This window comes from Sparus aurata, chromosome 17 (assembly GCF_900880675.1).
Source record: "Sparus aurata chromosome 17, fSpaAur1.1, whole genome shotgun sequence".
Taxonomy (NCBI): Eukaryota; Metazoa; Chordata; class Actinopteri; order Spariformes; family Sparidae; genus Sparus; species Sparus aurata.
The window spans coordinates 26,582,780-26,653,292 of record NC_044203.1 but is presented as its reverse complement, the minus strand read 5'-3'; the positions used below and the strand labels follow the sequence as shown (position 1 = coordinate 26,653,292).

Here is a 70,513-nt window from a genome sequence, read left to right as displayed (position 1 = left end):
GGGGACCATTTGCAGTCACACTTGCATAATGATAATAATAGGGTGACTTGGAGTGGTTGTGTGTGTGTGTGTGTGTGTGTGCGCGCAAATGTGTCCAGACGCATGTGTTTATGTCCATCCTGACTCCTTCCAATTCCTCCCCTCGATTCCGTCTGTCCATCCTCGTCCTCTCAGCTCTCCTCATCTCAACCCTGCCCTCCTCCCCTGCAACTCCTCTCCTTCCTGTTCCTGCCCCCCCCCCCCCCTCCTGCCTCCATCCAGCGAGCACCCACACACATGCCCTGGCATGACCCTGCGGGCACACCACAAACTGCCGGGGCACGGCCCACTTTAACCATACACCGGACGAAAGGTGATGATTGCATCACACGCTCCGTCGGCCTCCTCGCTCCTCCGCCGAAACCAACACCCCACCACCCCATCATTAGTTCACATGCCACAGTGGGCGCGCTCATTTTTCTTCCTCCCCTTTTCTAATTTTACAGGGCTGGGTTCATTTTACACCCAGCGCCTTTTTTTCTTCTTCTTTTTTTCTGTAACCGCAGGGTGGTTTGGGCCTACAAAGTATTTTACAGACGGAGGGAGAAAAACAGAGACGCAGCGAGCGAGAGGGCCCTCCTTGTGTAGTCCAGCTTACATGCTCAGTATTATTCTGTTGTAGGGAAAAGATGTAACGAGAAGAAATGGATTAATGCGTGAAATGAAACGCCAAAATGAAAAATAATGTGAAAAGGTAGAAATAAGTTATGAAAGAAACAAAAGAATAAAAAGAAGAAACATTTTACAGGTCCAGAGTCGAGGGCAAAATTCTCCCCTTGTTTGCGTCTTCATCAGAATCAGAATCAGAATCAGAATCAGCTTTGTTTAAGTATGTGAACACACACAAGGAATTTGACCTCATAAACATAACATAACAAACCTTCAACTGGAAAGAACAAGAACAACAAAGAACAGTAAGTTAAAGAATGGTCCAGACTATTATAAATATATATTTAAGTACATATATATATTATATTATTTACAGTGAGGATTTAGGGTGTTCAGTTATGTACAGGTAGTATACTGAACATGATCAGACATTATGGAAACAGTCACAAATGAGGTAAATACTTTTTTTCGAGCAGAATGAAGAAAATAGAACAGGAAAAAGTGGAATTTTCCCACAATGTACTATAATTGTAATGTAATTTTACATTTAATAGTGAAACGCAACTTTATCAATGTAAATTCTGGCAAATTTGATTGATGTTCGACGTCAACGTGCCAGAAAATCATAATACTCAGAGATATTTTATATAAAAATAAAATACTTTTAGGAAGAAGAAGGCTCCTTTATTCCACAGACACTCACTAATTTAATTACTGTAAGTTAATATTCACACGTGGGTTTTAGTGACTTTCATCAAACAGAAGATCTTTTTAAATTCCCAAGCGATCTCATAAACGATTGCAACGTGCGATTGGCACACTGAAACCTGTCTGTTGCACACTTGCCGCACAGGTGTCATTTTTTTGCTTCCAAGGACCAGATTCTTTTCTCTCTCTCTCTCTCTCTCTCTCTCTCTCTCTCTCTCTCTCTCTCTCTCTCTCTCTCTCTCGATCCTGCTCAGTCTCAGGGTCGTGTGTCCAAATGCAAGCCAGTGTAACGAACAGCAGCGCCGCTCTTCCTGCTTAATTCACTCTTCAATAGACGAAGGACAGGATTTTCTAAAAAAGACGAGTGTGTTTAATCACATTTACGTGGAGCTCATATCCCCGGAGCATCTGTGCCCACATATGTGTCTGAAAAGCCAGAAAAATATGTGTCTGCCGTGCCACATTCCTGCCATCTGACTAACCACGTTCCTGCCATAGCCTGGCAATGAAAAGCCTTTACCTTCCAATCCCCACCACATAACCTAGCCCAGCAGTGAACTAAGAGCACAGAAAGCCCATTAAAATGGGAAGTGCATGCCAGCTTCTTAATCGAAACACATGTAAGCCATTAAGAGTACACTTTGAATTCTTCTCTCTGAGCTTAAGGGGGGGAAACAAGACACAGAGGGAGAGACGGAGAGAGACAGAAGATTTGGGATTCTCATCTCACTTATGCAACTTCAAAGTCGATGGCAGAAGGAAAGAAACGCAGATAATAGAAAAAGAGACTTAGACAAAAAAAACATCGAGAAAGTAGAGAGAAACGAGGGCTTTGATTACTGGACTGGATGATGGCAGTGTACGGGGTGTTTAAGAATGAATCCGCACTCTCTCCGTGTCCTCGCATCTTCAAAAAACCCCCCCTCCACATCTTTCAGATGGTTTGGCCGGGGGTCCTTTGAATCGGGACCCTGTGGCGACAGCCCGGCTGGCGGCCAGAGCAACACTCCTCTCTGATGCTGTCTGGAAGTGGCAGGGATCACAGAAGGCCACTTCTGAGCACAGACTCTCTGTGAGGGCTTTCTGTCTGTCTGTCTGTCTGTCTGTCTGTCTGTCTGTCTGTCCGACCGTCTCTCTGTCAATTATCACAGAAATAAGCCCAAACGTCATCCTTCTATTCTGGTCGCCGTGAGAAAACCAAATTAAGTGTTCTTCAAAGTAAGCTTATTATTAATTTTAAAAAATCATTCGGAGGAAGAAGAAGTGCACCGCTTCAGTGCTTTCCTCTCACTTATGTTGTCTCGGTCTGAAATGCTCTGTCTGTGGCTCCTCTCTGTCTCATTGTCTCTTTTATTCCGGCTCTCTTCCTCGATTCGTAATTCCTAATTCAACCTCCCACTGTCTGTGTCTTGTGGTTGTTACATAAGTGAACCCAGCTTCACACATGCATGCACGCACACACACACACACAGTGCCCATTCATAGACCCCTCTCTCTTCTTCGACACACACATTCACAGCATCTTTGTTCAGTTTTAACCGTTGCGTAATGTTGGATTTAGGTTTGTGACATTTTCTTGTGCAAGCAGTCAGTGTGGATTTGACCTGAAAATCTACAGATTCTGTAAGGCTTAGTCACGGTTTTCACGCAAGATAATTACGAGGATTTGTTTTGGCCATGCGAGGTCTAAAATAGATGCACAAAAAATGACCTAGTATCACACGAGGGCCTGTTTTGACCCAGTGCTGGTGTTACATTTTACATTTCTTGGATTCAAAGCAGTAAGCCAGTATTGTGTCGGTGGTCACACGGGGTCAACACTCAAATAAATGCATTTACAAATGAATGAATATTAAATGAATGGAGATAGTAGAGTAGTCTCTGAAATGGTGTCTATTTCTAATACAAATCCAATAAAAAATTTTAATTGATTAAATCATTGTTAAGAGATTCAAAGAGAAAAACAGTAAAGTGTTGATTAACTGTCATCATTTCCCAGTCAAATGCTGTATATATACTGCACAGTATCAATTGTAAAAGCTTGTGGTGAGCCACCTTGATTCCCTTTCTGCTTCTGATGAGATGGATATCATTTATTGGTAAAAAATAGAAAATACTGGCAATGTTAACGGCTGTTCAATCAGGAGAGACTTAATGAGTAGACAAGTATTTATTGACACAAATGCACAATAAAGGTAAGGAAATGTGAACAGTCTTCAACGATTAGACCCCATCGTGACATCACTGTATTTCAGCGGTGCTGTAAAGCCATACGTGGTATCGGATCCCCAATAATGGAGTTTAGACACTGGTGGTGGTGCCGGTGGATGAAAAGAATGGGGCGCTGGAGGTGAATAGGTTGGCGGAGGGTTGCAACTGACAGCAGCAGAACCCTCCCCTGATTAAATAAAGGTTCAAAGGTTTTTGGGGTTTTTTTCCCCTTCACTATCTATGTTGGTTATGAATGAATATCCTTAAAAGTTTGGAAGGGAATTTATGTTTTAGAGGGAATTTAACATTTATAGCATTTTATAGCTACAGGCATTACTGTATTGAGTGGGGGCTTGGCATATGAAGGAGGAAGGATGAGGAGGTGATGTGCCTTTGCTAGATCAACCAGAACCCAGATGTATTCCCTCTGGCGGAGCAACAGCTAAGCTAAAGTCGAGATGTCGTCTAAAAAAAAAAACAAGACACGGTAGCTAGCCTGCTGACTCTAAAAGTTACTCTTCCCTTTGGAGATAAGCAAGACATGTTTCTGGACAATAAGCAGTCTGGCAAACTGCCCCGAAATAGCAACTTACACATAACCACCTTTTTTTCCCTCCCTGGGATCTACTTTTTGGCCCACAGTGGACACCGTCCTCAAATTAATCACTGCTTACTTATACGTAGAGTTGCAGTCTTTTATTCCATTGTTTGGAAACAATATCATCATAGCAACAGACCGCCACGCGCGTTGCGTTTCGGTCATCCTGCCTTCTGTCGGAGTCTTTGTTGTTCCTGTGCCGTCCCGAAAGTGTCATCTGCCCATCATCTACCGCCTGCCTGATCGATCGATTTAGTAAACACTGACGTAAACAATAGTCACACTCATTAAACATACACTATAGGATCCTAAAAAAATTTCCTAGAAGCTGTATCACTTTTATACAGGGGTATTTGAGGCTGTACAGGGGTGTCAGTGGCCCACCGCTGCAGAAAATCCTACATTACATCAGATTAATAATAAAAAAAAAAGATGAATCAACTGTCCCAGACTTCAAGCAAAAAGACACATGAATCTGCCAGTGAACTGTTCTGTCTTTCAGTGTCCTCCAGAAAAGTCCTGAGGTGCAGCTGCATGGGACACACACTACTAGGAGGGAGTTTCACAAACACACAAACACACACACACATTTTATGGGCTATTTCCAAAGTTTTCTTCATCCTTTATTTATTTTCTTTAGTTTTTCTCTTCAGTTGTCCCTTCCTTTTGTTGTTTTGATGTCACTGATGTTTTAATATTTCTCTTCTCTCTTTTTTCCTCCTCCCCTCTCTCTCTCACTGTCAAATCCCTCACGCGCTCTCTTTGAACGCGTGGACGCAACCTCGCATTCACAGGCGCACATCGCAAACACTCATATCCTCTTTTCCCTGTGACCCTCTCCTGAATGTCTCCTTCTCTTCCTTTCTCCCTTCAATATTTTGCGCGTTATTTTCCCTTCCGCTCACATCCTTCTCGCACTCGTCCTTCTTTTCCTCCTGCCTCGTAACTCCTCGTTTGCTGCGTCCTTTAGGACCCCACGTTGGTCGGCCTTGTAGTCTTCTGTGGGCTTATTGACCGGGGGTCGCAAGCAGAGGAATTCCCATTTAGCCTTTCGTCAATGCATCGTAGACATCTGTCGCACATGGCCTCAGTCACACTGACAATAAAGGCCTGGCTCTGCAGCTCTGCTGTCTGTAAACTCCATACACATCCATGAAAGGGAAAATGACAAGTTCAAGGTCTTAACTGCTGTTGAGGTTCGAAACACTTGTAACAACACTCGTGTTTGTGTGTGCACGTACTTGGACATACAGTATTCTGCTAATAATGTGTCTCTGTGCGTTGTATGTGTGCATTTATTTAAGCTGTAAGCTTTCGAATACAATGTATTGTATCGTGACAGTGCGCTTGCAGCTGTGACAGCCGACCAGTCATCACTGTAAACATCATTGACTCTCATCTGAAGCAAACAAAAAACTGTTTGGCTTCCAGCTATTTGTTGTGACACTAAAGGCTCGAACATGCGTCCTCGCGCTTTACATAAGTTAACATAGGTCGGCGTCGTCGACAAATGGTCGCGTGGCTGTTTCTTATATATGTCCACAGGTTTTCACACGCTCATACGTGAGCTGCCTGCTTTTCAGTCGACTCATATTCATACATGAATCATGTATGAGATCAGGTTCATACAAGTGTGCACGGCATCCTCATAACCTTCTCGCTATTGCTCTGCTGATGCCTTTACAGAACGTCTGTGATCAAAGCACTATCTACAAATCTAACTGAAATTAGTGTGCTATAAATGTGAAGCCCCTTGACACAATGGTCTCTGACTGAATGGTGCAGTGATGGAAGAAGTACTCAGGATTAAGTAAAAGTAACAATACAGCATCGGGGAAATACTATGTCAAGAGTTAAGGTCACGCATACAGCAGAACAAGAGAGATTGCCTTTTTTTTTATTTCACACATTCCTCTTCCTTTTCAAACCTGGCACCTGCATCTCTCATAATACAACTATGCCACTGAGTGACATCACTGGAGACCATTTATCTGATTATATGCAGCTTTCTTCAGACAAAAGGTTTTATACTTCTACCTATAAGCACGCTTTGCTGTGCACCGAAAAGTTAAATGACTTATTATGCAAAATCATGATCATTAGTGGATTGTAATTATTGATAAATGAATGTGCACATCCCTTTTATGTTGCAGCTGGTAAACATGGAGCTTTATCAACTAGTTTATACAGCTTAGTCTTTAATACTAATGTAATATATATTGTGAAATTGCATTAACAGTGTTAATTCTTCAAAGTAACGATAGTAGCCAAAGCTTTAAAACAAATTTAGTACAAAATTTGAATACTCAAATAAAATGTCCTTGTGGTATTTCTGTTGCTGCCGCCATCGTAGACGTAGCATTGGCCTGGCTGCTGTCAAAAGCAAAAGAAACAACAGTAATGATCCCAATTTGACCTGGAAACCTTGACCTCAGTGCTATGAAAATGCTTCGTCAAACACCTTGTTGTATTAATAAGTACGCAGGTTTTATTACGAACGTAGTCCCAGTGATGTGGGAGGTCACATATCAGCAGGGTAACAGACTGTGACCCAACACCGGCGCTCTCCATCGAGGGAGCGTCCGTTCACTCTTGTTTTACCTCGGTTTCTATCACTCTCCCTCTTCGCTGTCTTTCCCTCCTGCATCAGCGTGGTTCTTTTTCTTTTGTGGTATTTCCAGTTCCATTGTAACCTGGGGACAGCGACCTTGGAAGACCTGTGTTTGTTGCACAATGGCAGATGTGCTTCCTTTGTGCTGTAATGCAACCTTTCATTCTGCGAAAAAGAGGCCAAATGGCGTTGTGAAAGTGAGATTTAGAGGGGACGAATCTATGCATGTAATGATGGTGTCATTTTTCTTCAGCCATTACACTGTGCAATCAATATTTACTCCAGGATGACAAGTAAAAGCTAAAAAGTTGTCTTTTATCAGTTTGAATACAATACTTGGCTAAATTTACTACATTCCTCCGCTGGCACTTTGCTGCTCGCTAATCCCGGCAAGTACCGACATAAAGTGGCTTGTTTTCGAGATCCGAGTTAAATTCATTGGCGGTTAAATGCTCTGACAGGCGGTTTGTGGCGCGATGTCTGCACGTAGGGTCAGGTGGACAGTCACGTAATGAGCAGACCGAGACGGGCAGACAGAAAGAGGTGGGAGATGAGACAGAAGCTGGAGCAGATGTTAACTGCCCAGCGACATAGCTCAGCGGTAATTGTACAGTGACGGGATTCCTCCTGAGAGAGGAGTCTATATGTGTACGCATACGTCCGTGTTTGTACAGTATTGTACGTGCGTGTGAGGGTGTGCGTGTGCGTGTGTGTGCGCGCGTGTGTGTACATTGCAGCCACAGGCAGACACATGGGAGCCTGAGGAGCGGTGAATATTACAGAGGAGTGGACCACAGAGGGACCAGGCCCACAGCCAACAGACAGGCCCCACTCATAAATCCTCTCCACACTGACGCCTTTCCCCTCTCTCTGTCTCTCCGTCAGTCTGTCTTTTCTTTACTTCTTCCTCTGTCTCTGTTTTGTCTCGCTCACACATTTTGTGTCTTTTTTCTCCCTTTGCTTGGAAACAGGACTTTTTTTTTTTTCCACTTGTGAAATCAATATAACCATGAGTCTATCATATGAAGCAAGTCGTAGCCCTCTGTGTCCATGACCGTGTGCTCTGTAGGCTTATTTGAGTTATAGGAGTTGGCGGGGGGTGGGGGGGGATAAGCCTCCTTCACTGTGAAGGCATCTCACTTGTAAACCGGTGCAATAACACTGTGGTGTGTGTAAAAGATTTCACTATTTAACCGCTCGTGTTCTGCCTTTTTAATTGCGGGCTTGACACATGTACAGGGGATCCTGAAAAACTTGCCATTGTCAGAGCAGACTTTTCAGTACCATTGAGAAAACAGTTTTGTAAATAGGTTTCGAAGCCGTGTGTCTGAAAACCTCATTTAATGTATTTAAATTCTGCGAAGTTTTAACAGACACCGAGATGTACAACTCTGGAAAAAAAACAGAATGCAAAATCCATAAGCGTCTGCTTCGTTTAATCTTCATGGATTTCATTTTAACTCTATGAAATCATCTCGCTCTGCCTGAAGAAACACGTGTCCGCTGGCCGAAATGAAGAAGAAGATTTGACTTTCAGACGTGTGAATTGTCTTAATATAACCGTCTGCAAATGAAGTCTGAAAATGCACATCTGTAATAGTAAAACAAATAATATTGTTACATTACGAGGTCAGTGGATTAGTCTAAAGCTCACACCCAATAAATCGAAATCAAACAAAACACACTTGAATTTGTGTGTATCGGTTCATCCAGCTCCCTGCAGCTGTAGAGATTAAAGATCCGTCTATCCGATCCTGGTTGAGCTCACAAACCGACAACAAAACCTTAACTCTGGACGCCTCACAAACACTGTTGGGCAGAGCGTCCACAGAGGGGGAGGAGATGTGATACTTCTTTCAATGTGGGGACACCGGCGCACATTTTTCTACTTCTTCTGGCAGACATTCATAGTGTTCCATGCGGTTGCTCCGATGACAGAAATAGTTGTGTTGAGAACAAAGAAAGAGAGCTGCTGGAGAGCTCGAAGCTCGGACCTTGCCTCCTTCCTCACCCCCACACAGCTGAGCGATCGTGGCGGGAATCTGGGAACCGTCAAAAACGCTGTTGGTATCGCTAGGTGGAACTGTGAAAGAGGGGAAAGGTAACAGTCAAGAAGCCACTATCACACACACCACGCTGGACCTTGTTATTTGTTTACAGTCTTGTTCCTGGAAGTCGGCCACTGTGATTTAAGTTATGATTGAACCAAAGTGTAGCCTGTCAAGTTTCTAGTCCAAGGCATTTATGGATGTGTAATTACCAAACCTGACACAGGCTGTTTACACCTAGCATTAACATGCATCAGAGCTGATCCGATCACAAGAGAACAGCTCACAGTACGTCAGTTCACACCTCGCATTACAATGCATCTCCACATGCGTCTCGAGCGACCGCTTGTGATTGAATCCCACAATCACACTCACAGAAACGTGTGCATCGCTGGAACAAGTGGACGTCATTTCGTACAAGAAAAGAAATAACAATGTATTACGTTTGCGGCCAAAATAAAGAATTTGTACATTTTCAAAGGAGCTCTTGGGAACAAGAAGCAGTCCTATATTGGTTGTTGTTTACTGTGTTTGGAAAATCTCACGTTTACCATCAAGTTATTAAGAGCGTACCATCGCTGTTTGGCAAATCTCTTAAAATTCAGCGTTTTCATTAAGGGAGTCTGGGGATATTGCAGTTACTAGTTATATGGTGAAATCAGTTGAAACGGACGGTTCATGTACATCTGCTGCTTATCTTGACAAAAAAAAAAAAAAGAGCCCAAACACATAATTTGCAGTAGTTCTGACAGAGAGTAGACTGGCAGCCTTCACACCAACAAATGACAGTTGGGGGGATCTCAGTTGCACACAAATTGCATGTTGCAGGATTTGTCGTTGGATCTCTCTGGTTTTTTTTTTTCTCTCCATTCTGTCTTGTCTTTCTAGCTAGCTAGCGTGAATATCCTCTGCTCGGATATCTGAACAAAAAAAAAAGAACCATCGTTTATTGACAGCCGGGCTGAAGAAAACGATCGGGGAAGAAACACTTTCTCGCTGCAGAAATGATATTTGTGTAGATGCTGCACAAAGCACACCCCGGCGGTGCAACTTAAACGTAGAAAGGCTATTGTTCCTGTCCACCCGTCCACTCTGACCTCCTCCCTCCTCTCCCCTCGACTGAGGTGTCAGAGAGGCAGAGATCTTTTCAGCAGGCAAAATGTGTTGTGAGTGGCAGAAATGAGATTGATTTTAATCAGAGAGCCTATAATTACATTGCTGCTGTTGTTGTCACTGATGCTGACAACAGCCAGCCCTCCTGTCTGCCTGTCCCTCAGAACGACTATATCTCTTTGTCTTCCTGCCCCGGAGCCCGTCTCACCGTCAGTCTGCCGGTGTCTCACTCTGCCTCTCTGTGAACCTGCTACCTGCTCTCCTGTCTGCCTTACGTCTCCCCTCTTAAAGCATGTTTCTTTTGTCCCTATTCTTCGAATCTCCATGTAATAAGCAGCGTAATTACTTGTTTCATTTCATGTCCCTCTGACACACACATACAGGAATGCTTTTTTGCCAGAAGCGGACAAAGGCAGCTCAGCAGCCTTGGAATGGCAGCTCAGAACACATGACCTTCTGCTGAAGTTTGTTGTTCCTGCTTCCTGTCTGACTCGTCTGCGTGCTTGCAGCCTATACTCTCCGCTGTAATGAGTGACCTTGTACATAGCAAGACTTCCTCTTTTTTTTTTTTTTTTTTTTTAACAACACCTGCCTTTGACTCCATCTGCGGGTCTACACTCAGATATTCACATTACTGAATAAAGCACCCAAATTGTCTTGGTGTCATTCAGTGCTGATTCACACTGTGTAGACAAACAGTGTAGTTTTTGCACAATGTAAACTTTTCTTTTCGTTTTTTATGTCTTTTCTGTCTTTTTCTGTCAAGCAAAGCCAAAAACATGTCAACGTCAAAAAGGGATGACACATGTGACCTTTAAAAACTGGTCAAAGTATATTCAGTTGATTTATTTCGAGGGACAGTATGTATAAGAATGGGCCATCTTGAATTCACACTCCCAACAAATAAGAGCGACATGTCGCCAGAGTAACTGCTAACTGCTGCTGACTGCATTCTGTTTATACATCCATGGCTGTAGCTACTGTTAGCTCGTTAGCTCGGTTAGCGGAGCAGCTAGCCAGACTACCCAAGGGAATGTCGGTGTGGACAATGCTAGGCACAGGAGCTTTGGACTGCTTAGAGAAAGATGTTCTCAGGCCCATGGCTAGCTGGTTAGCATGCTAACTTCACAGATCATAAACGCCTTTGACATTACGGCAAAAGTTTGATTTCCTTACATTCAGCTGATTTTCTTTTCAGGTTATTTTTTGACAGTTTTAAACTATACTGTTTACATATTGCACCTTTAACATTTCTAATATTTTTCTGATCCAAGCTGAAAGTGTCTGAGAAGCAGTGCCAAAACAAGAACTTCAAAAGGTTTAGCTGTGTTAGCATGCCATGTGTTATACTGTACAAGTGTTAGCATTTAATTATAAAATCCCTAACCCTAACTCCCATGTGCGTTGGGCTCAACAGCTGACCAATTAGAGTTTCTGCTGCTACATATGGGGACCCAAGGTGTTCAGTATGCAATGATTAAATTTAACGTCATACATTTAAATCATATGAACCAGGGAAGCACGAGAGTAGAGTAGGCATAACAACATGTTCATTCCACAACAGGAGAGAAATTATGTTTTCTGCTTGTATCAGCCTCTGGAATCAGCCAAAGTGGTTTGGAAAATATCGTCATATTGGCGGACAACAATCTAACACTGTGTAAGCTAATATTAATAAATACATTCACCACTTGCGACAGAAAAGCTTTTTAAAAAGGACATTTGCAGCTTACAACTGCTACAACAAAATAAAAATGATCTGGAAATATAAGCGTATGAAATCGTGACTTTAAACATTTATTGGACTATTCACAATTTTTGTGCTCATATTGCACTTTTATTCTTTATTCATTCATATGATTATTTATTTCATTTTGTCATATTTATTTATCTAAACTAAACTGCGCTGTACAGAGCTTCTATGTCTCAAAGTGTGAATGTTGATGAACGAGGTGAACTGTGAGATGGAATGGGAGTAAAAGACGAGCTAAGAATTAAAAATCTCTTTGATGATGAATTATACAATTCAAAAATCTATTTTTAATTGAACATTTACGAGCAGAATTAGGAGACTGAATAATTCATTTGCAGATTTAATGGTTTTTCTTCATTTGGAGTTTTTGTACGCATAAATCAAATGCAAGTTTAATCAGCTGATTTACAATTGCTTTTCTAAATTTATCAATTTATAAATCGAGTGTAATTAAACAATAATAGTATATAACCATTCTGGTGATGCACTACAGACTCAACAGACCACTTAAAAAAGGTTTTAGTATTTTTAAAAATGCGATACAAGATTTGATTCTCTCTCACTTCCGATAAACCTTCACGTCGTTTTAAGCTTCTCTTGTATTCAGGCTTTAGTGGTTCTAGTTTAGTCGGTGCAATGACTGATTTTGTGTCGCTAAAAATGTCAGGAAGAAGCGAAACTTAAAATCTAATGGGATCTTCTAAAATTAGAGCCGCAGGTCTCCGTTGTGTTCGGGGCCAAGAGGTCCCGTGGCCCTCCTTGTTCAGGAGCCGGTGAGTCCGTCTGCCTGTTCATGTTTGACATGGCAGGGTGCAGCGTGGTGAACTCTGCTGCCCGGCGGTGCAGAGGACTTGCGACACTGCTTATCCCCCCCACACATTGAGATGCCAACGCCGCTAGCAAAGACAGGATGGCATTAGGTCAACTCCTCTCTTCTCCCTCCATCACCCTCAGTGCCAGTGGGAGGAGCGGACTCCCAGTGAAATGACTGTGATTCCCTCATAAACAAGGTCAGAGCGACTGGAAATCGGAGAGTTGGGGAGAGTTTGGACCAAAGACGCCAAAGGGAGGGGGGAGAGGACAAGCTGAGAGACGTAGCAGGGGAATAAAAAAAGAGGATGGGTGAGTCAGGGTGGAAGGGAGGAGGTGGGGGGAGTAACTGAGAGAAAGAAGGGAAAAAGAGAGGGAGATTTGAGAGACAGAAGGAAAAGGCAGTATTAATATTCGCAGACTCCCAGCGCTTCCTAAATATTTTATTACTTCCAGCTGTTTGATGTTAAGGAGACTCACCAGAGAGCCCCCCCTCACACACACACACACACACACACACACACACACACACTATAAAAGTGGATGCACGCGCACACATCACAAAGCCACTTTCACAAACCCACATGCAAGTAAATACCAACACACACACACACACACACACAAACAAAAAAGTCACAAACTCACATGAACACCAACACACTTCCAACGCGCACCCGCGCAAGACCGAAATTACACATACGCGCGCAGCAGGAAACGCACAATAAAACCATGCATGTTTACAGCCCCAAACTAGTACATACCAAACCACATGCAGCACGGATACACCAGCCATAACACACAAAAGTAAAAAAAAAAATGCATTCAGAAGAAACTGTCCCGCGCGCACACCAACGCACGCCGCCGACTGTACATCGATCATAATCTGTCTTTAAGGATTTCTGTCACGTTTATTCATTTATTTATTGGCTTATTTATTTATTTGTGTATTCATTATTCGTCCGGACTGACTCTCCTTTTTTATTTTTCGCGAGCCAGGCTCCGAGGGGAGAGCCGGGGAGAACATTCATCTTCTGATGAGAGCAGTCATTAATTCAGAACAGGCCCGTCCCTCGCACTCTCCCTCTGTCAGAGTGTCTCTTTCTCTCTGTCCATCAGACGGGCTCCCTCGCTGTCTGTCTCTGCCCATCAGACCGACTTTCTGCCACTACCTCTCCCCTTGCTGTGTCGCTCTGTCTCTTCCTTCTCTGGGTTTTTCCAGTCACTCCCAGTCTCAGACAGTGTCACTCTCTCTCTCTGTCTCTCTCCATGAGTTTCCCGGCAATGTATTCTTCTTCTTCTGCATCTCCATGCCCATACTGAGTGGGCAAATTATGAAACTGCTGTTCACCCCTGACGACGACGTGGATTCCGACTCTGCATCAGAGTTTTCAGGTCATTTTCATAGACGGATCTAAACGCCAAAATAGAAAAAGTGGCTAAATCTTGTCTTCGGTGAGTTGACGAAAAACACAGCTGTGCATCTCAGCCACCATCTGGGACGGATGCAGTGTGGTCACTTTGATTAAAACCTTCGCTCTGTCTTCTCCTCCTCTCTATCATCACCTGTACTGTGTTTAAATGCAGCCAACCTCCGTTCTGTCAGGCGACTGAAAGCTCAGATTTACCTGTCCACGCCCCATAGTGAACCTCTCTTGATCTGAATAGCAGCACCCACGTGATCATCCAAGGCTCGTTTCGAGAGATACATTTGTGATTTTGAAGGTCTATCCGATGCCAAAAAAGAAGACTGCGCGGCGGTTTATAACACTACAGTATTTGTATTTTACGACTCTGGGAAAGTTATTACAGAGACAATCGTTTTATCTCCCATCTCACGTTACTTAAAGTAATCTACCAGGAATGTGCGCTTTGGATTTTACAGTCGAGGTCCAAAGGTTATTTACACTGAGTGAGGGAAGTGCATTTTATGGCATATTTTATATTATTGTAATTCTTTCTGCAGCTGTTTTTATTATCGAGCGTCAAAATCCAACCCCTGGATCAGTTCTCCAGAAGTTTTTTCCACTCATGTTCCAGAACTTTGCCGTCAAAGATTTCCGACCGTCCCGAAGTGAATGCAAACCTCCCCGAGATCAAAATGTTGCATCTTTACTTTTTAACGATCATCTACAGTTGTTTAGTTAAAAGTTCAAATAACTTACTCATCTATTTGCAATAAACGTGTTGCTCTTTCACGTTAAGCCGCACTTGTTTAATGATTCACGATCCCCCTGAACAGGAAGCTCTCAGGTCTGCTGTGCGTTTAGCTCCGTTACCTGTTCAGCTCCTTCAGCAAAAACACACCAGCAGGATTCTGGTGTCCAGCAGCTGCTGATGGCTAACTAGCTCCCTTCCTGCTGATATCAACACGTTTTTATTGTTCACAATGTAGTGCTATCAGGGGACGAACAGGTCCATAGCCCATCTATACTGAGTTTCCTACATGTTTCTGAGATTTGAATGGATCGTATTCTTCAATGGTCTTGTTGGGTAGCGAGCAGGTGATAGTAAAGATGCATTAAAAGACACACTGTTGGAGTCTTTTTGTTGCTTGTCCGTTTGTCGTTCTTACCTTGTGCATTTGCTTTTTCAGCTATCCATACATTTTCTGGCCACACTCTGGTTGTATCTTTTAATCACCCGTCTTGGCAGAATTGGTAAATCTTTTTTTTTATTTACGTTGAGGGCAGGACTTTGGAAAGACCATTCCAAAAGTTTAAAATACTGCGAGGAACAATTTTACTAGTCTGGACTGTCACCAGGGAGACAGTCTTTCAACCCTTATCTCAAAGATCTTGGGGTAAACAGTAAAAAAAAACCACGGCATTCACATTACAAAATAATCCATCAGGAATGTGTGCTTGCATGACGCCATTACAGAATGACACTGCATTGTGTTGAGCGAAGGAAGTTGTGTTGGTTTGTCAGCAGGATGCCATAACGGAGGATGGGTCTCAGCAAAGAACATACCCCATTAACTTGTGGTGTGGATCCAGATAAAGGGACGGATCCAGGCTTTTTTTTTCTGGATTTCGTGAGTTTAAATTACGTTTAAGCACTGATGATTGATTTATAATTGAAAGTGATACAGAGTAAGGGGTGGTTTGATTTTGGATATTGCTTGATTGAACTAACCGGGACTGTTGTCGGAGGTGTGCGCTCTATTCAGATCCTCAGAAGAGCCACAGCTGACCTCGGTGGTCTCACTGGAATGAATGAGGGGGGGCTGCGTTTTTTTTTTCACACAGCGCCATGTTGGTCCTAACGTAGCCCTCTAACTTGTATCCCCCCTCTTGTTCTTTCCCTCTATCTCTCCTCCTCTGATCCGTCTACCCCCCGTGTTCCCGAGCCTGTTAATCAGCAGATTGTTAATGAAGGCCCGAGTTCAAAGACGCGCAGAGCGGGAGAGGGAGAAGGAGGCGCAGAGCGTCGAGATCGGGGAGGAGTTTTGGACCAACTGTCTGTTTGTCAAAACATGTCCACTTGTCTGTCTCTTTGCCCGTCCTCTCCTCTGATGTGAGTCCCTCAATGAGCTCCCCGCGAGCACCACAACACAGCGTTTGCTCTTTGGGTTTTCCCTTTCATGTTCCATTAAAAGTGAGCGAGGAAGGAGACAGAGAGACAGCCAGAGAGCGCGCGAGAGAGATTAATTACATGTTTCGATAATGGAGATTAATTAGTATTATTTAAACATTGACAGTATCAACTAGATGTCAAGCATTTTGTGAAGCGCACACTGGAGTTCTCACTTTTAATGGGTAAATGCATGTCTCTCCGTGGCAGCCTAAAAGTCGTCCCTTCACAGATTTCCCCTCCTTCCACCACTCCTTCAATACTGTACATCAACTGCGCTGGCATCCGAAATTGTTGTTTTCGTGCATATCATTTCATGTTTATTCCTACCTATATTAAGCTTTGCCGGCTTGAAATAGTCCTCCCTGACATTTATCTTCCACTGCTTCTCCAGTACATACACAAACCACAGCTTTCATGAAAGACGGCGGCGGCGCGGAGAGAGAAAACTCTCAAAGTGGAAACGGTCAAGTTAAAAGCACTAACGAGTCAAACCCTTCCCCTCCCCCTCCATTCTCCTGATGGATGCCGACACAAAAGTGAAAATACAGCGAGGCGAAAATCAAATAGCGGTGGTGAAGATGTCACACAGCCCGCGAAAAAAAAAAAAAAAAAAAAAAAAATGCCAGTGCTCTCCAGTCGTGGCCCCAATTTGAGAAGGTGACAGGAAGCAGCGAGGGGAGAGGGAGAAAGAAGGCAGAGAGTTACTGTAGAGAGGAGAGCGTGCAGCTCTCAAACCACAGCCCGACACCACAGGCCGACTTCACCCTTTTTTTAACAGCACCACGTTTCCCCAAAATGTATCAGATGTAGCACGTGATAGCCAAATGGCAGTGAAATCTCTGATAAATCCAGGGACCAGGGTTTTCTCCCCAAGGGAACGGCTGTCTGCTAGAATCATTAACCAGGGAGTGACGAGAAGATCTGTTCAAATAACTATAATAACTAAAAATAACTCAAACATATTGGCACTCACAGCCTTCGTACGTGCTCAACCGCGTAGCAACACATAAAAAATGTGCACATGCAAAAACCCGCTCTCAACAACAGTGAACTGGGCAAGAACAGGCAAATTTAGAAATATACCGGGATTGGGACGGGACAGAAGTCATTTTTTGGGGGGGGAGTGGGATGAGACAGGAGTGAAAGTCTACTCCTGTGTGACCTTCTCTCAAAATAATAATAAAATAATCCTGTCCCGTTCCTCGAAAGTAACATCTGTCCAGTTCTGTTCCCGTGTTGTGTGCCGTCAGTCCACAGTCCGCACAAGTCAAGGACTGGTCAGGTGGCTGCTAAGAGAACAGTATTAAAAAAAAAAAATGTAAAAGACAGAATAGCTGCTGGCATTATTCTCAAAATTAAGAAAACAGGGCTCATTTTAGGACTTTATATTTACTGTTGTTTTAAATATTCCTGTCCCTCCTGCTGACATTTAGTCCCTGCCCTGTTCCAATCACGTGATAAACCTGGTTTAAAGAAACCCAGAGGAGGTTGTGAGGTAAATCTGAGGGATTCATAGGTGATTAACTTGCCAGGAGGTAAAAGTATTTAATATTTATTGCTCGTGCAATCATAATTTTTAGACTTAGGGTCTCGTGAAATAATAAGTGGGTTCATTTTAAGTGGTTGCAAATCCTGAAAAGGTTGGGAACTACAGCATCGACTGTATGGGTGAATTATGAGATGATCAGCTCCTACACGGTGCAAACATGTACCTTCCATCCCCTTTTATGTTTTCTCTGACATTTTTTGCAGGTTCAACATTACAGTGTGCTGCTTTTCGGTTGAAAACTGCAGCTGGGATTGTGTGTGTGATTTGAGCATTCCTGCGTTTTGACTGTTCAGCAAGAAGTGGTGCCGCTTCATAGAAAGGTTCAGGCTCGAGGTCCGCTGGACCCAGGTCTGGAGGATAAACATACTGAACAACAGCAAGCCTGAATCACACACGTACACAGTGTTAAGTACAGTGTTCAATATCTTGAAACCTGATCCAATCGACTTGTTTTTGCTCATCCAGCAAAGATGCTTATAGGGATTTTTTTTTTTTGCACCTTCAAATGCATGGCTTGACACAGCCCTAACCCTTAGAAGCCATGCGGTATTAACCTGAGGTCCTTTGGGTTGAGCAGCTCCGGCGCTGAAGAGCAGCATGTATACCGAGATATGTTTGCTGGGTGTGAGAGTTTGAGATGTATACTGAAGTAACAAGATCTCTGGTTGAACTCTCACAAGACGGAGATGAGGGAAGTGAAGAAAAAAACCAAACAGCGGGCATCCGCCTCATACTCGGCTCTACGGGGTGCATTTGTGTGCGTGCGCGCACGTGTGTACGTTTCGCGTGTGCGCATGTTGTGGGTGTTTGTGTATCCCTTCTCCAGCAGGACCCCCAGATCAAAACCGCAAAACCCACTCTCCCTCCCCATGCCTCTCTCTTTCTCTCTCTCTCTCTCTCTCTTTCTCCGTTTCTCCACCCCCTCTCTCATTAAAAACTGCAGGCCCTGGCTTCTAATTAAATCCCACTTGAAAAGTCTTAAAGTCAGCCTCAGATTGATTCAATTTGCATTTCTGAACAGAGAACATTGCCTAAAAGGATTAATAAATTGGACGAAAAAATGCCTTCTTTCTGCGCCACGCCGTCAGAGCTTGTAAGACAACATCCAAAGAGAAATATCCCCCCTCAACAAACGTCTATCCAACATATGCTCTTGCTCTCTCTCTTGCACGTCCCTCCCAGGATGCCAGCAGAGATGGGAAGTGTGTATCAGGACTCGCTGTGCGTTGTGTGTGCGCGTGTGTGTGCGCGCATGCATGTCCTCGTCTGTGGAACAAGCGCCGAGTCCTCTGAGGCGCAGTCGGGAAGGAACACACGCAATCTGACTCTCACTGTGTGTACATGTGCATGCATGTGTGTGTGTGTCTATTTGTGTGTGTGCGTGTGTGTGTGTGTGTGTGTGTCTGGGTATTTGTGTATGTGTGAGAGGGGCGACTTTGTTGGAGCGTGCCAGAGTGCTGAAAGTGACAAGGAGACACAGTGGGAAAAAGATCCTCGCCGCTCGGTCTGTATGTGCAGAAACAGACCACGGCGGTGGAGCCATGCCATTGGCTAGAGGACACCTACAGCAACATGTTTGGACGTCCAAAAACACATTGCCAGCGACGAGAGCCAGATTCAATTAGTCCGATAAAATGAAAAGAGCAACTAAGACATTTCAAATAGACCCCAAAAAAAAAACGGATAACACTGCCAAAAAATAAAAGAGAGCAAACACTAATGTGAGAGATTACATTTGCATTGACATAATAGGTCCGTTTGGAAATTGTACACTTACAGGCTCTTTTCATAGTTGTATTATATGTAGCCGCGGATGCATGCTAACAAGATACGAGGAAATTACCTCTGTAATTTTTTGTGATGACAGCTATCAAAAGCGTTCGCATCCGCAAATCAAACGGTGCCTTTTTTTTTTTTTTTTCAAATTATTTGCATGTGTATTGAGTGCGTGGATTCTGCTTTTTGCTGGCCATTTTCGATGCTTTTTCCCCCCCTCGAATCTCATGAAAGAACGAGATGCAGCTTATCGTGCTTATTCCATCTGTGATACCTTTATCAACAGCTCGTCTTTTGTCATGTGGTCACATTTTGGTGGATCTCTCCCCATAACGTCTGTATCTTTTTCTCGCAAGCGGCTGTTTCTTTTTCAACAAGGGGAAGATTTTGGGAAAGATTTTATGAAATTATCACGCTCCCAAGGACATTCGCTCACTTCCCTTGTGAGTTTTCCTTTCATGAAACTCTTTTGTGCGTCCAATTTGTTGAAATTTGAGAATGAACGTATGATTTCTACTGGAGTCATTGTCAGTGTTGTTATTTGCCCGTCAAACTCGCTTGTATAACGGCTGATGGACTTTCATAGACTGCTGTTGGGAGCTCGGTGGTTGAAGCCTTATTATTAAAAAACTAGAACCACATGGAGACCCTGACAAACAGACAGGCACACGATACACGGTAGACATGGCTTCACTGCAAGACACTTGGTTTTACTATAATTACAATAACTCAGGCAGAGAAACCCAGGATACAATTAGTCCTCAAATAACAACTTCAGCAGAACTCTCTGGAAAAAAGGGTGGAAAAAAACAAAGAATCTAACATAATAGAAGAAGAAATATTACTTGAAAAGGAAATACCATCCATACTCACCATTAGAACAAAGGTTTGAGGGTTTAAAGAGGATGGTGAGCGGCAAAGATTATGTGTTACCGTGCTGTGCTCAAAAGAAAGCACAAAATCATCATGATGAAACGAACGTGAGGAGAGGAAAGTTGCAGAAGGATACAAAGCCCTGCTTTGTATTAAACAACACTGACCCCTAGTGATGTTAGTCAGGATCCTCCAGAACGTCATTTGCATAAAGCCTGTGTGCATGCGAGTGTGATCACACTTATGTCTCTGCATGAGGACGGCGAATACCTCAGAGAAGTGCCATATTTCTCTATGAATCGGTTCTGCAGGTGTGTGTTTGTATTTGTTTTTTTTCATATGTGCATTCATACAGTGTGTGTGTGTGTGTGTGTGTGTTTGTGTGTGAGTGTGTGTGTGTGTGTGTGTGTGTGTGTGTGTGTGTGTTTATCGCTAAACATATGCACAATTGTGAGGACATTAGATTTAAGAACAGTCTGTGTGCAGTGTGTGCCCATGAGGTGTGTGTGTGTGTGTTGTGTGTGTGTGTTCTAATAATGGTGCCTGGTGGACTGGGGCTTCCTTTGATGCGATGAAGGCCGACAGGCGTGAAACAGGTCCAATCAGGCGCGTGGGCGCTGCCAATTAACCCTTTTCACCGTGTGAAACCAAACATAATTGCCTGGGGTGCAGGGGGCCACTGGGCCATGGCCTGCCCAGCGTAGGCTGAAATGGGCATTAGCAGTGCTGCCAGGTGACCATTACACACAATTGAACTGCTGGGTGTTTCTCCAAATCACATAGTTAGAGCTGCTACCCAGACCTAATTGGCATGGCATTACCAAATGGCCCCTATTTCTAATTTTCACACCCACACAATTTATCTGGAATATCTTTAGAGATATTGTACTGTGCCCTGTTATTACACTACTGCAGGCACACTGTATCACAGTGATTCTTTTTCACAGATTCCACTCTAGTAGCGTGGATTATGCTACGTTTGAAATATTAAATTTCTCTATTTGATTTGAAATACGTTGCCATATTTCTGTTCAGAATGTTTTAATATTCCTAACTGGAACAAATAGTGGTTAATAAGTTAAGCTTTGTGTGCGCTGATAATCAAATTTTATTCATGTTATGCTCAAGGCAAATACCCCACATTTTTAGTCAAACACCCAGAACTAGAGCACAGTTTAAATGAAACTAGAGCAGCGCTCTGCATGGCAGTGATACTGCAATAACACCGTTTACTAAAATTCCATTCTTGTTTGTCTTCTCCTGTGATAAATTAATGATCTATTACTGTTAATGGCACTTTATTCCAAGTGAAAGAGCTGCATGCCAACTGAAAAATGCAGTTCTGCAGCATTCTTACTCTGCAGTGCAATTTTTTAAAATAAAACCACAGCAGGAAATTAGATGTTATGCACTTTTTTTTGTATTAGTTTTATTTTGCTATTTTGTTGAATAATTATGTACACTTAATTGAACACGTGTTTTTTTTTAAAAAGTGATTTCCACAAATTGTTTTATACCTGACTTTATGTCACATTCGTTCGGTGATAAGGATATTAAGTCCCCATTACTCATCATTAAGCTACTCTAAGGCCATTAGAATAATAATTAGCTTAATCAGCCTATTATATTGAAGCATCCATTAAATCTCTACAGTAACTATCATTTCATATGAGAAGATAAGGAAGCATAAAGTTTGAGCTACTACTGTATGCACAAAAAACAACAAATACAAATCTACATACAATGGTTATATACACATAAAACTCACTGTACAGTCGTGTGTACAAGATGGGGAAGAGAGTGGGGGAGTACATAATATAACATGACTAATAAACTAGTGTATTGTAAAACAGCATTCACAGTGGAAGGCAAATTAGGTTTTCCTTGCGTAGGGAAACGTGTTTTTTTTTTTTAACTGCATATGACAACAAACGCTTTGACTCGTGAACAAAGGACAACAAGCATCAAACAAAGTATGCAAAGTTGCTGACTTTTGTTACAAAATGCAATTAAGTCTAGCAGGACCAAGGTTTGCAAAATTCACCACGAGCAAAGTTACCGACAGCACGAAACAGAGTGGAGTTTGGTTGAGACCGACACTTCTTGTGTTATTGCTTTGGACGCGGAAAGATTTCCTGTATCGCTCCAGCCTGTTAGAGAAATTGCTCCCCTGTCTCTCCGGTAAGAGGCGGAGAGGGTAGTCAGCATTGTCCATAATGCATAACAATTGGTTCTGTACCACAACTTCAAAGGTGTCTGGTTGGCAGGCCTATTATAAAGCCAGCCTTTTAAATCAGTTTAATAAGTCTGATGGTGTCACCGGCTCTAATGCTGACCCTCGAGCACGCTAGAGCGAAGTAAATATGTAAATACGTGGATATCGACTCATGTGGCAGCAGATAAGAACAAGAAACTGCAGCACAGAAATGCAGGTACACCTCAGTCAGGCTGTAATGTAATAAGTTACCTTCTACACATATATTTATTACAGGACTGTTGCATTGGATCTTATTAGTATTACCTAATTGTACCTAATAAACTGGCAACTGTGTGGAAGGTATCATAAGTACAGCCTGCATACAAAGGAATATTATGTGGATAAGTTCATTTACTTAATTACTGTACTTAGGTTCACTTTGACTCATACCCTTCTTAAGTATTTCCATTTTCTACTGCTTAATACTCCCAGTGAACTACATTTTGGAGGCGAATATTCAACTTTTACCACACTACATTGATTAAATAACTTATTATTTTTCAGCCTGTACGCTGCATGAGAGCCAAATGAGTGCATTTTTTAAAATTAACTCTTTTTTTTTTTAATCAACCATCACGTTAAAAACACAGATTCTGATAATCAGAAAAATGCTGAATATCAGACAGATTTGGGAAGTAATGGAATACATGTAACAGGATTATGTAATTAGGATACAAAAAAAAGGTAACTGTATTCTGGTGGAATACTGACAGGATTACTGACAGGATTACAATTTTAAAATAAAGATTGATATACCAGTCTGAACCGCGCATGTGACAACACTTGACGAGCCTCACACAACATTACTCTGGTGTTGAGTGAAATTGAATATACACGATATTAAGATTAAATAAAAGTAATCTTTGTTCATATTTTCGATAGTCTTTATTTGAATATGTTTGATAATGGGGTAGTCCAAAAAGTAATGGAAAGTAATCAGAAATGTAGTCAGTAATGTAATCTAATTATCACAGTATTAAAGTAATGTAATCTGACTACAAACTATCATTCATCCATTTTAAAAGAAACCCCCCCAACCCTGATATCATACCTGATAACTGGTGATAATAATGTTTAATTTACTTTTACTTGTGTTTTTGATACTTATTGCAAGAAAATTACTCTTGACACTTAAGAAGCTGCATTTAATATCAAATACAGACATATTTATTTTTCCAAAACTGAATAAACAAGCTGTTCTCAGAGGAAAATAAGGTCCCCAGAACCATGTTTGCAGTGAGTAAGGTGGCAGAATCCGCCAAATACAAACAAAGTAAAACAGTATGAAAGAGTGTTGTCCTTTAAGGTCAAGTTGTTTACTGTTTGTGTGGTCTTAAATTGAGAAGAGTGTGTTTATTTGGTTTGTTTAGGCATACAAAATGAGATTGTTCTCATCTGAATCAAATGTCTTCCCCAAAACTACACAGCGCACCTTTAAGTAAAGTAGATGATTCGGTATTGCAAAACAAAATTAAAACAAAACATAATCACGAAATAATTAGATTTTTTTTGTTTACCCTGTGGTTACACTGGAAATAAAAATCGACTTTAAAATTTCATATTTGTTTTTAATGCCATGCTTGAAATATACCAAACAAACAAACAAATAACACAATCCAACTAACAGGGCAATGTCTGACAAATGAACGTATACTACGCGCCTTACTGCACCATCACTGCTGCACCTTCGGTCATTCAATCAGTAAACTTGAATGCTTTTATTGCTGTTTTTATACCGTTTTGCTTATTTTACACTTACTATCTTTGCACAACCACAATACACCCTTTACATTCTGTAATTACATTTGTGTCTCATGTATATACTGTTTTGTTTTTGTGTGTTATTGTGTTATTATTACTACTATCTGTTAGTAGTAGCAGTATTGTAAACATATTATTAAGAAATTATTATTTTCTGTGGTGGAGTGACAATAAACATCTTGAATCCTGTAGTACCGCCGTCTGACCACCAGGGGTCGCTGTTCTGCCCTTTCTCATCCTCCTCCAGCTTCGCCTGCCCGTCTGTCTGACTGACTGCCCAACAAGAAATGTTGGCAAAACACCCCCTCCTCATCGTGTAGAAAAAAAATGGCGGACAAGCGCTAAATCCACATCAGAAACAAACACACACGTTACAAAGCAAGGTAAACAACCCTCGGATACACCGAGCAACGTCTCCTTTTCGGGCTCGGCTTCGGCTCTGTGCCCACATTACCACCGGCTAGCCTCCGCGCGCTGGTGTACGCCCGTTGAGCTAATGCTAATATTTATAATCAGGTCAACGAGCTAGCGAGCCGCCTAGCATGCTAAGCTAGCATCCTGGCCAGTAGGCATGTCTTGTGTGTAGCCGTGCGTAGCATAGCATGCTGGATGTGGCGTCTGCACTTGCGGGCGTGCATGCTCGTTTTCCATTCAGTGTTATTTTCGCGGTTTGTACACTCTGAGCTCACGGCTAACTCCCCGAGTGGCAGAATTAGCGATGCTGTCACGTAAATGAGCATCTTAGCGCCCCATGCAAATACAGCACAGGAGCGGGCGGGCGGGGGTTGGTGGTGGTAGAGGTGGAGAGGGGGGGAGTCCCCATGTGTTGGCTTTGTGTTTTGAATGGAGCTCAACAGCCTGAGACGCGATATGTCGGCTATAAATGGAGAAAAAAAAAACAGCGTCCCCGTGTAAACGCCAGACAAGTGGTACAAAGCTGGATGTTGAGTTAGCGACAGGAGGAACAGGAAGGTGTACCTGCTGAGCTCTCTTAACGCCTGGTCCTGCTGTCACTTTCCCAGACGGAAAAAAACAAGGAGCGGGCCGCTTTAATTTGGACGCCACCCCCCCCCACCTCCCCAGTTGGCGGAGGAAAAAGGCGCACTTCTATTGAAAAGGAAATCATCCGGAGGGGAGAGACGCCGCTGCTGAACGGTTATGAAGTTTTAAGGTAGGTTTGTTTATCATGAGCGAGCATGTGTGTGACCGTGTCTTGCCTCGTCTTTTGTTAATCGTGAGCTAATTTGAGTTAATGTTGAGCTGCTGTGATTGTTTGTCTTTCCCCCCCCTGACAGATTCAAATGTTTGGCAGATGGCTAACAGAGTGTGTGGCTGTGTGACTGCACTCCTGGGCATGTTTTTAAAGTAAAAAAGAAAGGTTTTGCATGTTGTTCTTGCAAATCTAATCTAGATCTTGTTTTAAATTTTATTTGTAATATGTCCTTTTTTGTGGGGCGGAGGGGCTGTACTCCTGCAGGACCAAGAGAAACAGCCACTTGAAGCACTTGTTTTTTATCAGTCTGACCTGTTGACCCTGTCATGTTGTGTCTGGCTGGTGAATGCTGGTTTTAGGTTACAGGAGTCACTGAGTCTTAACACATGTGGTCCTTTCGTCAGACAACCAGCATGATTACTTTTACGTTACTTCCTTTAATCAGTAGGTAATAGAATGCGATTGCTTTTGAGATTATCGCATGGGAATCATTTAGCCATAAACTAAAACAAAGAGGGGATGTAGACTTTCATCCTTTAGAAAAAAAAAAAAAAAGTCATATATATTCTTTTTCAGCTTGCCCCAGCTCTTCGTTTAAACATTATGATACATTCAACCTTTGTACACGTTTTTCTTTAATCGATAGTTAATAGGTTGTGGTTGCTTTGGAGATCATTTAAGCAATTCAAGCTGAATGATGCTGCTCACATTTTAGAGGGAGATGATTCTTTTTTTATTACATTTTTTGGGATGTTTTAAACTGAGGTGTTATACCCCTGTGTTTACATCAATATCTGTCTACGGATTTTGTTTGTACAGCGGAGTAGCTTTCATGTATTTTTGATCTCCAAAGTGTGAAAAGGCCAATTAAATCCATATGTCGTACATTGTTGGCGTGATCTTGGATGTCTTTGTTGAGCTCGCCTCTGGTTGCCTCCCATGACGACCCCCTGCCTGGAATGAGCGACGAAGATTACAAGGGCAGCTCTCTGGTTTCCCTTTGAAACACAGTACAGTTTGCATGTGGTCGCCCGCCCGGCCTTGGATCTGATTACCCCACAGTTTTTATTGGTGTGATCGGTTATTTGAGTTAATAAAAGCTCTCATACTTTCATGACCCTGTCGTTAACACCCCTAAACACAAGTTCCGACATTTATTTCCATTTCTTTTTTTTTTTTAATGTTGGAATAAAAAGAAAAACAGCTCCGAACCTGATACACATGCAGACATACAATACAAAAATACATCAAAATAAGATTGTCCAGGTGTACCCAGACATGCTGTATCTGCAATGTCCATAGCTTGCGTTATGGAAATATTCTCCGTATATTGTCAGTCTGGTGATGTACAGCGCGTATGATTTTAAAGGCAGTTAAAATCGACTGTACATTAAGCCACACTCGAGGGGCACATAAATCAACAAGCACTACTTACAGATTGATTTTCTCTCTGTTATAATAGATAAAAAGAAGAAGACCCAAAATCTAAATCTCTATCTGCTTCAAATAAAGACAGGAAACCATATCATTGAGCCACTTACGACAAAGAGAGGAAGTAGACTTTCATTCTTTCAAAATCATCCTTTTAGGCAGTGTCAAATATATATTCTTTTTCAGCTTGTTCTAGCTCTGTTTTATGAGTTTAGGTCGTTTCTCTTGTGCATCATTTTAAACACTTTTCCAGGTTCTTCCTGATATATTAGTGTATCTTTGGACATTCTGGGATGTCCACAAGAATTTAGAATTAAGTTACAGTACAGCATGAGCTTATAATGACTGTCATACCAGCAGGTCAGTGAGGTTTAAAGGGAATATGGTCACTTAAAAGTATTCATAGCGGTTATATGATGCTTACACCTTGTGTTTTTAGTCCTGTTTTACTGCATCAAACAAATATTTTAGATACTGTCAGTGTCATTTCTAGGAAGAGGACAGATCTGGTGTCTTTGAAATGTTTGGATCGTGACTCAAATCCAGAATAATTTGACGAATGCAAGTGTCACACAGCAATGACAAACAAGACTCACCAAGGTGGTATTTCAGACAGTTATTTACGATCCAACACAGCTTTAACACAACTGCTTTTCCTTTTATTTTATTCTTTTGTCTTTAGAGTGAAGGCCGCTGTTGTGTTGTGAGCTTGGTCAGTATTGCTGGAGCATGAGGAAACCTGTGCCACAGAAAGGTAAGAGTTTGTTGTGCCATTCTCTGTCCAGTATTTTCTTCCAAACATTTCTAACATTAGTGTTCATAATACCTTCCAGGTAGAGGCAAAGGTATGGCGCATTTGAGCTTTTCTGCGCAGTCAGAAACACATATTATCTTGTAATAGCCCTGTAATCCCAGACAATGTTCGGAGCAGTGAGTGTGGCAGGTATTGCGAGGTACTGACTGATGTGAAAATCACCCGTAGTTGAGAGATTATTCTGTCTTTCTTGGCCCCTCCAGCTATAGAGTGGAAAGATGCCCGAAGGATCAAGCATGCCCGGAGTGGACGGCCCTCCCGGGTGCCCTCACAGTACCAAGGTAAATAACCCACAGCAGCCGGTGATGTATGAAGTGAGTTTTGGGCGATTCCAGCAGGAAACGGTGCCCAAGGATTTGCCTCAGCATTGGATCATTAATCTTTGAGACAAAATTTGCTATAAATGTTTATGATAGATTTGAAACCTTGTGTTGTTTTGTGTTGGGGCATGTAAAGATGCAACTCAAAGTGAATAAAACCTTCAACATTTATCGAACTCTCTGCGACTGGATTAACATGTCACCACTAGGCTAATATGATATGAATCTCCTGTTTCTCCTCTTGTTCTCCTGCAGGTCATTTCAGTTGGGAGAAATACCTGAAAGAGACGGGTGCCGTCGCTGCACCCTCGTCTTGTTTCAGACAGGTGAATATTGATAGTTTGATGATCCGGCTTTCTTTAAAGGAGTCATCACCCGGAAATTGCAATTTCTCTCGTTAAATCATGCATATTGGTGTTGGGCCTCTGTTGAAACTTGCCTGAAAAGCTGGAGTTTGAAAGTGGCTTATTTTTTTCGCTTTGGCTCTTTTTCCAAACAGGAATAGCGCACAGTAGTGCGCGTTCCTAAAGCACGAGATTTTGACTCTGCTCCTGTGGTGACGTTACCACAGGAGGCTACTTGCATAAACATCGGCTCACAGCCGTCCTCAGCCAAAGTGAGCATGCTGAATCTGCTTATTTCTCTGTCATTTTCACGCCATACATCGTCACCGCCAGCATTAAAACTCAGGTCTTACATGTAAAACACGAGTGTGAAAAGTAAGACGGAAAAAAAAAGAATTCACCATTCAGAGACATCCTGCTGTAAACGTGTCTCTTCCACCGTCTCTGCCTCTTCACTCTCCCGTTCGGTTTCCGACTCCGGCTCGTACATAAATGCCTGAATTCCGTAAGGTTCGTCATTCAGTGTGTGCGCCATGACAGGGGGCTGTTTATGTTTGGGAGTCTGTGTGTGCATGCAGGCTCGCCCCCCATTCCGGCTCTGTCCTTCCTGCAGCCAATCAACGCGCGCCTCATTACATATTAATACAATGCACATCCGGACCGGTCAAAACCTTGCGCATAATCTCGCGTGAGAAAGTCGCGGTATGAAAAAATGTCAGAACAAGCTCTATGTTTGATTTAAAAAAAAAAAAAAATTCTAATAAGTTTTAAGAATTGATCCAAAGTGATCCAAGAGGGACTGGATATGTAAAAAACCAGGTGATGACTCCTTTAACTCTTCCTCAACTGTTGTTATGCTGCCAACTGAAATTCTTGTCTGTCGTCACCATCTAGAGCCTCACACCTCCACTTAACGAGTTCAAGGCAGGGATGAAGCTGGAGGCCCAGGACCCACGAAACACCACGTCCACCTGCATCGCCACGGTTGTGGGCCTGACAGGCTCGCGGCTGCGGCTGCGCTTGGACGGGTCTGACAACAAGAACGACTTCTGGCGCCTGGTGGACTCCTCGGAGATCCAGCCAATCGGCAACTGTGAGAAGAACGGGGGCATGTTACAGCCACCACTGGGTAAGCACACAGATGGTCGCATCGTGGTGCTTTTAATTGAACTTTTCTACAGACTTTGCTGCATCTGTTCATGTTCTTCTGTTCTTCTTTTTGTTATTCATTATGTCCACTAGATGTCAGTGACTGACAGCACAGAATTACAGTGTGTCATGTTAAAGCCTATAAATAGAGTAAGCCTCCTTCCCAGGACATTTGATTTAATACCCAGGGGAAAAGACTTAAGAACACATTATTTAGTCTCTTAAATCATCGTAAATTGTCACTGATCATGGCTATCAAGATGACATCTTTAAATATCTTCAAATGCAAATATTTTCACTTGAGAAGCCAGAGCCAGTGAAAAATGATCAGGGAAATAAAAGCTGCAGGAGTTCTAACAACAGTTCTCCTCTTCTCCAGGTTTCCGTCTCAATGCGTCCTCCTGGCCCATGTTCCTTTTAAAAACATTAAATGGAGCTGAGATGGCACCCTCTCGCATCTTTCACAAGGTACCTGTACAAGGCTCACAAGCTCAACACACTCTGAAAACTCTGTTGCTGTCCAGCAGAAAGCAAGCACGTCTTTTACTATTAATAGTTACTCATTAAAGCCCCTGTACGGAGTTTTTAACTGGATATAGAAAAGTCTCTGGTTTCTGCTGATGTGTCTCTGTTACCTACAACAGCAAATGAGCCCATCAGCATGAAGATACGCTTTTTCTAAGTAGTCTAATTCTATACCTCTGAAAGGCCTTGGTCGGGTCGGACCACTGACGAAACGATTTACGGCAGTCAGACCGGAACTGACGACACTCAGGATACGGCATAGCTGTTTTGTTGCTACGCTAGCCAGTGCTAACCGAGCTAAAACTTTTGTCATGGCTGATAATGAGACAAAGAAAAGAAAAAGAATTCGAACCGAAGACCAACGAAAGGCCAAGAGGGAATCCGATCGAGCTAGGGCTAAAACACGGATAAACATTGGCGATTCCTTCCAGAGATGGAGAGAGTTGCGGGGCTTTAAGGGAGGGTCGGATCCAGAATTTGCCCGATTCCTCCTAGACAGGTTTGTACATTTTATTTCATTTATGAAATGTATTGCGGGACGTAGTTTACAGCAATACATGAATTTATGTAGTTACAACAAAGCTGGCTAACGTTACCACTAGATTAGCTCTTGATACTACACTCGTGAAAACGACAACAAACGTCTTAGATCATGCATCCATATCAGCTGTGTGTATCAGCCCAGCCGACCTGCAACGATGCATCGGTAATATCCTCTGTCATTATAAATGATTCAGTTTCTTACTTGGAACAAAACATCCATCACAATCACTGTGACTTTGCTGTAACGCTAGCTCTGTAGCACCGTGGGTAATATATATATAGCTGGGAAATTGCAGCGCAACAGCAGCATTACTTTGTTTCACCGGCGGCATATTATATTAAGTAGAAATACAAATAGACACATTACCTCGTCCAAATGCACGCTGCAGGTAGCTGCTAAAAAAAAAAAATAATAACAAAAATAGGTTTTCAAAGCAAGTCCCGTCGTCTTTCCGACGTTTCCAAAACAAATCTACACGCGCCAGCCAGACAAACGTCTTCACGACAGTGGGCGCCAGAGCTCATGGGAAATGCAGTCTCCATTCCGGCAAAACACTACCGCTTTCGTCCAGCGGGGCCGCCAAAATCAACACTAAATGAAAAGTCTGTACTGGGGCTTTAATACCAGAGTTTTCCAGAAGCTTTTGGCTTGACTGTTCCACAGCAAAACATCTCCAGCATTTTGTTGATTTTACTGTACTTCCTTGGTAAAAATTAATGCACAGATTCTCACACATGCCAGCAACATACCTGATGTTTTTCCCCCTCAATGTTCCCCAGCAGGAGCCTCCCGCTCCGGAGCAGAACTCCTTCCAGGTAGGAATGAAGCTGGAGGCGGTGGACCGTAAAAATCCTCACTTTATCTGCCCGGCCACAGTGGGTGCCCTGCGCGGTGTCGAGGTGCTGGTCACCTTTGACGGTTGGCGGGGGGCCTTTGACTACTACTGCCGCTATGACTCGCGTGACATCTTCCCGGTTGGCTGGTGCAGCCTAACTGGAGACAACCTTCAGCCGCCTGGCACCAAAGGTCTGTTTGTCCAAATTACTAAAAATATGTCATTGCACGTAAAGCTGCCAGAATTCCTGCTGCTTTCTGAGAGCAACGATCCAACATTTCACACCGAGAAGGAGCCAGATTTTGACTTCTCTCTCAATCTCTCTCTTTTTAATTATCATTTGAAATGAACCCCATCTAAGACATTTAAGTGGTCTCAGAACCTGTGCACATAAAATCAGTGACAGAGAGCATTCCTGCTCTGTATTCATAATTGTCTTCCCGTGAGCATGGGGCTCAACCCTCCACGCTGAAAACATCTCAACACTCTCTCGCTCTTCAAGTTGATCCCTCTTATTGTTTTTGTATCCCTGCAACAACACTAATGTTAAAGCTTCACATATTTGTGAGTAATTCTCACTGAAGCTTCAAAGCCCCAACATAGTGTTCAGGACAGCCCTACCACGAACAAAATTATGATACCCTCCAGTGTATTGTTGAGAAAGCAACCACACCAGAGAGAGATATTACAAAGCCTCAACATGTACAAACCACATTTGTCAGCATAGCTGGTTGATTGACATTTTCCCTTCTTGACTGTTCTTTTGTTTTTTAGCTATTTAGCGATCAGGAACTTCATTAAAGTCTCACTTTATCAGTGTGGTCCACTGAAAACGCCTGTGTGGGTGTGAAGGCCTTTAAAAACTCAAGTTTGTTAAAAATAGGTTTATGCTATACAGGGGTGGACACACTGCAAGACCGTATGTTACTATGTAGGATACATTTATATTTAGTATATTTTACCCTGGTTTTAATAATTAAAATTGTATGTGAATTAATAAAAGGGGTTTTTCAGCCAAACATTTACTTTTGCCCACCATGTTTCTGCCTTTATCAAAGTTGAATCATTTGCAACAGCTGATGATGTCCTCAACAAGAATTTGCTATTTTTAATTCCTAATGGTGTTGAATCACTCGGTTTTCTTTTGAACTGTTTGTGGTCCGGTTAGTAGACATGCCTGTGGTTTTGACTGCATTTGTGACACAATCTGAAAGTGAACAGTGTTTCGTTTCTCTAATTTAAAAACAAGGAGTTTCTTGTCACCAGTCATTTTTTCCCTTAAAGCTGGAGCCTTTCAGAAGTGGTCGCCAAGTAAACTTTCTCAGAACAAGAGCCAGAAGAGGCATGGGAGCCACAGTATGCAATTTGTTATACAAGAAACCTAAAAGGAGGAAAGGGGATGCAAGGGTTATCAGCCACAAGGTCAACTGTACTCATCTGTTACAATCCACAGTATGTGAAGGAGTGGAAAAGGAAGGAGGGAAGTGGGGAGGCAGGACATGTCTTTGTAGCCTGTTAGTGTTTTATGAAGGCCTGGCAGTCACCCAGTTGGCAGAGTTGGGCAATGACGTGGTTGAATCGAGCCCGGGTGCCCCTCCACAGGCCTCCCTCTGGCACCCTGGCTAATGGTCTGATTAGACAACTCAGAGAATTGAGTTAAGCGAGGGGATAGAAACGAAGAGAAAAGACAGACATATGCTGTGGAAGGTGGATTGTTTACATTGTCGGCAGATGGTGGGAGGAGAGAAGAAGAGAAAGGAGGGAAAGGAAAGAAAAGGAGGAGCAACGCAGAGGAAGAGTGTTAGAAGAGGACAGGACAAGAGGAGAGGGTGAATCTGAGGACAGCTGTGCAGACTTTTTTGACTTTTGTTTGACCAAGAGAGGTGAGTAAAGATGAAGTTACAGAAATACAGTCGGAGTGATTTTAAGATTAAAAAGCTCTCGAGAAGTTATCTTCCTGTAATATGAAGCTGGCAGTGGTGGCTTTGTGAACTCAATGAACTCGCTGCGATCTCGTGAGAGGGGAAAAAAGAAGGGTTTGCTTGTTACGCGTGTGTTTGGCTGTATTTACAAGCGCTGCCATTGATCAGTGAGCATGTAACCTCAAGCTCTTTAAACCTTTTAAACATATCACTGATTCGTCTAATCTGTGTCGGATCAATCAGGTGTCTTGTTTTTCTTCTTCTTAGCTTCACCGTGGCTCCCCCATGGAAAGTAGCGGGAGCCTGCAGGCGGGGCTTTGTATTGATTGGTGTGCCCGTGTGAAAGTGTGTTTAATAAATACAGCTCCACGGGCCAAGACCTGTGTTAATGAATGTGGCCGCTCCTCTCGTAAATCTGTCCTGGGTTGATCCAGGATGAATACCAGTCCATTTCTCGTGTGTGTATGTTGCGTGTGTGTGTTTGTGCATGTAGGCTTGCAGGTGCATGTGAAGCCAGACATCCAGGCCATACTGTTCCTTTCTTCTGTGTTGTTGTGTTTTCTTGCACGCATTCTTGATGTTTTGCCAGCTGTGTTGCTTTATATAAAGTAAATCACTAACTTGGTTCTTTTTTATTTATTTAACACGGGACCTAAATGTTTTTACCATGTGCACGTTCCCCTCAGTGGTTCATGTGATTTCTGAAATGCTTCCCCATCAAGAAAAGAAGGGTGTGTGTTCACGGGTGGGAGTTTTAGGGATATACTTCAAGACCGTCTTGCAGCTGTCAGCAGCTTGCTTCTTTATTGCTCGGCCTTTTAAAGTGTTCACACATTTCTCCTTTTTATTCTCGCCAGCAGGGACTTGAAGGTAGACTCAAAGACAGTCATCTTTAATTACCTCTGCTCTTTCTTTTCAAAACGACTCCTTCACCTCTTGCCTCATATCTTCCAGTTCTTGTTTTTCCTCTACATTGTCTTCATCCTCTGTTGGCTGTTATTGATCACAGTTCATGCGGGTAATGCCTGTTTGTCTGATTATAAGGATCATAATGATTTGCTTACTTTTTAGTGTTATCAGGCCATGCAGAAGGTTAGGCTTTATTTCCTCAGGTTTTGAGATATATCAGTCTGTTGGATTAACCCCGACATCTCAATAAATGAAGTGGAAGTGAGTGGAATCTTGTTTTAGGTTCCAATCCTGATTCCTAAAACTATTGCCGGTAAACACAGTTAGTTTACAATAGTTGCATTCTGTTTGTTTTTACGTCTTGATTATCAATATAAATTTGAAAAGTTGTAGTAAAAAGATTAAATAGGAGAAACTGTTAATTAGAGATGCACCGATCGATCGGCAACCGATCGCAATCGGCCGATAATGCCCCTATCGGTGTTGATCGGAGTTCTCAAAATAGATCAAATCAGGCCGATCAGCTGACGTTTCAATAAAGAGACAATGCACTGACTGCATGCAGGGTGGGAATTTCACGGTGGCCATGGCTGCTGTTGCCCCACACTTTGGCCTTGATGCAGCGTGAAAAAAAAATCTCATCGTACGGCCACAGTGGCCTCTGTGCCCCTGGCCCGGATAGCGTAGTGAGCTTGCCTTTAATTACAGCCACCTGAGTGCACAGTAGTCACTCACAGTAACTTCAGTGAGTCCGCGGTTCCCGCAGGTGGAGTCTCATCATCACGATGATCTCACGTGAAAGCCTCTCAAACAGCAGCAGCGTCTCAAAACAGAAGAATGAAACTTGCAGCACAGCGAGCGAGCTCAGCCGATTTTGACATGATACGTAACTGACTTATGTGGTAGGATTTAGTCCAGTAAAGTTGGAAATATATTCACAGATTCGAACTTCCTGGATCAATAACTCATAAGTGAAACCTTGTTAAAACACAACTGACGGCTCTTTCCTACCGTAGTGAGGAAGACAACGAGCTACAACCTTATGTTAATCAAAACGAGCGTCTGGACATCAACTCTGGTCTGTATGATCAGCCGGCTGTGAGACGAGGCCACAGGGACCGTCTACAAAGTGCAACACTGAAAAGAGAAACTACAAAAAATATTCAGTAACTTCACTTTTATTCAGAGTGTAGTGTCACCAAAATCACTCCACACATCAGTGGTCTCCTGCTGTTATTCTACAGATTTTTGTTTGGAAAAAATGTGCTTTGCCATAATTTTGGGGAATTTCTATTGGGAGAAATATTCAGTAACACTAATATTCAGTGTGGTGTCACAAAAATCACCTCACCCTAACCCTACTTAAAAAAACTGTTTTGTAATGTAACTTTAACTTGATTTTGGTATTTAAAAAATGTTATAATACATAATCCATGTCTTATTATAAATTAGGATGTTATGTATCAGTCTGAAAGGTAAATCAACAAATTTTACTCAGTGGCCTTTGTGCCCCTGGAAAAAAAAGTGAAGGCCAAATGGACTTGCCCCTAAAATGACGAAATTCCCACCCTGACTGCATTCCCACTAGTAAGCTACAGTTACTCTATGTAAGCTGAGTCCAAGTTGTCTCTAAGAGTCTCTAGAGTGTGAAATATTGCACATTGCACAGTGGTTAATTCATGACACTTTCTCATCTCCTAATTTTTATACTTAATAATACAATGTCAATGTTGTGTAAGAAGAATCATTAATTAAATATAAGAAAGCTACACAAGACAACAATATAGAAGAATTTATGGATTTGACACTGTGATCGGTGATCGGCAATATCGGGATCGGCAGATACTGCTTTCGGTGATCGGTGATCAGTGATCGGCCCCAAAAATCCTGATCGGTGCATCTCTACTGTTAATCAGATCCACAGTCCTGGTTGTGAGCAGTTTTCAATGGAAGTACTTTCTACTGAAGGAAAAGTCCAAATGAAATGCTGTTGACAATCCAGAGTAATGGGAGCAATTTCTAGGAAGGCATTTTCTCAAAAGCTGTTCAAAAAACCTAATGCATGAGTAGACATCATTACAACTTGGAAAATATGTTTTCTTGTTATGTGGATGCCTCATGATTACCATATGGATGACTTACTGCAAGGCACCATATCCTGATACACTGTGTAACCTATTATTTTCCCCCTACCTCACTCTGACTATCACGTAGAGAAATCTTGTTGCAGTGAGTCGGTGCTGTGACCTCATTTGCGTACAAAAGAAAACCAGCTAAACACTCCTGAGTTCACTGAACGGTTAAGACTCGCAGAAGGAGCAGCCTTATGAAGTGAATCGGAGCGTGCGCTGCTTGATGTAACCCCTCACCCTCCTTCCTTCCCTCGCTGCGAAGCACACTACAGTCTGAGAGACGTAGTGCTCTGTCCTCAGGCTTATAACTGAGGGAAGGAAGTTCAAGTGAGGAAAAGTGTTTCACCACTGAGAATGTTTGACCTTCTCTGCTGCTCTGTTGCTGTGAGACGCTCGAGCTCAGGTGTTATAAACAGTCTGGATTTAGTTCTGCGCTGAGCCACTGAAGGATTTTTGACTTGTTAAACATTTGATGCTACACGATGTGAGAATGAAGTGGTACAGTATTTGCTGTTCAGCACTTGGAGGTATTTAGAACATGAGGGTGAGGGATGGTGATACCTGATGTGCCACATGGAGTCAGAGTGTGTAATGTGTACAGACTTTTCTTTGTGGATCGCTGAAGCTATAATGAAACGGAGACATTGCCATCAGCATAGAGGTTCATGGCTGTATGTGCAGTCAGGTTCACCGCTCATTCTGCTGTGTCTTAGTGTTATGTGTGATGAGTTGATTGATTTCTACTATCACTCACATCAATGCATTTTTGTAGTCTACATTTCAGATCAGCAAAGAAATATTTTTTCTAAACTGACAAAATGAAATTGATGAGAAAATAACTGCTCTGACTATGCAGACATTATTACATTTCTCCGTGCCCCCTGTGATTCATCGGGAGCCTGAAGCTTTAATTCTTAATTAGCTCTTTTTCACTGTTAAGCCACAGCTTTTTACTCAACTCGCCTTTTTTCGTGTGTGTCTGCCCATCCTTTGCCCGTGCAGTAGTGTTGCCTAAGAGCCTAGGGGCATTGACAGACGGGACTGTGGAGAGCCCAGCCATGCACCCCACCCCCACGGTGGGCAGACCTCCAGGTCAGAGAGGACGGAAGCCAGGCCGCAGGAAAACCAAGATGACGGGGCTCTGGAGTCAGAAGAGCGCAGCGTTGGGACCACAGAGCATCCAGCCAGGCAAAGGCCTGGAGCCCATCAAGGTCCCAAAGAAACGAGGGCCTAAGCCTGGCAGCAAGGTAGGCATTTAGCGGGTTAGAGTTTACATCAAGGACTAATGGTTGCCTTTCACTTGCAAGGACAATTCACCAACATTACAGAAAACATATGTAGTCATTTACATCTAATGGTATCCTCTTATGCAGCTAGTTTTTGTTTTATTTTCCCTGGTTTTGCGCTGTGTGTTAGATTTCTGCCTCTTCCCCCATAACTCGTGCTCAGACTATACAAATTTTAATATCCTGGGAAACTTTTGAATCAGGTTGCATCACGCACCGAAAAAGAAACTTCACGAACTCACTCTAATTGAAAACATGCACACACTGCTAGGTTTCAAAATAACAGCACATCGGACACTACAGAACACCAGTAAGAGTATCTTGTCAGCGAGAGCAATACTCTACCTCACGTGATTTAAGATGATCTCATAAGGGACGCTGATGTAAACAAAATGGAAACGTAAAGCAACAGGCGCGAACGCTCGTCAAAGTAAGTCCGGGGGGGGGGGGGGGGGGGGGGCGGGGGGGGGGAAAGAGACAGACACGGACGGATGGACGGACGCGCATCGCCGTCAGCCGGGAGCTCCTAGCCGTCAACCGGGGGACGGACGCTCGTCACCGTCACACGCGGAGTATAGCGCCGCTGACCTAGCGGTATAGCGGCGTAGCGCCGCTGTTCCACCGTCTGGGGACAACCCTGCTTAGGCAGGAGGCAAAAACGCTTAGGCGCCGCGCCTAAGCCGTATAATGGCAGGGAAAACCCTGTAAATGAGTCTGTGTGAGAAAATGGTTGGGCTGACTCGTTCAATACAGGTTATCTGTTGAGAGAACTGGAGGTAAGACTTTAACTGTCAGTTGTCACCCACGCTTTACCAGAGAATTTGGGCTCAACAGTGGATCCTAGATCCTAGACCAGATTTAGAAGAACATGGTGCTGTTGAATTTATTCACTGCTGTGAGCACAACAGACAAAATTCCTTCCAACTCAGGTTTTATTGTGGTGGCAGGGAAGCCTCAGAGAAGCTGCAAATATGCAAAAACAAAAACATAAGACAAAAAAAACCAAAAAACTACTCATTTGACATCTAAATGCTATTGGAGATAAAGATAAATGAACTGAGTGGGAGTTGTTCACGATCTTTTGCTCATATCTGACCAGCGACTGTGGTGAAGTTAGTTTACAGGCCTTGGATGCATGTAAAGTTCTTTGACCTTGACCTAGGGGAGCATTTACATTGTATAATATCACAGCAGAGTTGGCACCACTTGACTCTTGTGTCTCCTTTACTCTTTGTTCACAGTTGGGCTGGGCAAAGAGAGCGGGCTGGCTGGAAGATGCCATGGCTGGCCCGGGACGACCAGTGACCGGCCCAGGGCGTACCAGGGGCAGATTGCCTGCCAACTGGGCACAGAGGATAGCTCTGCAGCAGGCCCAGACTCAGGCAGATCCTATCAAGATCCCAAAGAAAAGAGGGCCAAAGCCGGGCAGCAAGGTAGAACATAAACATTAGCACAGACATCACAGAACCACACAATACACCATTATAGCATTTGACTGCATGAGATTTTAAATTGTCCAGAGCAATCCATCTTTACTTGGACAACTTGTTCAGTTTGAAACTGGCCCGAAATAAAAGAAAATAGATCTGCTCACGTCTCAACAGGATAGGTGTTAAAGTATTTGGCAACTTGGCAAAAGGGCTATCAGCATGTTGCTGTCATGGGTTACAATTTATGAACAAATGCCATCCTGTTTTTGATGTTTTTCAAGTATGGCAGATTGAGCTGGTTTTACATATCAAAGCCACCGCCAGCTCCAAAAACACAGTGGTTGTCCACAGCAAATGTTGGCTGTATCTAGTTTATATGCTGGCACTCATCAGGGCCCAGTAATGTAGTGATGAGAGATTAATGGATATACTTGGCAGAGTCATGAATTTTTCTTTTGATCTTTGTACATTTTGTTTTCTGATGTTACGCCATGTTAGATTTATAGAAAGGCACTTTGATTTATGAGTTGATGCACCAGAGATGCACAATTTGGGATTTTTGTCAATATCTGATTTGCTGATTTTTTTTCCAACTCATTATGGCTGATTTCGGATCCATCATATGCACATATTATTTTGCATCCGGCAGATGCAGACATACGATGCTTGTCAAAATGTACACATTAACAGGGGAAAGGAAGAAAACAAAGTCAGCCTCTCGTGTCACATGCTCATGATTTAATGACATCTTATCGACCTGTCAGATCAGCAGATATGTCGGTGACGTGCCGATGTCATCATGCATCCCTATACATTAAACCAGTCTCATCAGATGCTGTAAAATGGTTGAATGTGTGTGTTTGTATCCAGAGAAAACCGCGTGTGGTACCTAATCCAGTCCCCACGTCTCCCACCAGCAGCACCCCAGAGCCCGACACCAGCACTGTGCCTCTGGACAATGCCACCATCCCCAACTCTGCACTTCAGGCTCCCACAGGTACACAACATCCACAGCCCTGCACATACTGTAAATTGTTATTGATTATACCTTTCTGGGATGGTTTTGTAAGCATGTGTAAGACAAACTGTTCAAATATAGACACACTTAATCAACAAAATCGGATAGATGGATAGTGATAAACGGTTTAAAATAATCATAGTGGTCCTAATATGTAATTACAATGGACAAAATAATCATATAATCTCCATTATTTTCTCCTCTCCTTTTTGTTTTGCCCTCTAGTTTGTGTTTACCTAAACAAGTACGGCAAAGTGGGTCCCCATTTGGACCAGCGGCGTATCCAGCAGCTCCCGGACCACTTTGGGCCAGGCCGGGCGTCTTCAGTGCTTCAGCAGTGCGTTCAAGCTTGTGTGGACTCTGCCCACAACCAGGGTACAGTGTTCTCCTGCCTCAAGTCTGGACAAGGAGGCGAAGTCATTTCAGGTTGGAATTACACTTTTACCATTCTCATCCTTTTGTGGAAAGTCTTCATGAAACAGCATTTTAAAAGGAATTTTTTTACTTGTGTGTTCTGGTTTTTATCACATCTTTGTTAAAATGTCTTTGATTAGAGTTGAAGGTAGTTCTGTCCAAGGATCTGACCCCATTATGTGTAATTTTATTCTGTAGTTGTCACAAAAACCTCGGTATAAAAGCTTGTCTCACATCAGTATACCTGTTGCTTTTCCCTATTTTTTACATGTTAAACAAAAGACCGTAACTCACTGAACAGAATATGAACCTATGTCCTTTGCCCCGTTTGTCCTGTCTAGCCTTCTTTGACCAGCAGCAGCACACCCTGACCCTTCCCACAGTCAGCAGTGTCACCTACGTCCTTCGTTTCCTTGAAAAGCTCTGCCACAACCTTCACTGCGACCCACTGTTTGGGAGCCAGCCTGTTGCGAGAGGAGGCCTGCACTACGACAGTCACACGTACAACGCAGGTCAGTGCTGTTATTCACATTCACATTCACATTTACATTGTGATTTTTTATTTTTTTTTGTTCGCTTGGGGTGAAACATGTCAGTTTTATTATTGGTCTTTTATTGTGTGTTAGGTCTCCTACTGCTGAAGTTGACAGTCAGCTTGTAAATAGAGACAGAGCGCAACATGTTGTACACCACAATATGACGCCAAAGGCTTAAACAAAATGCTCATGAAATACCTGTAAAAATGCGCAAAATGTTTTGTAGCAGTTGTGTATTCTTACTTCTGTGGTGTGATGAATCAAGCACAACTACCACGTTTTAGCTTCAGCCAGCTGTCAAAGTCAGCTTTGTTGCAATACGCCTCAGAAATTGCTGAAAAATAAAAGAAAAAAAAGAAATTAGCTAGAAATAATTCAGCTAACCGTCAGTATGCAAGTTACACCACAGAGATTTTTTATGAAGCAACAATTATGCTACCAAAATCACCAAAACCATGGTAAGTTAAACAAATTACAACAAACCAATATCATCAGAAAAACATTTCATATTGAATCTAGAAACACCGCATGCAGAAATAACATTATTACCAACAAAACCAAACATATTGAAGTATTTTAGCAGAACTTGTTACAAATCAAAAAGCTTGCTGTGCAAAAACATGAGGCATACTGAGTGTCAGGATCCCACAATTTTCCTGTTCCTCCTGCAGGTTCCTATTACCTGTATCGACTTTTGTTTTCTCAAAGGCTCAATTTGGTTCGGCTGGTTATAAAAACTGAGTTCAGGGTTCTCTACCCTGTTGAGAGTACATCCCATATCACAATAGCTTTTAGGTGTATTTCTGTTGTTTGCTAGCAGATGGTTGTGTCAAGGAGGCAGCTTCACACAGTATGTAGTCAATGGAGAGCAATTTAATAGTTTTCCCCTCTGGTGTTGGTGGGCGAGAGGTGCAACATGTGCCTCCTCTGAGTATCTGCACAATATGTTTTACACTGCTGCACAAAAGACGAACGACATGTTTTAATATAGATGACATAAATCATAAATACATCACAGAAATGTCGCTACTAGCTGTACGTACACATTTCTGCATGAAATGTGTTATTTGCCATGATGTTTGTTGTGAATACTGTGAAACTGTGCTCATGTAGAGGGTTAAACTATTTCAGTGGAGGATTCTTTTGTGTGTTCTTGCTGATGCACTGACAAGAACCAAAGTCAGTGTATTTAAAGGTGTATCTACTTGGAGATGGTTGATATTCCCAGTATGGAAAAAAGAAAAAGAAAAAATGACTATTTCTCTATGGTCAAGTTTTTTGTTGTTGTTTCTTTCACCATTCATGATCAAAAGGAGAGCGTTGCCGGTAGCATCTTGCCGACTGTATGTCTTTCACCTCTGACTGTATCAACTGTTTCCTTCATGTATATGTTGTTTTTAGAAAGGAGAAGTTTTGGCGACAGTCTGACGATGGGCCCAGGCCGAGGCAGCAAGCGCTTCCTCCAGGACTACAACAGTCCCATTCCTCAGAAACTGGCCAAAATCCCCCGGCACTCCACTGATGGTGTGTAACTTTCGTGTTTCTGATATATATTTTTTCTTTTTCATCTTCCCTGGGCCCCAATTGTTTTATCTCATATATTAGAAAAGGTTGATTTCCTGCTTGTGTGACGGAGTGAGTGAAAAATATATGTCTTTGACTGTCAAGGTTGATATTAGTAGTCATCTGTAATCTGGACAAAGAACAATGTCAGTTTGATTTTTCTGACCAGTATGCTCATCCCTAATAAAGTTGCTTTTAATGATTACCTTTTAAGTCAACAATTAGAATGGAAATAACTTATTTCTCCCTTAAGGATAATACGTCGGCTCTGTGCACCCATACATTTGCCATTTTGCCACATTCACTGTGCATCACTGGATAAATCAGTGTGTTTACATGACACTCGAGAAAACCAAATTATTGGGTTAGTCCGGCTATGATTGGACTTTAAGATGCATGTACACAACTTAGTCTGACTAAAATCGGATTGGATTTCTCATAGTCGGATTAAAACACCTAGATTATTCGATTGATAGTCGCATTAATTGTGCATGTATACATTCTATCAGACTGGATTCGGATTTTGTGTTCTGCAAGATTTTTTTCCCGGGGCCGTGAGCCGGAAGTAGAAGGACAGCGGCAGCGGCGTCTTTCCTCTGAAATAACTGCAAGCAAGAGCACTATTTTGCATCTAGTTTGTGTAATTATCATGTACACCATAAACGAAATGTACAAAGATGTAGCTTCATCTTGCTGTTCGTATGCCATCTTTCTCAAATGCCGAGACAGAGTTTGTTGTTGCTGGTGACGTAAAGAGGTCAGCCGGAGGTGGCTCTATTACCACTAGTTGAATTGGGTACAGCGCCACCTATCGTACCGGGGTATGACATGCTTCGCCAAATAATTCGATTTTCTCACCGGCATGTATACTCGGACAATTGCAGTTGTCTGATTGAGTAGCATAGTCGAACTATGGCTGTAATCCGACTAAACTGTGCATGTAAACCTACTGAATGTCTTCGCATTTTTATTATATTGTATATTTGGTGGCTCTAAAGTCTAATGCTGCACCACATTTTATGTAAGACACTTCTAATAATGACCTCTCCGGGTTGTCTACTAAATCCTTATAGCGTCATATAAAAGGAGACAGTAAAACCAAAGAAGCGCTTGGCTCAGGAGTGAGTGCTATTGAGTTCTGGGGCAGGAGGTTAATCATTTAATCATCTTTATATTTCCTTAGATTTTAATTAAGTAAATGGAATATTTGAAGAGATTTATGTAAAAGGGTAATGTCCCCCTTTTAAAGGGCCCTACACTCAAAAGGCCAGAACACAGTCAAATCATTGAAGTACTTTCTGAGGGTTACATCAAATATCACTTAAGTATACAGTGCCTATTAAAAGAATACACCCCTGTGGATGTTTTCTGCTTTTTTTGCTTTTTTAAATGGAATAATGCTCCATAGAATTTGGCATTTTTTGACAAGATATTACAATGAAAAGTGACAAGTGAAAACAGATTCCTAAAAAGTAATTTCAATTAATTAAAGACATATAATGTAAAATAAGTGATTGCATAAGTATTCACCCCCTTTATAATGCCTGACCTAATTCAACAGAGGTCCAGCCAGTTGGTGCTAGTAGTCTCGCAGTTAGTGAAATGGAGAGCACCTGAGAACAGTGAATGTGTCTCAGGTGGTTGTAATATAGAGACACCTGTGTCTGAAGGTCCGGTCACTGGTTAATCAGCACTCCCGGCTACAGTTACACCATGAAGACACATGAGCACTCCAAGCAACTCTGTGAAAAGGTTATTGAAAAACATAGGTTATGGGGATGGATACAAAAACATTCCAAGTCACTGAACAACATGTAGAAATCTGTGTTCACTGTGACATTAAAGAATTTTTAAGTTGTATTTTTGTTTGTTTGTTTTGTAAAATCTTGTTAAATTATGTAGGTGCTATGTCATGAAAATAAGTTGCTTTCGGTCCTCTGTTTATTTTACTGGCGAGTCCTCTGTTTGCATTGTCTTTCAGGCGAGTCCTTCATGGAGAACAGTGTTGCCTCACCAGAGCACTTAAAGAAGAGCCCTCTCTCACCAAATTCTACGGTACAAACTCCCGGCCTGAGGTCTCCCTCCAAGCTGCTGCATCACAACAACTCTACAGGTAGGAGGAGACACAGATAATGGAAACACTGCCGCTCTATATTTTTGCACATTTATTCATGTTTAATTGGGGAAAAAAAATTAAATATGCAAATTGCTGCAAGTTGACAATGAAATACATTTGTCAAATAGATCCATGAGTTTGAAGTCTTATAAGACACCAGAACAGGGCACAGTGGTTTATAGAATATATATCATGGCACCAATCGTTTTACCTTTATTAGAACTGCAGAAATACAGCGTCCATGTTACAAAGTAAATCTACCAGAAATGTGTGCTTGCTTGCACATTTTTAATTAACCAATGTAGCACTTTGCCAGATGACAACCCTGCATGTTTTTACTGAAGCCCTCTGCGTTGCGACAAGCTGCAACCTCCAGGGCTGAAAAAAATGAAGCCAACATGGAAGTGACAGAAAACTAAAGTTCCTCAAATGGCCTGCGTATACTCCATAGTAAGATGCCCTCATTTACAGCAGAAATGATATTGTTGCAGCCTGGTTTTATAGCAAATGTCCATGTTCATGGCAACTGCAATGAGGATGGGAATGAGAATTACATTAAGGTTTAAAATTATGGTTTAATGATTGAGGTCGAGGCTGCTTTGAGTGACAGCTAACCACGAGCTGTCTAACTAGTTTCATGGCTTCATGTGACCTGCCTCAGCACCACCTTGCTTCAACTTTTTACCCAAGTTTTGGTAAAAACAGTCAGGAACTGCCAAGTGGGTGCTGCTGGAGCCCATTACTGAGCTTCACAGTAGCTCTGCAGCAACCTATGAGTGACGTCACAGAGAATATGTCCTTTTTATACAGTATGGTTGGCACCCTTTCTGCATCCCTGAAAAGGCTGATTGAATGAGGGGGCTGTTTTTTCCCCCCCAAGTAATGCTGTTGTCTGTCTGAAACAGCTTAGAATAGGAAGAACCTTATTGAGTAAACTTGAAGTAGGCTTTAACAATTACAGTTTTTAAGGCTTATGAGGATACATTTGAAAGCTTTTGCTTGTCTTACAGTAGCTGAATAAAAGACATAAAGATGTGTTGTTTGCTGCAAGTAAGTGCGAGTTGTATCTTTAAAAGATGAATATTGTTTTGAAGTTACTAAAAGGTGCATAATGGGTAAATGTAGTCTATAAACATTGGACTGATATTTTTAGACTGCATTTGGTGTCATGTACAAACATGTTTGTTGTCATGTACAGTCTGCCTTCTGTCTTCTGGTTCTAGATTTTGGGCTCCACCCAGAATCATGCAGACATTTGTATATTAGGGGAATTTACATCTTCTGTCATTCAGATGCAAGAAGTGCAGTGATTGGCAGATTAAAGATCAGCTCATGTGATAGGAGAGCTCCAACCACTATGATTTGAGAAACATAGTATTTTTCTGAATGGTATTTTGGTATTGCAAGTGTATTATAGCACTTGGTCAGTTAGTGGATCAAATTATCATTGCAAAAGAATTACGGTAACATGACATATTTCATAGTCAACTAAAGATTAGATACAAGTTTGTGTTTTTACACTTCCAGGCTCAGGCAGTTTCCGAGAAAGCCCGAGGCCTAGCGGTCAGGACCCAAATCTGTGGACCGTGGAGGACGTCATGCAGTATATCAGAGATATCGATCCAGTGCTGGCTCCACATGCTGACCTTTTCAGAAAACATGTATGTATCTCTCATAATGGTGAAGATCCTACAAATATATACATTCTGTATTGTGGATTACTCTTAATTTTGGTTTACAACCTTTACACAACTTGGTGGGAAGCTTTTCTGAAAAACCGGGTGAGGGCTACTTTTAATTTTCCCTCCCTCCCTTCTGCTACAGGAGATTGACGGCAAAGCGCTCCTGTTGCTGCGAAGCGACATGATGATGAAATACATGGGCTTGAAGCTCGGCCCCGCCCTCAAACTCACCTTCCACATCGACAAGCTCAAACGGGTTTGAGGAGGTCAGCCAATCAGCTGTAGCCTTCCAAAGGACTTAACTCCAACCCCATCTCCCTGTTCTAGGATCAGTATATCATGCACTGCATATCGGACATATTCTGACCATTTACATGTAGCAGCTTCCATCAATATCTGGTATTATATACCCCTGTCCTGACCTCATCCAATGAGGAATGTTTATTTTTGTGTAGCACAATCCAGCCCTAAGGCAGCATGGGATACGTAGGATTACCCACTTGTCCGTCATCTGTTTTGCATTTCAGTATAACTTGAAGAGTCATATGTGGCCATTTCAACTGTAAAAGGCTTTTTGTGGCCTGCTTTTATTATGTTACATTTATTCTGTACATTTCATATTTTGTACTTTACGGATATATGGACTTGTATTTTTGCCTTTTTCAGCGGTTTGTGTTGGATATGCTTAAAAGAAAGAAAACCCTAAAGGAAGAAAAGAAAACACTACATTCATCCCAATAGTTGGGAACGCTTCTGATTAATGTCTCTGTTTGAGGCCCAATTTTTGCAACTACAATAATATTAATTATAGTTAGAAGAACATGTTTTATGAAAGGATAAAAAAAAACACTTTATTCTAAAAATACTGCCATGAGGAAATCTGTTTCTTTTCTCTTATTCTGGATGTTGTTTACAATGCCTTGTCTCGTCTTTGTTATTTGTACTTTTTTAATTTTTTATACTATATTATTAGAGTTCCTACATGGAGAACCCTATCATACTTAACATTGTTCAATAAATATATAATAATTCGACTGCTGGGTGTATTTTCTCTGCTGTGTTGGCCTTTAAAATCTTAATTTGTGATCACGTCTTGTTTCCACTCTCGTGTTTACACTGTTGTTACATGAATTGTTTTGTTTAGTTGTTCAGTGAAATTGGACGATACTTTCCAACACAAACCCTTTCATTATTCCTGACCTTTCCACATTGAACCATTCTGTGACATACAAATGTAAAGTTTGACAAGTCTGACATTTTGAGGCTGTAGAAGGTTGTTTGTTTCTTAACTTGATGAGTTTGCAGGTTTGAAAACACATTTCAATTACTAACACTATTATGATTTAAACCATAATGTTTTCTCAGACTGCACTCAGAGCCATGTGGAGTTTTTTTTCTGTTTTTGTGTTTGTTTTCATTTTCAGTAGTTCACCAACAGAGGGCAGCACAGCCCTGTCCACCTTTTTTGCAGTGTGTTCTCCTTGCTGTTTCTCCTTGGGACTCACTGACACGATCTGCCATGGGTGGCCATATCTCCATCTGGTAGACTCAGCGTGATAATCTCACTGATATTTTTATACCGTGTAAAGATTGCTTCATATGCTTGTCATTCTTTTACCCACTTGTCAGTACAAATCCTCTATTGCCATGCAGCTATTTAATTAACCTTCCATTCTTTAAAAACCATCTCTTCTATAATTATTTCAACCTATTGTTCATCCTATTTCTGGTAAATATTGCTGTCATTGTCTCTGTCAGTACGTGAGTGGGCTATTAGGCTCGTGGGCGACAGAGAATCACTCGCGTCTACTGAAACAGCTCAACACTAGACAGAAAAACCTAACCACATCCTCCTCGTGAAAACAGGAAAACATATCACTTGGGGTTGAAAAACAGTGACCAAGCCCTCTGATTCTAACTGACATGGATGAGTATGAATGCGTGCCTCTGTGTGAGAGCATATGACACATGCACACAATCTGTGCTGTGTTTTGCGCGTTATGCTCAGGCACATGTGACGGGCTCAGGGTTCGTGGCTGATGCCTGTGCTTGTTGGTGTGTAATAGTAGCCAAAGTGTTGTGCGTGAAGCCAGCGCTATTTATAGAAATAACAGCTCCTTGTGCCGCATATTGTGTTTGCGAAGGTTGTGAAGCAGGTTTTTTTTTTTTTTTTTTACTTACACTCGCACCACTGTGGGATTTTTTATTAGGTGCCACGTTTTGCTGATTGGGCAAGCCGAGGTCTTTGAGTTTAGAGGTGAATATTCAACATGACTGGCTGGGTTTTCTGAAAACACACAGGCAAGATGGTATCTACTGCTATGACATGACATGCAGTGGAATTAGGTACATCGGGGGAATTCAGCCTCTGATATTTACCAACAATGCTGTGCAGTGCTCCTGAGTCATCCTCTGCCCCAACAGTCAAAGACTATATAGAGCAGCGAGACAGTTTCAGTATGAAAGGAAGTTTTGCGGGCTCGCGGATCAGTCATAACTGCGAGAGAAAAGAAACGACTTTCTCAGGTCGTCGCTTCAGGTGTTATGGCATAGAAATGCAATATTCTCTGCAGAACCAGCCTGGCATGTTGCGCTCTGCAGACAAGTGTGGGCACAGTTAGAGAGAAACAATAGAGGAGAACACGGCGCTCGGTCCACCACCTTCTTTCCAGCTGATACTAGAATTCCCAGCATGCCTGTGGGCTTTCAGTTGAGGTGCTTTCATTGGGGAGGGTCCAGTCCTGCTGGCCTCAGATCCTGGTGTGCCTTGCGAAAGCCCCGAGGCCTCAGATATAAAAGAATGTACTCGAATTGAACTTTGGGTGATGTTTCCAGATGCAGACTCCTGGTTTATAATTATTACAAGCATCAGCTTAATGCTTCAACAACTGAGTACACATCACCGGGCTTCAGTCATGAGCCGTCACTGTTTAAGGTTTATGATTTTATTTTGCAAACCAACATCCTGGACATCAGGATGGATTCAGGACACTTTTGTCCATTATTGATTGTAAAAGAAAAAAAAAAAAACCTCAGTAGTGGTAGAAGTATTTAGATAATTTTACTCAAGAGAGTGAGTGCAAATATAAGGTAGAATTAAATGGAAATATTAAAGCAAAGTACAAGTATCTCAAAATACACGTTTGAACAGTATTTGACTAAATATACTGAATTACTACCCACGGTTCAAAAGGTTTATATAATCAAGTAATGGGGGATGGAAACAAAGATATGATCACGCCTCAGATGAACCATGACATCCTTTGTAAACCGGAAACAATCTTTGGAAATAGATGACACTGACAGCCGTGCCCTCCCTGAGTTTATCAATAATCAAATTTGATTTAATCACCTTACATAAATGAGGCCGCAGACCGCTGCTCCGCTCGGTGACTCCTAAGAACTCTTTACTCGACAGCCCTCGCCCCCGACACACTCACCCCATCAGCCCCGTGCCTACAGATGGTGTGGGCCGGCTCATGTCAGGATTCTCCTGATAGGAAAAAATGTTGGTCACACGGCAGCGTCGGTATAAACCGTCCACGAGTGCGAAGAATATCGCACATAAACACGACGTAAAAACACAAATAGTCCCCCAGAAGGGCCTCTGTACGACAAATGACATGCACATGGTTTCTTTTTCTTGGGATTAACACACTGATATTACAGAATATGGAGGTTTCACCAGCAGGATAATGCCTGTAAAGCCTGACAAGAACTGCTCTCTTGTATTAATTCCACCCCCAGCCTATAGCCTGTTACTCTGTCTTTGGTAGCATGTGCATGCCACTGTCACCAGATTAGCACGCAGGCTTAAAGCCCTGCTCACAAAGACACTGTGTACAGAACATAGCTTGTGCTAATACTGTTTCCCTTCTATTCTAACCGGCAGCTCTCCCGGGCGGACACAAATCATTTCCCTGCTCACATTAAACGGGCCTGAGTCCAATAAAGGTGAACACAACAATATGAGCTTCTGAGAGAACCTGAGACAAAGCACGGCCCTTTGTGAGGCTTATAATGTTCAATCTTTGTTGAGACTGCCAGATTCACCTCCACGTCATATTGTACAGCGAGGTGTAATAACAGTAACACTTTGGTTGATTTAATACGTCGCTGAATGTGTCGGCTTCAACAGGGCAATATTCACAGGGCTCCTGTTTTGTGAGTGGTGGGACATTGCACAAATGTTGCCTGTAAAGACAGAATATTACACATTTCTGCATTATAATGAATGAAAGGGACCAGACCTTTGTTCTACACTTTGTTGAGCTGCGTACTTACTTTATCCAAATGTTTCCAACAATGTTTTAAACCCAGAGGAAAACAGATGGGTCGCCTCTCACTGCAGCTTCCAGGAGAGAGTAGGAGAGTGAGGAGGGAAGTCATCGAACGTGACTTCACACAACGTGAATAACACTTTAAATCATTATCTCGTCCAGGAGCCCGAGGACAGCAATTGTGGTCGTTTGAACAACAATTCCCATGATCCCATGCTGCTTACATCATTTGTTTTGTTTGAATTAAAGCAGTACTGTGTAGTTTTGGGGCTGACACAAACTCTCTTGGTTTTCATGACTGATTAGACTCAAATTAACAAACCGTCCTTAAAGGACAACACCAATTTCTTACTGTTTTACTTTGTTTATGTTTGGTGGCGGACCCTGCCGCCTCTCTGGCTTCAAACAGTGTTCGGGGGACCTTATTTTCCTCTGAGAACAGTTTGTTTATTCAGATATGAAAAAATAAAGATTTCTCAGTTTGTGTTATTACCTCATTAATATTGTAAATGTTGAAATTCTGAGTCTGAATTTCTTCTTAAAAAATACGTAGTGCCCCTTTAAGAGACGTCTAGCAGCAAAAATTCAGTACTGTGCATTTAGATATTAGTATTTACCTGTCATATGCAAACCAATGAATTAAACGCTTATTTAAAGAGACAGTTCGCCCCAAAATACAAAAATACCCATTTTCCCTCTCACAAAACAAACAAACAAAAAACACACTAAATAACATTTCTACTAAGTTGTTTCCAGTTCAGCTCGACGGTATAAGTGCTGACACCAAGGTTAACTTTCTGCCACTGTTGCGAAACCGCTGCCCTGCTCAGTTTGGCTTCGACTGTGTAAATCACACAACCCTTAAATATTTACCACCTTTAGACATTGTTGGGACACCTTGATGTGATTGAGCCGGCTCGACGGAGACGTGTCAGCTGCGTGCAGGAAAATAAATTATTTACACCCCCTCCTTCTACTTCAAAGCGCTGGCAAAAACCATTCAAGCCCAGATTTGGGGAAGGGGGGAGGTTGGAGTCGGAGTCGGAGGAGGTGGAGGAGGAGGAGTCGCTGGTCACTAGGCAACCTCTGTGTCACCTGCCCCGACATGCCAAAATCAGCCACTTACCTCTGGAGGCTGCATTCACAAGGTACACGGCTGCGTTTTTTTTTTTTTTTTAAAGGCCTCCTCAGCCGGGCTCACGTGGCAAAACAAAGCAGGCACTGAGCTTAACGACGTGGCTCTGGGAAAGAAAGTGTGATGTGATTATATCGCTTTTTTCCCCCCTTGTGTGATGGAAGGCAGAGAGCTTTGTTGCTCGAAAGATGCTGAGCTTTACTTTAAAAAAGAAATGGCCGTGAGCAGTGCAACAGCTGGAGGAGAAAGCCTGTTGTGCTTATTTTTTTTTTTTTTTTAAATATCTGACATGTTGGCTTTTTTTTTTATGACAGGGAGGAATGAGCAGCGGCCAATTAGGCTGCATGTCTAGCGGAGGTACAAGGTGACTGATCAGCTAGAAAATCAGGAAGTTCGGCTCGAGCAACGTATCCACTGGATGAACCCTGCCCTGAGGGACCCGCTGTTTATTTACCCCCCTGCCAGGGCACGCACACAACACACACACACTCACACAAGGTTAAAGCAAAGACTCCGAACTCTCTTGTTAAAGCGGACGAGTTCAAACACGTGCCCTCTTCATACAATATTCACACACACGGATAGAAACATGCCCCTTGTTGTCAATAAATAACTCATCCGCTCATGTTGGGGGAAACGCCACACTCTCAGTTTCGTTGTGTATTTCACACTTAGCTTTACAGTTATTCACACAAGGGGGGGGGGGGGGGCGGCGACTAACTTTTAAAAACATATTATCTCAACATTAGCACTCCGTCGGAAGGTAACGCTCGGTTTGGTCACACTGTTTCCGAACATTACAGACCTCCGGTTTCCCCTTCTGGATGTTCTTCCACTAATGGGATGTTCTCGTTTACACCTTTAATGGGTCTAATCTACCAACATGCTGTAGGTGTTGAGGATCACAATGACCACAGATGAGGCATAAATCCTTAATCTTCCCCTGGCTCCGCGCTGATATTCAGGTATCCCCCGTTAGCCTGTTTGATCAGGCTGTGTGCTGACGGCGTGTGTGTGTGTGCGCGCGCGCGCATGTGAAGACCTGGCCATGCGTGACAACAGCAAATGACCACCTATCCATCACTGGGGGGGGCGAGTGGGCCCTGAGATTACCATGAGCGTAGGCTCGGCCCCAGCTGGACCTGAAAAAAGGCCCGCAGAATGAAATCTAGACAGTGAGTAAAAAAACAAGTATGTACAGATACGATGCAACAGAGAGGAATCTTATCTGGATTTGCATTCACCACAGGAGTGAGGTTTATTGAAGGGTTTTCCATGGAATCGTAAAAAGTGTTGTTGGGAAAACCCAGCGAAGAAACCCCCGAGAACGAGAACAAAACAAAAAAAAAACCCCTACACCTCATATCTTAATTGTAAGCTGGAGAGATCCTTACATTATTCTCTCACGCACCTCTCCTTATGTCTGGTCTCTTTCACTCTGCCTGTCTATCAGAATGTGGCTTCTGCTCTCTGACTTATATTGAGAAAACAGCGCGCTGCCACAGGAAGACACATGGTTGTATTGAGCAGTTGCTGTGGGTGGGCTGAAAAAAAAGAAAGAAAAAAGAAAGAAAGAAAACGAGCGAGTAAGAAAAACAGAAGTAACTGTAAACGTCTCCGAGTGTCCCACCCTGCTCAGCCTGCGTCTAGACTGGCCTCTCATGCCGAGGCGGGCGGCAGTCATAACAAGGGATTGGGAGAGCAAACAGGGCTGTTTGGCGTCGTTGGCCCCGGCGCTGTCTACGGAGTCACAATCACACACGCACAAAAAAAAAAAAAAAAAAAAAAAAAAAAAAAAACACGCTTGCATTTAACCGGGGCTAAACAAGGAGCTCACAGTGCAGCGTACAATTATGAGATATATGAGGAGACGGGGAGTTCTGACCGTGTGCCAGCGTGCCCCATGTGCCACACACCAGAAGACCATCTCACCAGATTGGCACCGGGCTAGAGACCTGCAACCGTTACGAAGCGCCGTGCCAAGGCTGTTGGCCTACTTACGGGCCATTCTCTTCTCTTCTCACACACACACACAAGCACCCTTCAGCGAGTCTTTGTTACTTGAAACAAGCTCGCATCCAGGCCAAGATATTCCAGTTTGGATCGTCCGTGATACCCCGCTTTCCAAATCGAGCATCGGTCTTTAAACACACTTTAGACTAATGAAAATAGATAACGCAGCTGTAAAAAAAAAAAAAAAAAAGCGGTTGACTCCGGCATTGAGCAATCAGCGAACGCTACCCCTGGATGTGAACAACGACGACGACAACAACAACAACAGTGCTCTCGTTTTTTTTTTCTCCCCCCTCTTGTTACTCACGGTGCTACTAAAGATGCCTTTGTTGACAATGTGAAAAGCTAAATGCGGTGACGCCATTCCCAACATGACCTCAATCAAGCACTCGCGTAGGCCCCAAGGCACAAAACAATCCCAGCAAACTCAGCCACTGCAGAGAAAACTCTTTACCCTCGTTTCATAATGAACGCAATTATACGAGGAAAATTGTTTCTACTCCTCCGACTGAGAGGGGGGTGCTTATTTTTTATTTTTTTTTCAAATTTGCATGTCATTTGCTGAAAGTTATTGTTTAGAGTCGGTAGTCTTTTTTTTTTTCCCTCTCCGGCCATCCGCTGGGAGAAGAGAAAAGAAAAGCAGCGCTGTCTTTGAGTCAGGGGGCTTACGAGCTTTAAGTCAGTTAAACCCCCATCAAGGTGAGCATTCTTTGGTCATTCTCACCTCCCCCAACAACACACACACACACACACACACACACACACACAGCAATGTGACAAAATGTTTGTGGGTTTTTTGCAGAGAAACTAGATATTCAAACGCGGATGTTTGTAAGCCCACCAACCTTTGGAGGAGTATTTGCAATCATTGTAAACATTCTCGCCACCTATAATGTCAGAGCGTGGCATTTGGCGAGATAACCGCCGAGTGAAAGGAGGGAAAAAAAAAAAAAACGTTGAATAGCAAATCCCATTTGGACATCGCTGTATCAGATGCACACTGACATATAATACTAGCTCCTCTTTCTGCTAGCCTGCGGAAGAACCTGCAATTATCACCGCATGCCAATCATGCCCCCCTATCAGCGACGCGATGCCTTTTTAAAAAGGGTTGAAAATGGCAAATTAAAAAAAAAACGGAGGAAGATGTGATACCGAAAATACCAAGGAGGTTCGTTGGGAGAGAATATATCATTCTCGAAAAAGCATAAATATTGTATCTGTTTAAACGTTTTCCATCCCAGACTTGAGAAGAATCTCTGGTTTCCCCTTCACCCCGCAGGTTAACTTAAGCACTTAGCTAGCTCTCCGCTGCCTGGGGGCGGGTGGGGGTAGAACTGTGCAATGAATGGAAAAGCAGGCCACATTTCTATCCAGGCCATCTTTATTGATCCTCAAAAACCCCTTTTTTTCACAAATACCATCCCCCCCCCATCTTGACCACAAAAAAAGGGGACAATATAAACAACCAATAAATAACAATCTGCGCGATTAAGGCGGTTCTACATCTCCAATAGAACACAACAGTGTGGACATGTTGGAGTTATACAGCTTCATACAGTACAAGCAGTAGGTTTTTTTTTGAGAACATCACATCTGGAAAAAAAAGGCGGCACCTTACCAAAAAAGTGAACCTTTTTTTTTTAAAGATCTGGATGAGAGCCCGAGTCAAACGCGAGGACGTTGTACTTCTGTCTGACCGTGGCGATAGAAAATCCAGGCTCTTTTTTTTTTTTTAGATGAACTTGTCGTCCGAGCTTATTTTAAATACTAGGCCAGATAGAATGGGGAAAAAAATAAAATTCATGGGAAGAGAACTTACATTTAATTTTCTCCCCCATTCTACTCTCAGGAAAAGAAACAAAAAACCATTAAAACCACTTGGTTCCCAAAAATGGAGAGGTGGCTGTTCTTTATATCAGTTTTCTCAGATAGGAATAAATAAATACACCTTTTTACTGGTAAACTGTCATAGAGTCCAGGCTTGGAGGCTACACAGTGTCATAGCATTGTTCAGAGTGGCTTTTAAGAATTTCAGCATTTCTTTATTACATTCATGTCCAGGAAATGGGAGAGGCGGATCTAGGCCCTGAAGCCAGACACCCCTCAGCCACGAGCGCACGTGAGACTCGAGCACCGCGTTCCCTGTGGATATCCAGAGTTCTCTGTGCACCCTGCGCCTCAACTCGGCTCGGTTTTACAGGGGAGGTGCCCTGCGAAATTAAAAAGCGAAGAGATGAGCACCCTTCATCCACCCTGGACAATCCTCACTCGTCCGTCTCCGTTTGTGCAGCTTTGCAAATCAGGTCCTCTCAGCAGCTGACAGTGCTGGGTTGCTGTTTGCTGACAAAGTCTGAGATGAAGTCAAACTCATTCTGGCCCAGGAAGAGTTCTGGCAGCTCCTGGACCCGGTCCAAGCCCAGCTCCATGACCAGCGAGGTCAGGACCTCCTCGTCGATCATATCAGCGTCCATGCCGTTCAGGGCCAGGGCCGGCCCGGCCATGTGCTGCATGTTGGCCAGCTGAGCCGGGTTCATGCGGTACTGGGCCGTGGGCCCCATGTGGTTCCCACCCATAGGCCCCAGCGGGTGTCCGTGGTACTGGGTGTTGAGTTTCTGCAGCTGCATGCTGGCCATGAGCTGCTGGGACGTTAACCCTCCGTTCATGAACTGTTGTTGCTGCTGCTGTGGGTGCTGGGCTTGTTGCTGCTGCTGCTGCTGCGGGTGCTGGGCCTGTTGCTGGTGCTGCTGCGGGTGCATGTGATGCTGCTGCTGCTGAGGGTGATGCTGTTGCTGCTGCTGCTGCTGGGGCTGGGGCTGGCCATTATACATCATGTTACCAGAGGTCATCTGGTGGTGACCCATCTGGGCCCCGTTCAGCTGTCCGTTCATGGGTCCGCCCACCATGCCTTGCCGCTGCCTCATGGCGGTCTCCATGTTGGCCTGGGCGCCGCCGTAGTGCATCATCTGGCCGTTGGGCAGCGCCCTCATGCCCTGCTGGCTGGCATGCTGCTGGTGACCCGCCTGCAGGCCGCCATTCATGCCCATCCTGTAACTGTGGAGACTGGCGCCCGCTGAGCTGTGATTCATGGGCATCATCAGATGGTCTGCCATGCCTCCTGTCTACGAGGGGAGAGAAGACAGTGTTAGGACAATGTAGGGGAAAGACGAGATGTTTTGAGGCAGCAGCTACACACCTAGCTCATCTGGTACACAAGACGCACAAGGACAGACTTGACACTGCAATGCCATGTACCTTCTCTGACACAATCCTTCCTCTAAATGTCACAATCCCACCTTTGAGTTAAAAGCACGGATCTGCAAGGTTTGTTTTGCCCACTGGCGACCACTGAACGCCTCACTGGTGCGTTCAGTGTTCCTCGCAAACCTCTCCTCTCTTTGTGCCAATGAATGAACGCCCATTTTCTTTTCTTTTTTTTTTTTTTTTTAAATCACAGGTTAACCTACACTGTTTCGCGGACGCGACACAATCCGCTGCACGACGCGATCGGTGCACAAGAAGAAGAGAACGAAAAAAAATAGAAAAGAGAGAACGCGTCCTCGTCATAATGCATCGCTTAAATAAAATCCATCTCGTGCGTTGTTGCATGTCAGCTGAGAGCGAGCGTGTGTTACATTTTACGCACGTAAGGTTGCAACAAAGAACCACTGACATCATGCATCAACATCTCCCCAACAGCTGAATCACCACATTTTCTAACAAGGCAGAAAATCCAACAAAGGCTTTTCGCGTCCCCCCTCTACTGCTGCTGCTGCTGCTGCTGCTGCTCCACCACCTCCTCCTCCACCTCCCCGGATGACTTTGTCTCGATTTTGCTCCAACGTTTTTTTTTTTGGGTTGCATTCACTAAATGTTGTCCGGCTTTTAATAACATCCGTTGGTGTGGTAAATCTCGAGTTTGTAACAAGACGGGAGGGGAATGCAAACAATGGGAGCAAGCAGGAGCAAGAAGGACACAACCAACCAAACCAACACGCCAAGAAGAAAAAGAAGAAAACGATTTCTCCCACAAGCGACTAATAAAACCCGAGAAAGAAATCACTTACCCGTATCCGCTACGTTTCCACAAAAAGTTGCGCGACTTCGCTTCTGCTCCCGTCTCTCCTTCTTTTTCCCTCCTTTCCTTTTCTTAGTAAAAAAAAAAAAACCCAAAACAAAAAAAAAAAAAAAAAACGAGTTCTCCCTCTGCTAAAGACGAAGCTCCTCTCTGGATCTTACGGTGTGTATTCCGCTGGGTTACGCTTCATGCTCGGGCTGAGAGGAGGGGGGGACGGGACGGTGCGCACAAAGACTGCCGCATCAGATCTTGAAACGACTGCCTATTTTCTGGGTCAACTCAGGGATTATGTACATCTAAAAAGCTCAGAGGAAGGCAGTCGGGGAGAGGTGGAGCCTCGGTCCTGCCTCTTCTTTGTTCCTATTGGCCCTACTTAATATAATTGTGCATGGGCGTAGATAGGAAGGAGGGAGAGAAAAAAGAAAAAGGGGGCTGCTGGAGAGCTTGTGACATGGTAGCCAATTTAAATACCCTCCTCCCCACTGTTTCTGTTTGAAAAAAAATATTTGGACATCTTGTTTGTCTTCGTAGGTGACTGCTGCTGCTTTTGTGATTAAACTGAGATAGATAGATAGATAGATAGATAGATAGACTTTTTTGTTTTTATGTTTTATGCATGTCTGTTTTATGTGCACATTGCACAGATTTATTTAATTTGTATTTATTTTTTTTATATGTTTTCTCAGGGAATAAAGCAAAGTGCATTAAGATCACGAGCCACAAGCTGCAAAGTTTCTTCTACCTGCGCCGAACTCGCAGTGTTTTGAAAAGAGATTGCAGCAAAGTATCTTGAAAGTATTGCATTTTTAATTTTGCAGAAGCATGTATTCACCCGTGTCCGCTTTGTTTGTTTGTTTGTCAGCAAGATTGCGCACAGCATACAGAAAGGATAGCACCGTGAAACTTGGATGGAGGACGGGTTAACATTTAGTGTAGGTCTGGAGAAAGGGACTAATCCAGGAAGTCTTTAACATTGCATGATATATTTTCTTTTTATTTATCTGTTTTTATTGTATTTTTTTTTTTTTTTACATTTTTATAGAATTCTCAGGGAATAATGCATGGATAAAGAAAAAAAGGGCATATTAAGGTGGCTGGTATTTATGAGCAAGTGGAATTGGATGTGAATCCAAATAAAAATCTGAACGTCTTCATGTGTAACTGCTCCTCTTGTGGATAAATAAGGAAAATGAAAGGGCTGTCATTAAGTTTAATACATTTAATAGATTGATAGATAGTTCCCAGTTTGTCCGCACCTGCTTATCTACATTAGTGCTGTGCGTACTGTACGTGCAGCGGCACTGTTCCCCTGGTATGTGCGAGCACACTTCAATCTCCGAGATCGCCGTTGGTTCCATGTGACCCACCAGTCTGCTGTGTTCGCCTCAGTGCAGGCAGCGGAGGGAGGGCAGAGGAATGTAGCCCGCGTGCTATTCTAGGCCACACTGGCTGCAGCGTAGCAGTGTAACTACTGCTGTGTGCTCACCTCGCTCATGTGTACGGATGTGTGTTTGTGTCTGTGTGTGTGTGTGTGTGTGTACCTCGGCTCTGCAGATGCACACGCTTTTCTCGATTGCCCACTTGAGGACAACGACCTCTCTGCCTGCAATTGCAAATGAATGGGAGCCACTTTGGGAGAGGCAAGCCAGTCCATTGTCCAGGGAATTTGTCTATAAACGGGCAACCCCTGGCAGGCGTTTGTCATTGTTTGACATTGTCCGTCCACTTTAAGCTAGTGTTAATAAACCGCTACCAGGTGTTTTGGGTGCTATCTGAGGGGAAAACTCGCCCGGCCAGTCGGTTCCGAGCCAAACGCACAATCAACAGAAGTTGCTGTTGTGCAGTGATGAGTGCTGTTTAAGTGGCACGTGTGTTTCTGTGCAAGGTTACTGCAGCCGGTGACAAAATGACAAACAAGCGCTTTAAAATGCATCAAAACAGTTTTTATTTTTATCCCAGGGCCAAAAGCTCCTAATGGTGTCATTTGCATTAGAGAGCGCAGGCAATGTGTCCAAACCTTCTGGAGCTCACCAATCACGCCGCCGCGCCTGTTAAAAACCAAAGATATTTGCATGAAATCCCAATCAGCCGTGATTGTGGTGGAAGATATGCATTTTGTAATTATATATCCATTGAAGGGGGCTTGCGCTGCTGTAATCAGATGCAGGATGCACTGCGGTCTCCGTCCCTTTATAAATGGCTGTTTTTCTGTATGATGTGTCACAAGTATCGCTTACTGTGGTGTACGGTTTGGGGGGGGGGGGCCTCCACACACGTCGCCTCGAGCCGTTTATTGATTTCTACGCTTGTGTGTGAGTTTGCATGTGTTTGTATCTCAGGGATTAGGAGCATGAGAGAGAGAGAGGGATAGAGAGAGAGAGAGAGAGAGAAAGAGAGGGAGAGTTCATGTGACTGTGTTTATAGGAAGTGTTGGTTCCATTCCAAGCTTTGACACACCCCTGTGCTACGCTGTTAAACATGCAGTAAAAATGCTGCTGTGGCAGGATGAGTTAATTTCACACAGGTTTACCTCTCTAACAGGATCTGAGGAATTAGTAGTTCAGTTTTTGCCTATATGTGTTCTCACCAGACCAGTATGAGCTTTTTTATTCAAATGAGCTCCCCCTAAAAATAGGCCTCAGCGTTCAATGTTGACTCGTCTTTAGTGACAACAACAACATAGCCAATAACTGCTTTGTCAATGTCTCTGCTTGGTGCATCATCTGCCTCGGCCTTGTCGGACACCGCTTACAGCGGCCTCACGACTTCCTAGGTTATATAAAGTTGACCACAAGACACACAACGCTTCCAGGACCTTTACATCAGGGGCGTGTAGGGATTTTAGAGGCAAATGCCATTCAGCAGGGTCTGGGAGTGTGCATAGAGCCGCCGTTGAGCTTAAGCACCCCCTGGAGTGAAGTGGAGTGGAGGAATGGAGATCTGCACAGCCGCATTGCCTCCTGGATGACACATCGGACTACCAACTTCATTCCTGGGTCTGCAAGATAGTAGAACAAGTTATTCCATCTGGCAGCCAGACAACATACCAATGCTGTTTAGTGTGTCACTGTTTGAGATAGCCTTTTGCACAGTATCTCGACCACGTGTTGCACATGCTCACGTTTTTGGTGAACGGCGAGCTGAAAGTATCTGTCAGCGAGGTTTAGTTGCAAACAGAGACGACGCTCACACAGTCAGTACGTTTCCATGCACGCTTAAATCGAGCTCTGGTCGTAGCTCGAGTAGACCATTTAATTGGAGAAGTTTGCCCGACTCCACCACAGTAGGTGGCGATATACACGGTTTCAGCAAGTTGCTACCGGACTTTCATCCTGTTGACCTTTTATATCACATAACAAACAGTACTGGTCATGGTGACACCTCCGCCGTCTTTTGTTTTTCCCGGCTTCCTGCTTTATGCCATGGACGACTTCTGGGTCAGTGCCCGGGTCTGACTAAGGCGTAAACATGAAAGGGTAAATCAACTTCTAAACCCCATTATGTGGGTGTGTTAGCCCAACATTGAGAAATTTAATTTAGTATGGGTTCAGTCGGACTAACAAGTTTACATAAAAAAGTACGGTTTAAGTCAGACTTACACAATAGTCTGACTTTTCTAACATCATGTAAACGTGGTGAAGGGTTTTAAAGCTTCTGTCAAGCAAGCTTATCTAGCGCAACTGGTATATTCCAGAACTGTGGATGCCACTTCATATACATATTTAAGGGAGTTTTTGTAACAAATCTGTGCAGATTCCAGCGGAAAGTCTCTCACATTTTTACGCAAATTGTGTCAAAGCGATTCAGAATCATCAGCTACTAACCAGTTTTGGAAAAACCCCATTAACATTTGGTGCAGGTCTGGATAAAGGGACGAATCAAGGGATTTTTTTGTCTTGAACGCTGAACCATTTTCATGCATTTCTCAGAGAATAATGCGCGGAACTTGATGGAGAAAAAAAAATCAGGCCTATTTAGGTGATTGGTATCTATGAGTAAGTGCACTTGATGCAAAGCCAAATAAAATCTGAATCTAGCTCATTCAAATAAATTTGATTTGATAATGGATTGGGATTTTGATTTGAAGGGGGGCTGTCGGGCCTTGGCAGAGGCACACACTGTACTGAGTGCCATTCTGGTTTGTGCTGTGAACTCAGCACAAAGTTCAATAATGGGAACTATGAACGTGAACAAGTTCATCTTAATCTGTGTGAACGGAACTTTTAGCGAGCTCTTGTGAACTTGCACAACGCTACTACCTCTACTCGAAACTTAAACTTCGACATCGGTTACACTATTAGTTCCTCTAGTTACTTTCTGTGTCTTGCAGGCTGGGGTGAATGACTAGGCGATTAGATGCTGTGTATCATTCACACTATGAGCTGCAAGCTCTTTTAAAAAACAGAAATCCTGCAATACCGCTGAAAAGGAGACCTGTCATTACGCCGGTGTTGCTTTTTACGCCGAACCAAAAAATGCTGGCGTTGTTCCACCCTAGTGTGTGGTTTCAGACGGCGTGCCAGGGTTTGGGAGGCAAAACAGGCATTATGTGTAACGCAGCACACATGTACTGTAGCAGCGTGTGTCCCATCCCGCTGGCTTCGACACACATGTCGATTCGGCCCCGTTGCTACCTCTGCTGCCAGCTTAAAGGCGGAACAACAATGACCTACATTCAGTATTCGTATGTTTAGAACAGGAATAAGGGCATGAAATTCCAGGTTGGGTTAAAGGGACTGCAGTAATCATCTACTGACGAGCCCATCACCCGAGTCATCTTTAATCTCTGTCACCATCAGCCAATAGCCACTGATCTACAACCAGCTGACTCAATCCTACCTGGCTGACTAATCCCAACGCCCAACTCTTGCCTCTACCAGTAATGACTGGCAATTTATAGAGCCTCATGGCGAGCACAGACATGTGGATTTGCACAGGCGGAGTCATATGAAGTAGTACTCAGGAATTATTGCCACATTCTTAAAATAAATTGTTTTCACTTGCATCATTTGATTTCTGGTATTGCCACTCTTGACTTTCAATGTGTTGGCTCGTGTCACATTGAACAAATACTGTGTGTGTGTGTGTTTAACACCCAGAAATTCACTGACAACGTGACAATATAACATATATAAACACTTTAAAGTACTTTCTAATAGTGGAGATCACAAACTATGAGTCACTTGCTAATTTTCCACCTGCTCTCTTATAATCGCAGCGCAACATCAGCATGAATGGACAGCCTCTTTTTTTCAACAGGACAAAGTGTGTCCTCGTATGCACATTTCCCCTGAGATGTGAAACCAAAAGTCAGTTTGCTTCTCTCTCTCTCCCCCTCTCTCGCTGTGGGGGAGGGTTGTTATTGTTCTGGTAAATGAGAGAGTCTCTATAAATACTCCCAAGGCTTCCTTCTCCGTCTCAACCACCAATCAACAGTCACTGTTCAGCCCAAGCAGCTGAGAGTGAGCAGTAAGCCTGAGTCAAGGCTAACGGGGGAGGGTCTGAGTGAAACACGCCGCGGTTGGAGAGGTGGGTGAGGGACTTTGGAAGTGAGGGAGGGGAGGGAACCTGGTAGCTGCCACTCACAGACATGAGGGCCACAAGTGGGGGCGAGGCCTGAGTGAAAGTAGTGATTTGATGGGGTGGGGGCTGGTCACAAGGCACCACATTAAAGCAGCTTTCCAACAACTTATGTGATTGTTCCATGAAAGGTTAAATGAATATTTTGACCTTTACAACGGCCTGTTGTATACACAATTTCTTTGTGCCACTTGAAAAGCCCTCGAACACTTGAAAGTAAAATGATCACGTTAAAGTTCGATGCGGTTAACTGAGCGAGCCGACGATTCAGCAGGACGGGTCAGCGGGGCTGAGTTGATAATGTGTTACATGTTGTTATTATGAAAAGCAGCTAGCAGCAGTTAGCAGCTAGCAACTGAAAACAACAGAGTATCTGTGCCAGCTGCTAGTGTAGACAAATAGGTCAGCGATGCCTGTCATTTATTATATATGTTGCCGGTAGTCTGCGGTTGTTTTCCTCCCGAAAAGGGCAACGCGTGTGTTTATCCTGGAATTATTTTCAAATTAAAACGAGGCCAGCAGCGTTTCCAAAACTCTGTTTCAGGGGTCCTTAAAGTGCAACGTAGTCGTGAGGGCAAGAAATGAGTATGGATGTAGCCTGAGGAGGCTTGTTTTTGAATCTCATTCGGAATATGTGATTGTATTATTCATTCAATTATTATTATTTTTACAGTTTCTCTTTGTGTAGCCATTTGGTGAAGTTATACTTGTCTAGGTCAAGGAACCGATGGTAAATCACTTTAACGTTACAACATTATGTCGTTCCAGCGACAACACCGAGACACGATATTTAGAGGCTCTTCTAGAGCCACATCTTCTGGTGGCTGTATTGCTTGATCTCTGTGTAAGAATGTCTCAGGTGTCTCAGAGTGTCAGAGCAGGGCAGCGTCGGAACCTTTCTCTGCAGCTTTCCTTTGTCGCTCCTAACAAACAGTATTTTTGCACAACCCCCTCGATATGCTCACAGTAGAGGCTGGTCAAAGTTACGCCTCTGTCATTCCAAAATGACTCCGCTCTTTGAAACAGCTGACTTTTTATCCCACAACTTCGGTTCAGGGTTGCCAAGTTTGATTACTGTAAGTGACTTTGGGTTTGGTTTTCTGCAAAAGTCGCTTACAGGTATTGGTAGTCTTTGGTTCTGATTTTTTTTCGAGGGGGGGGGGCTTGTTTCTCTGGTGTATTTGCTTCTTTAGTCCTGTTCCTGTGTTGCTTGTCTTGCCTGTCTGATAAACTGAAAAAATGCCATCATTTGTCATGATGCAGGCTCTGTCTACAGCTCCGTTCCCTACGCCCCTCCCCTTCCCCCCATACTTAACACAAACACAGGTGACATTTCGAATCACAACAGCGTGATTTATGGAGTTTGTTAGCTACTCGGCTAACGATGGCAGGGATGAAGTGGGCACTGATGTACTTGGTTGGTTCTTTATATTCAACTTCTTCTTTTCTTTTTTCATTTCTTAACGTATCCATTCTTTTGTTGGACACTTGGTTTTGTTCCAGTTTAGAGTTGAAAAGAAAAATGTAAAAATTACAATGGCGAGTTTATTTTAAATGGTTTGGGCTTTTTTTAAAATCCAGGTTGCTTTTTCCATAGACCTTGTTGCCTGTTTCCCCCTTTCGAGATCTGGCAATGCTGCTTATAGTGTGCTGATTCTGCAAAAGTGTGAAGACTTCTGCACTTATGATGCCACAGATGACACGTCATATGACTTTGCTGAAGTAAACCGAGGCCTTGAGTGGTAATAAGAGGAGAGAAAGTCGAGACTGTGAAGGGAATGTCTGTGGCACCAGATAACCACTGAAACGACTTCCCCACTACAGCTGAGAATTCCCAGCGCACTTATCATGATAGCAAAGACATGATAAGTAGTAATAGTGCCTGCAGGTGCCTTACGCATGCCAACGCTGACTTAATGCAAGCTATACAAATAGGACTGGAGTTCTCCCTGGTTTCATGTATCCAATCTTGGCTCATTACCAAGCAACGTCAGTCATTTACAGTCAGCGCCACGAGCCCGCTGCCTGCATTTCCAAGCAGTGCAACTCTTCAGCATTTACTAGCCTGAGGGATCATTGTCGACACAAACACTAATCATGTCCCCCTCGCTGCACTTCCTGCCTTGCAGCCGCTGATGACGTTTTTTTCCAGCTACCTCCAGGAACATGCACAAAGAGCGCTGGAGCGAGGGGGTCACAAAAGACTGGCCAGACAACCAGAGCCTGCTCAACCTGTCAAACAAGTAGCTACTGTGGAAAGAAGGGAGTGGGAGAGCACCGAGACGATGTGAAGAATGACCTATTAATCATTCATTATCTCCCAGCACTGTTAATGAGGTGACGACTCTTAAATAATTAGCAATGTGACTGAAGCATATTTCCATAGCAGTAGCCCGAGGACGTGGAGGGCATTGGGGACGAGTCGGGAAGGGAACACGGGATGCACCAGGCGCAAAAAAGAACAGCCCCCACACCAGCTTAGCAAACAATAACTATCCTGATAGGGGGCTCTGGGAGGCATGGACAGAGAGGCAGAGATAGACAGAAGAGAAGAGGGAGATAATGGAGCTGTACGCGATATTGAGATTAGAATGAGCCACGGAGGAAATAACACTTTGGGGTAGTTATGTCTATATGTAGTGGGCGTTTAAGTTGTTCACCCAGCAGCCTTCATTATCCGTCTGTCTCATTTCAAGAGGGGCAGGCCGGGGCCTTCAGGCTTTTTCTAACACACAAGTCAACGGGGGAACTGTGGCCCGGCTAGCACCCCAGCCTGCCATGGGCCTATTCATCTTGCACAAAACACACAAAAGAGCAGACCATGAGCCACATTCTTGACATCCAACCTCATCACCCCCACTACCCCTCCCACCCCCCGGCCCTGACTCGCGCCCCTCCCCCCCAGTGCATCACACCAGCCGGGGCAGACAGGAGCTGCTATGCTACACTACCTAAACTGGCTGGTTGGAGTTGTTTGGTGGAGGAAGGGATGCATGGGAGGGTGTGTGTGTGTGTGTGTGTGTGTGTGTGTGTGTGTGAGAGAGAGAGAGAGAGAGAGAGAGAGAGAGAGAGAGAGAGAGAGAGAGAGAGAGAGAGAGAGAGAGAGAGAGAGAGAGAGGGGCAGGGATGTTTTCTCTTCAGTCAGCTAATTGACTCACAGATGTCAGGAGGAGTCAGGTTTGTGGAGGGGACACTTTTCTCCTCCGCAAACAAACACAACACCTAAATGCACACGGACGCGGGCGGAGATTGCACGCAGGCCCGCACACATGCATGCACGCACGCGCACCTGTGGCCTTGGGGGTGTGTGGTTTTTTTCCCTTCTCTCTAACACACCTCCTCAGTAAACAGATATGTCTCCGAGTTGGACGGGGGGGTTGGGGGTTGGGGGGGGGGGGGGGGGGGGGGGGGGGGGGGGGGGGTTGGGGGTTGGGATCAGGGGCGGGATTTTTTTCCACTTATCCAAAATAAATCTCAAGGTGTAACGATGACAGTGAGCTGTAAGGTGGCTCTGACTTGCATCTCAGCCCACGAGGAGAACGCCGTGAACCCACAGCCAGGACAATAAGAATCTGGATTGTTCTGGGCATGGTTTCATTATTTTTTTTTTCTGTTTACCATCTGGGGAGCTAACGTCGCTGATGTATTGGTTAACTAACACTTTAGGCAGTTTGAAAGCTGCACAACCTATAAATGCGACCTATTTTCCTCGCCAAGGGTTTATTTTCTCGTGTCGTGCCGTGTTTGTGCGCTGCGATGTTTTTCGTCTCGGCCATGTATGCGCTGCAGGATTCAAACGTCTTCCCTGAACGCCCAAACCACTGACAGCTGTGTGTGTGTGTGTGTGTGTGCATCTGTCATCGCGTTCACGTGTTTGTGTGTTTCCAACTAGACTGCTAAACAGCTGAGCCCAAATTGAAAGTCAGTGCTGTCATTCCCTATATTTACCAAGTGACTCACTCCCAGCAGAAATCTGTTTGGACACACGGTTAGTATTCACCCAGTTGGCTGCAACATCTTTGACAGCGGCAAAATAATGAGGAGGGAAAGTGTGGGTCAATGAGGAAAATATTGCAGAGTTACAGAGGTGGACTGCTAAAAAAAAAAGAAGAAAAAAAAAAAGACAGGGTAGAAGAGGCTACCTCCGGTCTCTGGGGTGGTGATAAAGGTACAGCCGTGCTCTGAAAGGCTCAGTGTTTCCTCTTTTGAGAGTGTATTTAATAACAGCTGATGGTTCTGTACATTTTCAGAGATATTCATCCTCCAGAGGGACGTTCAAGAGAGCAATCAGGCTGCACTACCAAGAAAACACAAATCATGCATTATTGAGTTCCCCCAAAAGCTCTGCGCCTGGATGAAGTTCCCCCTGTGGCCTTTGTCCATTGGTCTTCCCATCATGAGGTCTGTTAATGATAGAGCCACATCCCACTCCTACGCGGGTGCTGACAGCTAGACGTCCACCACCAGGAAACAAGCTAGTTCTCCTTTCCTGACTGGGAAGCCCTGACTGTGTTACACCACCGTCAAACTTCTAAACGTTGAGCAATGTCCTTGCGAGCACATGTCTTAGCGGGTTAACACATATGCTCTATACACACACACACGCACGCACGCATGCATGCACAGGCAGACACACAAACATAAACACACACACACACACACAGGCCGATCTGCTGCCCACTAGAGCTGCCTATAGTTTGCCTGTCCTCTTCCTGTTTTTCCACTCACCCACACTGTTGTCACTCCGGCCAGGAAGCTGTGGGAGAGATACACATGACAAAGTCTCTCTTTATTAAATTGGCAGAGTGTCTGTAGTGCTTCTGGAGTCCCTGTATGTGTGTGTGTGTGTGTGTGTGTGTGTGTTTGAGAGAGAGAGCAAGGGAGAGAGAAGGAGAGCGAGCACCAGAGAGATGGGGGTGGGGACCTAAGCCAAGGGCTAGAGGCTTATCCAAGATCCACTCTAGGCTCATCCTTGGATATTGCTGCTTGAAACCATGAATCAAGAACAGAGGATAAAGCAGAATAAAAAACCAAAAGGCCACCGTCACATATCCATAACAATATACATTCGCTGCATGAAACCGCCAGATGACATTTTCAGACACTGATTTAATAAACACCCGACCCGCGTGTTCCAGCATTTTGATATCCAGTGCAAATAATATACTCAGTGAACTTATCAGTCCATTCATAATTATTATTCATACATCAGACGCAGTTAATTTACATGTAATCGCAGTGATGGGACTAACTTAACTGGCGCCGAGCTTTATTTTAGTCTGGCTGACCTTAGAGAGAGCAGATGTCAGAATGTAGGAAGCGATCCATATTAGCTCCTCTCCTATTTTTTTTTTTACAACCCTTGTCTGTCAATCAAGAGCGTAACCCGCCTCAGAAAGGAGTTGACAATCCGTCGGTGGCGGATGAAGTGAGCGTATTCTTTCGCCGCGTAGCTACTATTACTCGTCACAGATTTGTCAAGCTCTGGATTTCTCCACAGGGTGCGTGTGGTTCTAACAGGAGCAAAAGTCTGTTATCTGCAAAAGTTATAACCTCTCCTAAAACCAAAAGCACAAGAGAGTAAGTGAAAGAACTGGATTAGGCTTTGGTGTTTACCTCAAGGCCCAGGAAGTGAGCCCGACATAGTGGCCAAGCAACACCCATTGACCCCGACAAGTCCAAAAAGACTGTCAGAATCTGAATCCATTCGGTCCATTAACAATTGGACAGTCTACAAGAGCCACACGTCAAATGACTGCATCTCCCTTCAAGCTAGTGAAGGGCTGGACCAGAAGTCAGCCAGCTGTAGTATCTGGTGTGCTCAATGGGCCCCACAGTTTATATCCAGAAATCAATGTTATTTGGCTCAATGCCTCACAGACTAACTTTCATAGGAATGAATGGAGCCCTGCCTCGACACTGTATCCGCTTTCTCCTCAACACATCAATGGTTTATCTGCTCCAATGTGAGCCGCAGACGTCAACATACCCGGCCTACTTGCCGACTACCAAATGACCTAGCATCACTTTCAAAGAGAAGAGCAGCACGCGATTAGCTGATGTGTATTATTATGTGCTTTTAGTAACTGTGTCACAACATTAAAGTTCCCAGCACCACCTATTTAGTATGGATGTGCAAATGATTTTCTATGTGCCACGTTCTGGTCTGACTGGACATTAAAGCTGCAAATATGTGCTCATCTTAAAACAATAATTATCTCGTTTTTTTTTTTTAGAATATAACTTGGCTGTTGGCCAAAACCAGTCACACATTTTGCTATTTGGAGGTGAGAGGGAATATTTGGAAAAACTGTGGTGAGTCATTTTCTACTTAAGATCACGACCAGAATAAATGTTAGCAAAGTATGTTGAGGATGGTGATGTTAGGATAAGGTCGAACTTTCGAATTTCTTCGTGTTGCAAATATAAATGTCTTCATTTTTTTCGAGATTTTGTTCAGCTGTGTGACATTTTTCTCATTTGTCACAATGCTGCGCTTATGTGTTGGTTAGGTTTAGGCACAACAACCACTTGAAAAACATCATGTTTTGGCTTAGAATAGCAGCGCTTGTCCGGATGTCTCATGAAAAACACCCGGTTATTTCACCACAAACATTGCTGTAAATTGTCCCGAGGTGTTCTCAAGAACATCCAGTGCTGTCACACTTTGAAATGTTGAAACACAGACTCAAACCACGGTCACTGGGTTTGATTCCCTCTATTTCCTGTCATATAACACGTCTTTTTAGACATGTTAGTACAGTACAGAGCCTTGGATATGTACAAATTCAAACGTCAACTGCTATGATTTTATCCAGGCGACTTGGATAAGACTCCGGCTGTTTGAACATGACTCACACAAGACTTTAATTTGTATAAAACATAACTTCCATTTCGGCAGGCAGCAAAAACAGCTGCGCACAGTCCCCACGTCCATGTGCAGGCGATAACG

At 43.4% G+C, this 70,513-nt stretch overlaps 2 protein-coding genes across 5 annotated transcripts; one reads left to right on the top strand and one right to left on the bottom strand.

The window, feature by feature from the left end:
• The first annotated feature begins 24,524 nt into the window (after nucleotides 1-24,524).
• On the top strand, nucleotides 24,525-47,509 carry LOC115567670 (polycomb protein SCMH1). Of its 3 annotated transcripts, none has more exons than XM_030394485.1 (17): nucleotides 24,525-24,675; nucleotides 25,315-25,463; nucleotides 27,619-27,690; nucleotides 27,954-28,031; nucleotides 28,326-28,396; nucleotides 29,309-29,543; nucleotides 29,943-30,031; nucleotides 31,412-31,658; nucleotides 37,436-37,677; nucleotides 38,958-39,149; nucleotides 40,017-40,143; nucleotides 40,390-40,590; nucleotides 40,920-41,090; nucleotides 42,516-42,638; nucleotides 44,659-44,790; nucleotides 46,321-46,454; nucleotides 46,618-47,509. In XM_030394485.1, exons 3-17 carry the CDS (start codon nucleotides 27,666-27,668, stop codon nucleotides 46,735-46,737), a joined length of 2,187 nt encoding a protein of 728 aa, XP_030250345.1. In that variant the 5' UTR covers nucleotides 24,525-24,675; nucleotides 25,315-25,463; nucleotides 27,619-27,665; the 3' UTR covers nucleotides 46,738-47,509. The 3 variants fall into 3 exon arrangements, with proteins under 3 accessions (XP_030250345.1, XP_030250344.1, XP_030250343.1); XM_030394484.1 differs by having other exon boundaries at nucleotides 24,526-24,675; nucleotides 31,415-31,658; nucleotides 37,433-37,677; XM_030394483.1 differs by having other exon boundaries at nucleotides 24,526-24,675; nucleotides 37,433-37,677.
• Nucleotides 47,510-55,269: 7,760 nt separating this feature from the next.
• cited4b (Cbp/p300-interacting transactivator, with Glu/Asp-rich carboxy-terminal domain, 4b) lies at nucleotides 55,270-69,310 on the bottom strand. 2 transcript variants are annotated; one of them, XM_030394969.1, is made up of 4 exons: nucleotides 69,297-69,310; nucleotides 64,936-64,939; nucleotides 57,971-58,239; nucleotides 55,270-57,025 (listed from the first exon to the last, which is right to left on the bottom strand). In XM_030394969.1, the coding sequence occupies exon 4, from the start codon at nucleotides 57,014-57,016 to the stop codon at nucleotides 56,216-56,218; it is 801 nt and encodes a 266-aa protein (XP_030250829.1). In that variant the 5' UTR covers nucleotides 57,017-57,025; nucleotides 57,971-58,239; nucleotides 64,936-64,939; nucleotides 69,297-69,310; the 3' UTR covers nucleotides 55,270-56,215. The 2 variants fall into 2 exon arrangements, with proteins under 2 accessions (XP_030250829.1, XP_030250830.1); XM_030394970.1 differs by lacking the exons at nucleotides 57,971-58,239; nucleotides 64,936-64,939; nucleotides 69,297-69,310 and adding an exon at nucleotides 57,159-57,948.
• Between the last annotated feature and the right edge of the window lie 1,203 nt (nucleotides 69,311-70,513).

Excerpts from the sequence above, each read along its gene's own strand:
- LOC115567670 (XM_030394483.1), top strand. The coding sequence starts at position 27,666 with ATGAGGAAACCTGTGCCACAGAAAG. Across the intron at positions 27,691-27,953 it reads GAAACCTGTGCCACAGAAAG|CTATAGAGTGGAAAGATGCC; the intron begins GTAAGAGTTTGT and ends TGGCCCCTCCAG. Across the intron at positions 40,591-40,919 it reads AGGAGGCGAAGTCATTTCAG|CCTTCTTTGACCAGCAGCAG; the intron begins GTTGGAATTACA and ends TGTCCTGTCTAG.
- cited4b (XM_030394969.1), bottom strand. The coding sequence starts at position 57,016 with ATGGCAGACCATCTGATGATGCCCATGAATCACAGCTCAGCGGGCGCC.